General features: G+C 38.9%; 1 protein-coding gene across 1 annotated transcript; it reads left to right on the forward strand.

The window, feature by feature from the left end:
- The first annotated feature begins 13448 nt into the window (after window positions 1-13448).
- Window positions 13449-50717, forward strand: LOC129765591 (uncharacterized). The gene is made up of 2 exons (XM_055766005.1): window positions 13449-13604; window positions 45825-50717. The coding sequence occupies exons 1-2, from the start codon at window positions 13449-13451 to the stop codon at window positions 50715-50717; spliced, it is 5049 nt and encodes a 1682-aa protein (XP_055621980.1).
- The last annotated feature ends 21372 nt before the right edge of the window (window positions 50718-72089 follow it).

Consider the following 72089-nt stretch of genomic DNA (forward strand, 5'->3'; position numbering starts at 1 on the left):
CTGTGTCCTTCTCATTGCCAGGACTTTCCACTGGAAATACCATTCACTGGAGCGAAATTCCATTTTTCTCGCCAAATGATGGTCTACAGTTCACGAACTTTTTGTTACCCCTTTCGCTGCTTTTCAGTTAATATTTTGCTATCCTCTTAGCAAATTGGATTTAGAGCTGTGTGCCTTACCACCCTCCTCTCTCCGCTGCAGGTTGCGAGGTTGATGTTCATTTAGGGAAAATGGGAGAAATCGTTCGGGGAAAGTGTGTATCATACAACAATTAAGTATTATTTTTCATCGTTTATTCTTATATCCAGAGAATGGGTATTTTTCTGGTTGTCTAGCTACCCGCTAGTGAACCAGTCATGCTTATGAAGTTGAGCCACTTTTTCTTCGCTATCCCGGTGGTTCTCATTATTACTTTTTATCGGGAGGCGAGTGCTTGGACGTGTTTCATTGAGTGTTGTAACAAATTAGTTTCCACTTCCCGCAGCGTTAATAGAGTGGTGTGCATGGCGGTGGCGTGGAAGATGGTTCACCTTGTATCGTTTATATTTATTCAAATGAAATATTTAATTTGCTGAGGTGAAACAAAATGTGTGGTAATACCTTTCTTTAATTTACATGTTTTACGCCAACTGTCAACCAATTTCGAAGTAAGACTAAGGATAGATTTGAAGAGCGTTGAACCTGACGAACTTTGTCGTGGTTTGAATAATAAAATATAATTTGGTAAAAAAACATAAGTAAGGATTTTGACATGAGAGCCGTGGAAGACCGTGGAAGTCGTGGAAGACAAATGAAGTGAATTTAAAGGCAGATATTTATACTCGGAAAATCGTGTGATAGATAAACTGTTTAGGTAAATTCGCGTTGAGTAGTAAATAAAATAGAGGTTAATTTTCAACATTTGTCAATGAACATATGTAAATATTAATATTATTCAAAGAAGTAAATTCTAATTACTGTTTCACTTGTCATATAGAATATAGACATAACATTTATTGTAATTGAAATGAATAGAATGCAAGTAATTTCAAATAATCAGTTGTTGTTCTGCTACTGTACGGATCGGTAGCGTCAAAATCGGGAATGCATGCTCAGTCAGCAATACTTGTACTGACAAAATATAAACAAAAAGCAGAAGGATCCGTAATTGCACAATGATGCACCGGACGGGAGAATATGAAGGGATGTCATTTGCGACTTCAATTGTAGAAATAAAGGGTGTGTCACATCAAATTGCATCACGGAAAAAACGCTGTAGAAATTCGCCCAGTAGACCGATCCTTTTGAAAATTTTAGACAGTAAAATAGAAACTATAAAACTATTATTGGCATTTTTTTTTATTCATACTTCGAGTCCAAGCCCGTATGCTCGCACCTTCCTCTTTACCCCGTCCATAAGGTTCTGTACAACGTCAGGTTGTAGTTTTTTTTGAACAGAAATCCATTTTCTCTTGAAGTCCGCCTCCGATTTGACATCTTTTGGGTTCTTCCGGAGGTCCTGCTTCATAATCGCCCAATATTTCTCTATTAGGCGAAGCTCCGGCGCGTTGGGCGGGTTCATTTCCTTTGGCACGAAGGTGACCCCGTTGGCTTCGTACCACTCCAACACGTCCTTTGAATAGTGGCACGAAGCGAGATCCGGCCAGAAGATGGTCGGTCCCTCGTGCTGCTTCAATAGTGGTAGTAAGCGCTTCTGTAGGCACTCCTTAAGGTAAACCTGTCCGTTTACCGTGCCGGTCATCACGAAGGGGGCGCTCCGCTTTCCGCAAGAGCAGATCGCTTGCCACACCATGTACTTTTTGGCAAACTTGAATAGTTTCTGCTTGCGAATCTCCTCCGGAACGCTGAATTTGTCCTCTGCGGAGAAGAACAACAGGCCCGGCAGCTGACGAAAGTCCGCTTTGACGTAGGTTTCGTTGTCCATTACCAGGCAATGCGGCTTCGTCAGCATTTCGGTGTATAGCTTCCGGGCTCGCGTCTTCCCCACCATGTTTTGCCTTTCGCCGCGGTTAGGAGCCTTTTGAACCTTGTATGTACGCAGGCCCTCCCGCTGCTTGGTCCGCTGGACGAATGAACTTGACAAATTCAGCTTATTGGCGACATCCCGGACCGAACTTCTCGTATCACGTATAAACTGCTTAACTACGCGCTTGTGATCTTTTTCACTGACGAAGCATCCATTTTTGCCGTTCTTCACCTTCCGGTCGATGGTTAGGTTCTCGAAGTATCGTTTTAGTACTCTGCTGACCGTGGATTGGACGATTCCCAGCATCTTACCGACGTCCCGATGTGACAACTCCGGATTCTCGAAATGAGTGCACAGGTTGATTTCACGACGCTCTTTTTCGTTCGACGACATTTTTCCAAATTTACGAAAAATTGACAGTGAAGCATGGCCAACGTGATCTATACACTCTTATCTGATTATAAGCGAAAGCTGAAGATATAATTCCTAAAAATTAAATTTCTACAGCGTTTTTTCCGTGATGCAATTTGATGTGACACACCCTTTATACTATGATTGACAGCAACGGACGTGGTTAGAACTTGTCTTTTTGAGTTATTTATTTCTAGTTTAAATTTTCTAGGATATATCTGTGTGGCACTATAAGCAATAATAACAACCTTGCCGATATGACTCACAACAATATCCCACCTTGTATGCATATACTTGATGCACACACACACACGGTACGAGTCGTACAGAAACGCCCCATTGACATTATCAACAGCAACGGAGCAGTGATTCGGTCTATCAGAGCGCGTTGGGTGATTCCTCGGTAATGGATGTCACACATTTTGGCGATCCTGCCAGACTGCTGATTTTAGTAGGAAATTCGGACATTCGTTTGTTTTTTCGTTGCTGAGAAATCACCCACAACACAAGTGAGGAAATACGTGTGTATGTGTGTATATGTGTTAAGTGTTGTAAAGGAATCGAATTTATAAACATCATTCGGAATGAAAAAAATGGTCGCCGACCAATCGTAATACAGTAAGTTACATTTGATTGGACATCTAGCTAATTGGGTAGACCTGTAATGCGACACGTTTAACTGGATATTTTTGTAAACATCGGTATGCATTTTGAGTACCGTTCGGGACGATGTGTGGGCAAAGTGATAGGACCATGTCTTTGATTTGTAACGAAAAATGTAACGATTCATTAAGAGTTTTCAAACGCATATTACTCAAAATTATTGCGACATATGTTCTGTTGTATACCATTAGACAGGAAATTTATCCAGCAATTTTTTTGCTCAAGACATGAACAGTGAATATAGAAAAAAGTTAACAATTTGACAATTAAAATGGGTATGTTTTTTCGGTTTACCAGCCACTCGTTTTCCCCCACAACTCAACGAGCAATCTTTTTGCTTCGTTCGCCTAATCTCGAATTAATATGGTTATAATTGTTATAATTGGTTATAATTGGTACCATATTGGAAATGGTTTGGTTTTCTTCGAATGTCTATTTTATGATTCCCCACCATATCAAGTGATGGTTTCCCCTTACGACGGTCGTTTGACGTCGTTTGGTTGACTGTTTAGTCTGAATATTCATTTATACATTAAAGTGTGAGTAGGCCCAAAGTATTTCTCCCGTGTCGACTCGGTTCCGATACGATCAGTTTTAGGAGAGTTGAGGTGAACGGGACGCTAGGAAGCAAACACCCGTAACTTTTGGATAACTTTATATTCGTTGAAGTTGTAGTAGTAGGGGTGCAAAGGATTAGATGTGATTTTTTTTTATAATATCCACAGCATTCAAAAAATAATAGGAAACTGGGAGATCACCATAACACACTAGAACTAGTGGTTCTTAGCGGAATTTTGTTGTTGTTCAAAATTGGCAGTAGGCCATGATGGCCACGTCTTGGTAGAGACTCAGGATGACCGCGTGGAATTTCATTGATAGCGGTTGACCGCGCAGAACAGGTACGGTTCGGAACGACCGTATGAAAAAAATTATAATGATAAGAGTGCGGATCGGGACAACCGTGCTGTGTAAAGATGGAAGTAAAATTATTTGCGGATCGGGACGACCGTATAAAAAAATGATAAAAAATAAATGAGTCTTCATCTGTCTACAAACTGAAAGTGCATGTGCACCTTCCTATACTCGCGCATAGGTCTGACAGACCGAGCATCAATGAGGTGGCTGAATTGAATGACTATTAAAACTGAATGAAGCTAAAGGAAAAAAATATTTTCTAGGGTTTTTTCACTCAATTATATCAATAACGCCTGAAAATAAAGAATGACAGTATCACAGAGACGCACACAGTCCGGAGTACACAAATTACGATTTTTCGTGCGAGTATACGAATGTTAAGCGGCTTAAAAATGATCAATGTCTTAATTGTTTATGTTTCAACGTAGTGTTTGTTGCCCACATGTATATTTGTAGATTTTCTTTCATGTAGACCATGTTAAGTCCGATGAATGTGTATCCTAAAACAATTTTTAAAAAATATGTAAAATAAACTATAAACAGATAACTGCCTGTAGACGCCGGGCACGCTCTCAACCTGGTTTTGCAAGTTAAGTTAATTAATTTGTTTCCACCTCGTTGAAAGTTCCTCAAATAGCAGAGTTTTGTTGGTTTCTATCCACTATTTGATCAAGAATTGACCTCAGATTTTCGATCGAGTTAAGATCGGGTGATTGTGGCGGCAAACCGATCTTTCGTGCTGAGCTCTGGAAATTCTGGATAAGGACGTCGATGTAATTTTCAGCATTCATTATACTATCGATCTGAAACAGGTTTTCAATACCGGACAAAACAAAACAGCTACAAACCATGATTTTGCCACTACCGTGTTTCACTGTCTTCTGAACGTTCTTGTCAAGCATCTCCTCTCCTCGCATAATCCATACCCTGGGTTGGTGTTTCGTTCCGAAATGCTCGAATTTGCCTTCATCTGACCACCGCACTTTGTTCCAGAACGAGATTGACTGTTGGATGTATCCATTGGCGAACTCCAAACATTTGATCTGGTTGACCTTATGGATTAACGGTCGCCGAGACGTAAACAAGCTCCTTAATCCTTGCTGTTGCAGTCTCAATCGCACTGTTCGTTCCGATATGTTCAATGATAAGCTTTCTTTCATAGTTCTGTTTGTAGCTCTTGGGTTTTTTCGCACTTCTCTGATGATTTTGACATCATCTCGGTCCGTTGTCAACCGTTTGCGTCCACGTCCCACCCGGTCGCAAGCGGTACCAAGCTCTTGGTACTCCTTTCAAAGTGTCTGAATCACACCAATTCTTACGTTGTTCTTGGCCGCTATGTTCCAAAAAGATACATAATCTTGGCGGTCTTTAACTATAAGTGTTCGCACAGAAATTTCGATTGATCAGTAAGAAAAAACTTTGGAACCGTATTCAGAATCAACAACTTTTAGAGAATGCTGGAACCCAAACACCGAAAGCGTACAGAAATGACATTGATATCAGTAATGATGCGCCATCTTCAGCTGAATACGAAACTGTTCACTTGTATTCTTTTTTGTGCCACATTGAAAATGACATTCGACATTTGATGAAAATGACCATTTCTACAACATTATTCATTTGTTCTTTTTCTCTTTTTGAATGGCACTAACTTTCCCAGTGGAACATTTGCCTTTTCTATGTAGCTACTACTTGCGTCATTTTTATTAGTAGTACCTAGCTGATATTTCTATGCCGAAAAACACGCTTTGAATGTATTCTGGAGTGGCAAGCTCTAGAATACGCGTGACCACAGTTCAAGTCGGATGATATTTCTTTGACGAAAAATCCCCCTGCCAGAACGGGAATCGAACCCAAACTCCCGGCATTATAATGTGCGACACTAATCACTCGGCAACGGAGCACTATTCATTTGTTCACCAATATGATCAAATCTGGCTCAACCAATGTAGAAATCTTGTACTGCAACTCAAAGACAATTTTTGTGGGGGTAACTGATATCTTAATAATGTAAAACAAACGATTCATGAGCAAAGAGGAAAAAATAAACAGTGTATTATTTATTATTACTAGTACTGTAGATCAGGACGTAGGCGCCGAGACAAAATTTGGCAAGTAACCGATATACAGCGGTAGTTCGCTAACTGGACGGAACGGTTGTTAACTGGGCTGACTTTACAAACGGAGGAACACTAAGGGAAACGTCAATGGATGCACCAAAGATATATTTATTGAAAAATATGGAAGCGCAAAATGAAAACTACACTGAGAGAAATAAGGAGCAACTGCCCTCATCATGCACTATCGCTCTCGTTATCATACGCAGACCACTCGGTTACCTATCGTATGGACGACCGTTATGCAGGCTTACGAAACTGTGCTTCGCCTTGGGTTCCTCCATTCAGTGATCGCATCGTATGCAGCCTTCATATGTGCTACCGTACCTCTCTTACGCAGGCCACTCGGTACCATATTATGCGCGTTATCGTATACCCCTCTTACGCAGGCTGCAAGACTGTGCTTCGCCTTGCATCCAACATCTGTGACCACATTGGATGCACCAATCATGCTCTCGTTCGTACAGAACCACCAACGCATAGATGAATGAAAACTTTTGCGACTGCACGAAACGCATACAATCGTGAGAAGTAAACAACTACATAAAATTGTATTGGTGTGGTTACATTGCTTCCCACTTGCTTCGCTCCAATTCGTCAGCTTCGATCGAACAAAATTGTTTGTTTCTTTTCGTCATTTATCGCACAATCAAGTTTTCGTGCGTACTCCGAGCCAATGTAACCTTACCCTAATCCTAAAAAGCTGTAAGCTGAACCAAAAGCCTCAAACAGAACGCGAGGGCTCTATTCCATACCCTGATGAAGTGCGACCGGTTCAACGCGATATCACGTAATGCATTGATTGTTCGCCTGTTGTTCGGGACATGGAATCAAATTCTCATGCTTCAACAGCCATCCTAAGCGCCAAAAGATGCCAGAATACAACAAGGCAAATTTTATTTCCTTGTTGTATTCTGGCACAACAGAATCATCAGATTTCAATGCATTCATCGCCCCGCTTCACATGCGTCTGGGGTGCTCTATTTCTTTTGGGTCTTCAACCTACTGGAAAAATCGAGCAGAACTACGTTTGCAGAGGCCGACCCAAACTTCTTGCACGCGGAGTCGTCAAAATTTGGTAAATATCGCCGAATAAACTTTAAAAAACATGAAGTGATCTGGAAACGTTCATCGACTGCTAAGAAGCCTGAATCGGAGAAAATCGGAGCCAGAAACTGCAGTATTGTAAAAGTATTTTATGCAACGTAAAGTACCATTAGTCGGTCGACGAAACACAGCAGCTCATAGTGTAGTCAAAACATGCAGATCCCAGAGCATTACCTTACGAACGTGGATATACCTGTTTTGGTTGCGACATTGATGGTTACTCTGTGTCTACCATGATTTTTTGCGTCGACTGGGAGGTGCAAACCACCCCCGGGTACACGATTTTAAGGGTGCAGAAACACTGCTTCATTAAAAAATACTTCACCATACAGCATACTTCATATACAGATATTGAAGCGGGAGGGGTGCAACCAGAGACTTCCGCCCTGGGTGCGAAAGCTCCACTCGACGCCACTGGTCGTAGCATATGATTGGTTTAATATGTTACTTGAAACCGCTTTTGGCAGAATAGACGGTTACCCTACTACTCACTGGAGATTTTGTGCCATCAAAGTGCAGATGTGCAACCAGAATGCAGATTACTGACCAAAGAAATTAATATAGTATTAATTGTATATATTGCTTCACAACAGTTATGTAACCAACGTGGATAACTGCTTTCTTTTGTTTATAACTGATGTTGAAAATTGACTGAGGTTACATCTGCATTGTATAGAAACATAACTAAGGAGCAACATGATGAGTGATGTATTTCCTGATGCTCTGTTCTTATTTTAAAGGACTTTAATCCTAAGGTTATCCGTCCCTGTATTCACTGTTGGTTTTTCAGAACGCTTATAGCTCATCTATTTCTCGACAGATCGTAAAGTTCGTCTCCATTTCATTTTTATTTACATTGTTTGCGGAGACTACAAATCTTACAATTCATTCGTTTCCGAAACCACAGTTTAAGGTACGGTAATGTGCTCAATAGTGAAATATATGATAGTAAATGAGCTGAGGACCACTATGCATTCCCTATCATAGCCATCATTTTGATTGTACGATATTTGCATACGCCAAAAGATGCCCGGCGTTGAACATTTAATAAGTACAAAGCCTTCAGAAAAAAAAACAAGAATCAAGTTTGTAAAAAGAACGCAAAAACACAACGCCAAAGGTTCTTTTCAGAACCCCAATATATTCGAAATATATATTTAGCAAAAGCTGTCCCCTTTGTATAGTCCTACGTCACTCCGGTTATGTCCCCGACATAACCCACTCGTCTTTTTTTTTTGCAAAATTAAGTATTGCAAAAACATCGGAAACTCAGAAACAATAACTTTTGAAACTGAGAAAAAAAATAAAAATTCTTTTGTTTACTTCACTATCTAAAATTTGCGGATGGAGACTAGGTTAAGGTTCTTGTTTCGACGCCTCTCGTGAGTCCCTAGTTCGGTGTAATGTATTCAAACCGATACGACGTAACCGTAAGAAAGGAATAGGAAAGCAATAAAAAAGAAATTGAAATAAGAAAGAATAGAAAAACTATGGTGCAGGTTTAGAGGTGAACGAACAAAGGATTGATATTCGTAATTGTGAAGGAAACTTCGCGATAATTCAAATTAAAAAATGCAAAGTTTATTATAAATTTATTGAGCTTGAGCTTGAGCTTGGGTAGACTGTACAATTCGTAGTTGCTCTCCGTGATTGACCTGAACCAACCAAATTGCACAAAGAACACACAGAATGACGCTTGGGACTAGCAAATCATTCTCGTTGTACAATTTTCGGTGATTCGAGCTTTAAATGGTCAATAACGACGCCGGCCACGTCCTTACAGTCACCAGGGGAAGGAAAGGAATGTTAGTATGATATTCGCCGCCCGAAGGCCAGAAGGGTCGCCTCTATAGCGTGGTTCCCTAGCGTTTATCATGGAAGGAATAGTTGTTAGTGGGCATGGTTAAGAAAAATCAGGATTCACTGTGGTAAGTGATGTGATTCTAAAAACGCGCCTTCAAAACCAATCTGATCGTCGATTAACTCCGTTAATAATCGAGTATTCTGTAAGGAAATCCAATCTTGGCGGTTGATATTTATTTTGGGAAGCCTGAGAATGTAACCGATATAACTCCTCTGAACCTTATCAAACCAGCGATATATTCTCTTTTTCAACTGCAATCGTGGCAACAGAGTTATTTTTGGGAAACCTGAGAAGGTAACTGAGAAAATTCCTCCAAACCTAATCAAACCGACGATACACTCTCTTATCCAACGCGCGTGGTGTTTATTTAAGCTCAATTGTGAAGACTATGAGTTATTTTAGGGAAACATGAAAATGTAATCGATAGAACTCTTCTAAACCAATCCGATCGCCAATAAACTTCGTTAATAATCGAGTATTTTGTATGGAAATCCAGTCCTGGCAACTGAGAGTTATTTTGGGAAACCTGAGAAGGTAAGCGATATAACTCCTCTGAACCTTATCAAACAAGCGATATATTCTCTTTTTCAACTGCAATCGTGGCAACAGAGTTATTTTTGGGAAACCTCAGAAGGTAACCGAGAGAACTTATCTAAAATCGCACACACACACACTTCGGTCGTAGCGAAAGGGGAAATGTTGACGATACAAGTATAAATCTCTGGCAACACAGATGCTGCAGCTGTTACAAATAAAGGCAAGCATTATACGCACACAAAAACACTTCGGCAGCCGGTGGTGTGACGTCCCAGTAGTGGTAATAGCATCACTGCGTCTTTTCAACACTCGCTGGTATCCCAGAGAGCAGCTGGATATTCCTTTCCTGCTCACGTTGCTGCTGCTCTTCTCCAATGTAGCGCAGTGCTCCACCCACACATACATACTAGTCGTTACATTACCTATACCTCGCCATTACTATTAGACAAGATAATACGGTACAAAACCAAGCACCTAGCGAACGCAAAGTACGTCCACTCTCCACGACTATTTGCGCGATTCCCAAAAAAAAAAAATGAACACTAGGGATCGACCACAAAAACAGACAATTCGAAACAAAAATGTATGTCTAAAATATTTAACAATTATATAATGTGATTTTCTCACTCAGAAACTTGTTTACCAACACTGTTACCTTGGCATCGGTTATGATCTCTGAATATTGAAAATACTTACTCTCCCTCTTTCAACACCGAAGAAACTCTGCGAGCGAAGTGCACTTCGGACCGGTTATCGAGATTACGAATTTCTAAAAATAAGAAGGAACACGCAAATGGCAAAACAAAAATACTTAGCTGTGATGTTTCTCTGCTTCCACATAGCCTGGCTAACTATTACACAAATACACATAATGCGGAAAACAAGCAATAATCGCGACCCGAAAGTTTCTTATTAACGAATTTACGTGTTGGAAGCATCAACCAAGCACACAACAATTTGAAAAAACTCTACACCATATCGCTTCACCAAAACAAACAATCATTCTTGGCCTCAAATGGCTTTAAAAAACAACCAACAATTCTTCACAGCAGCGGACTGAGCCGAAACACATTGAAACACGTCAGGCAACGAGAAAAAAAAACAAACGCGGAGTGAAGAAAAATGCATCCGCACCCGACGACTGTCCGATCGAGACTCCACAAAGTTTATTATAAATTTATTAAGAAAAATTTCCCAAAAAATTATAGCAGGTTGCGTCCAAGACACAACCACTTTATTGACGTAGAACTACGCTGTTATTTCGTTCAAGTCACTTGTTACTGTTAACTTCCATTTTTGGAAGAAGGTCGGGAGTGAGAATTGAACTCGTGACCTTGAGCGTGAGAGGTACGGATGTTACCACTAAGCCAGATCGCCTCCCCCACAGATTAATGTAATCATAGCAATGCCAGAAACATCACCGATCAAGTAATATGGTCGCGTCCACAGCTCAAATGATCATTCTTTGATCAACATTGCTTGATCAAAGAATGATCAAGCAATGTTCATTGCTTCGTGTCTAAAACGATACTGAAAGTTTGCCTCAGCGAGACCCAATATTTACGCTCCAGGAAAATATTCCCTTTCGTTCTTCTTCTTCTTTTCTTTGTTAATGGTGACTTCAAATCATTCCCCTTCGTCGATCGCCGATAAGTTGCTCGTTATTGACGACATGGGTAGGGAAGCTCACAAATGAGCAAAACAAACGTATGGGTAAATGGAAATGCTTCTAGTTTTGATCAATTTAAACCGTTTACACATCAGGGGATTGTAATGTATAACATAAAAAACAAATCTAAGGGATTTGGGAGTGAGAATTGAACTCGTGATCTCTGCGTGAGAGGTATGGATGTGACCACTACGCCAGGTCGGCTCCACAAAAACGTGACCTGTTTTCTGAGTTTCCCTTCATGAAAGACGTAGTTCTACGTCGAAAAAGTTGTCTTCAAGTTAGTCATTGAAATGGAATGAAACGATTGGTGAATAACCTTTCTCACGCTCATCTATGTTGATCAATAATTTCGTTCGGATTATTGATCTATGAACAAACAGCAGCTGTACGGAAAATAATTCTAATTCTAATAGTAAGTGAGGCGAGAAGAACTACAAGTAATAATATAACATGCTGTGCAACTTCACAGTGGAGCCTAGGATAACAGAACATATTTTTTTATATATATATATATTTTTTATTAAATTCGTTTATTTTTACAGGCTCAGTTACATAAGTTTAAAGGAGCCGAATACTTAATTATATTTTTATTACTATACATAAACATTTTATTAAATCTAAGATAAGTAAGGTAGAAAACCGATTACTCGCGGTCTACTCGAGTTTAGAAGGGTGACATATTTTTTTCAGGAAAAGGATGGGATATAAGGAAATTGTTACAATAATGATAATCTCACACACTCAATTCTGAAATCTATTCGTATATCTATGGTTTTTTTTACATTTCAACTTATTCTACTGTTTGTAGCAAGGGGACCAATCGCTCGCAAAGGATATAAGGATATAAGGATAATCATACACGAACATCGATAGCTTTAGGCTAGGCGCAAATTGAGAAACGTATAGCGCTCGTAAGCGAACACGAGACTATCAACACGACTCATACGTGCCACAAACGTAGCGTGGTGGAGCGCATATTGAGTCGCAGTTTGGTGTAAATGTCGTGCCACTCGCATACAATGTCTGATTCACACAGAGTTGTGCGATATATTTATTTACTAACACAACCTTCCGACCGGTACAACCATACAGTGTCAGACTCACGGCGCTATATGATTGTTCACCAATACAACTACCACAACCGGCATGACCAGCACGAGAAACTGTGGTTCAGCCACAGCGTCGAGCGAGTCGTGTCTCACGAGCGCTCCTCCTTCTCGCGTCATCTGACCAATTTGCGCCATTCCATCTGTTTTCATTAGCCACAAAGACAGGCGCTATATCGCGCCAAGTTACTCGCGCCATACGCGTCTCAATTTGCGCCTAGCCTTAAGAGAAATATAGATTTGGGACATGTAATCAAGGTCTAACCGAGCCAACACATCTCTTACCGGCACATTGGGCTGTCTTCTTCTAGCCTGAAGGGAGTTTTCTAAATTCGATCTGGCGACAAGATACAACTCGCACGACCAAAACATAACATATTGTCAACACCCAAAAGGACATGATTTCCCTTTTTGAACGGTTTTAATATAAAATATAGTTCTTCCGTGTCACTCTTTCTTCTGCGTTTCTAGAACAACACATTCTTCTTACATTTCGATTTCCTAGAGTTCCTAGGTCACTCAAGGTTTCCGAAATAAATGTGATTTCTTGGAAACGTCACATCTTATAGAATATTCAAACCTAAAACAATAGATGATAAACTTCCTAATCGCTGCCACTTTTTGCAAGCGACTCCGGTTTTACCGAGCAGCTGTCAGCTAGCTCGGAGGGAAATTTCCTGCTTTCCCCAGGCAATGCTGTCAGCCAAATCACTAGGATTTCCGAACTCCGGAGATGCCTTGGCCCGACTGCAGCAGGAGCAAAACTTATTCGTGTGTATTTGTGTATCGCCCGAATGAAATTAAAATTGATGGCCCGGCGCTGGTTGGCCTGTTCGAATGGTATGTTGCTGCTGCCGTTGCATGGTGTGCGCTTTGGCAGCTGATGGTCTCTGCTGGTGATAGCCCGAAATTCAATTCCCTCACGGCTGGAAGCTCCATGTGAGTATGTTTTTTCTAGACAGGACCAGTCTCGAGATAATTCTATTCGAATGGAGTTTTTTTTCTAACCGTTCATTCTCCGGCAAGAGCTCCGGACTTCGATTCGCATCTATCCTCCGACGGAATCCGTTTATTGGTGTCACATGACACAATGGCTCCCCCCGAATCGGAATTGGGTTTTTGCGAGCGGCGAAATTCAACCAAATTGGAGCAGGAGCAGCCGGTTCACTGTATACACAGTAATTTTATGCGCGACTGCTTTAAACTCCTCGCTCTGCGATTCCGCATTCCCGCAATTTGGTTCCAGGTTTTAACGTGTCGCCTTCGACGACGGAGTGATCCGATTGACAACAGCCGGAGTGAGAGAAAAAAGCGACGAACACCAGCTGAAATCTGACCGTTCGCTCCATGTCCAATTTTATTGAGTTCAAATTAAACACTTTATGTTGTGGGCTTTGAAGTTAGGTGAGGATTTTTTTTTCAAGAGTTCCGCTAGTTCACCGTATGCCCTATGTTCGCGAATATGGTGCGGATTTTCAAAATTAATGAGATCTCGGATTTATAGCCCGAACCTTTCTACCGATTGTTTTCGCTTAACGTTTGTTTCAAGTCGTCCACTTCCTGAGGCTGACAAACGTCTTGAACGGGACAGTACCGTTTTATCGACCATTTTGGATTGCCCCGTAATTGATGAAAAAATTGTACCGTATTTTGAGTATAAAGAAAATAATATTTGTAATAATGCCCCGTTGTATTACGATTTATTCGGAAACCCATGTCTTAAATTGCTCCTCACCAGAGATTAGTTAGTGAACTTTCGAACATTTATTCGCCTTGCTGAAAGAGATGATGTATGTGTCATTGAAGTTGCTGGTAATTTAGATGGTTTTATTACAATTTCTCAACATAAAAGGGAAAAAGTATTTTTGACTAGTGAGGTGCAAAGTGTTCTTAAAAAATGTAGAGGGTTGTATACAAGAAAAGACCGCGTTGTTGAGGCAGGCCTACGGAATTTATTCATTCAATTCGTACAATGTTCAATGCTGAACAAACATAACTATTGTGAGGTGTACATGAGGCTTGACATCATTGAACACCCCCCCCCCTCCCTCTGTTGGTTGTCATATGATGTAGTCGGGAACACTGCTCGACGCAACGTCGGTTGACATCCTTGGTGTTAGGCATCAGTATCGCCGACAGAACAATGAGGTAAGGCATACTGAGCCTTAGTCTCCCTGTGCATGGTGATACTTGTTAAATACGAGATGGCCAACGGATACTCTTCCGGATCAATACCGTATTCACATTGGCGATCCTGCCAGGAGATATTCTTTTTTTTTTATAAAAGAATGAAATCACTTTGCACAGGGAGGTTTGTTAGAAAAGTGGTGTCAATTGTTTGACGTAGATACGTGGAGTATAAGCAGAGGGAAAAGAATCCAAAACAACGAGCAGTGGAAAGGAAAGGAAAACCACATAACCTAAAGTTTTTGGCGTGTTGAGAAAACCGCCAGGCCAGTTGTTGGGACAACCGCCTGATACGTAAGGAAATTTCATATTTCATATTTCAGGATACGTAAGGAAAACGATCCGATCCGTTCGAATCCGCGGTGCGTAAGGAAAACCACCCAAATTGAACTTCTTGGCGTGTTGGGACAACCGCCTGATGCATGTTTCGGGATACGTAAAGAAAACGATCCGAAAATGGTCTGTTCAAATCTACTATGAGTAAAGAAATCCACCAAACTTTTTAGCGTGTCGGAACATACGTCTGATTCATAATTCAAGCGCAAGAAAAACGATCCAAAAGTGGCCTGTTAAGACCGAAATCTACGGTGTTTAAAGAAAACCACTAAAATATTGGCGCATAGGGGCAACTGCAAGACCTAGGATATGAAACCAATAGGATGTAAGAAAATGGAGCGTCGCAACGACCCCCAGTTCTAAGATTTCGCAACAAATAAATTACTTGATGGTGTAACAGCTGTGGTCGGTATCTGTGTGTAGAAAATCACAACCAGGTTGGTTTCCTAAGCAAAATAAAGAAAAAACTAGATAAACAAGATTTGTGTTGATCTAGAAACTGCCATGTCAACAGGTAAGAACTCTACTGACGAAGATGAAATGGTTCGACAGGCTATAGAAAACCTGAGATTGGAAACAAATTAAAAGCATATAACACGAGCGCGTCTGTCAGTCGGAGACTGCTACAGAGGCCGAAGAGTGGGTAAAATCAAGCGAGATCGTAAAAACTAACAGCTATGCATTGTATGTTAGTCCTGGAAGTGGCAAGAGACAATAGCTATCGGTCTATGTTCAAGTAGTCTATAATGGTATTTATTGAACGCAGGTCAAGATATGCGATAGCGATGCCAGTTAAATCAACTTCCTTTGAAAACACGGAACCAATCTTAGAAAACGTGTTTGGCAAGGATTTGCTCAAACAATTGAGTCAGAAAATGGCTCACTATTTCGTGACAGACTTCATGCATCCTTCAAGAAAACTATTTGTCGGCATTCGAGAGTCAAGCTAAAAGAATTAATAAAAATGTTAACCACTTTCTTTCACATGACAATCTTGCATTTTCTTCTTCCGGCTTAGTTTTGTCGCAACATGTCGTTTCCGTCCTCCTATGTAGATTTTGGAGCGAGTTGAACCTTTTCGGCTGTAAAATGTTTCTTCCGTCGCAATTTTCGTAGTATTATTTACGGCAACTATTCGTAATAGTAACTGTTGAATCAGTTGACAATTGAATTGGCCACCTGGGCACACAAGACTGAATTAAATTCATTCCTTACTGAGTGTATGAAAATTGTTCCAATTTAACGAACGTTAGATTGGTCTTGCATGGAAAACATTAGTATTATTTTATCTATCTATAACATTTTTCTGTTCGTTTGTGTATGGTTCAAAAACTCGCAAACGTGGCAGGGTAAAGCTAGTTGTACATATATTTGTGACGGGTGCAAATGGATTTAGTAAAAATACAGGGGCTCCCTCAATAAGGAGGTAACATAAATGGAGACATACAGGTTCAGTGATACTATGAAGTATAATTCGTGATGTTAAATTTAGACGCCATATTTTATCAACACCAAACAAAAAAACTAAATAAACAAAAAAAAAACTGTTGACAGAGAACTCTAAACTAGTTATTATCTCAAATTTGCATTAATTCCAATGAGTTCTGACTAAATGTTAACTAGATGAAAATTGAAAACGATGCACTTTAAATAAGAATTGCTATTGTTTTTTTTCTGGAGAAGAGGGAGAATGTGAGGTGTACATGAGGCTTGACATCATTGAAATCCTTCCCCCCTCTGTTAGTTGTCATACGATGTAGTCGGGAACACTGCTCGACGCAACGTCGGTTGACATCCTCGGTGTTAGGCCTCAGTCTCGCCAACAGAACAATGAGGTAAAGCATACTGAGCCTTAAAGGCTGTTTAAGACGATGCCAGTCAGCGCTCTAGTTGAAGTATCCAGTGAACAGAGAACAGACACTCTGTTCAAGTTACTTTTACCAGTATCGAACAAGTAATTGGCCTCAAACTTGAACAGAGTGTCTGTTCTCTATTCACTGGATACTTCAACTAGAGCGCTGACTGGCATCGTCTAAATCAGCCTTAAGAGAGGAACGAAGACTGTTGATTGCATATCCGATCTGTATCAAACATCGCATACCATTTTCGAAGCCTGCATACAAGTTTGAACCACATATATCGTCCCATTTTACTATAGCGAAACCCACTGCACAGAAAAGTGCAAAGCAATAGATGATACAAGAAAAATTACGTCATCATTTAGTCACCATTTGCGGAGAGCAGCGAATGGGAAAAGAGATAAAACGCGAGAGTTTTTGCTTCTCACTGGAGCGGTGTTGCTAGTAAAACTATGCGGTCTATATGAATATACATATTTCAAGGGATAGCGGCGTTAAAAATGGAAAATATAATCTGACTACTCTCCCTTAGCCTCTATCGAGCTAAATAATCATATACAGGGTGGGCCATTTAAATTGGAAGCATCTGGCAACCCCATAACTTTTGACAGAGATGTCAGATTAACAAATGTCATACCGTGTTGGAAGCGTCATTTCAGTACAATTTTAACCATGGAACAATACACACCTAAACAACAAATCTCCTTGGACCAAAAAAGACGGGTGGGTAATGTCGGGGACATAACCGGAGTGACGTAGGACTATACAAAGGGGACAGCTTTTGCTAAATATATTTTTTTTAAATATTGTTTTATTTTCTTCTCCTACGTGAATACCCACCTATCTACCTGCAGAATGGATTAGTTTACTGTTTACTCTTTATGAACATGTTGGGGTTTCTGAAAAGAACCATTTGTGTTGTGTTTTTGCTTTTTTTTTACAAACTTTCTCAGTTTTTTCTCACTATCTCATAGTTGATTCTTGATTTTTTTCTGAAGGCTTTGTACTTATTAAATGTTTAACGCCGGGCATCTTTTGGCGTATGCACATATCGTACAATCAAAATGATGGCTGTGATAGGGAATGCATAGGTGGTCATCAGCTCATTCACTATCATATATTTCACTATTAAGCACATTACCGTACTTTAAACTGTGGTTTCGGAGACGAATGAATTGTAAGATTTGTATCTCCGCAAACAAAGTAAATAGAAATGAAAAAGAACTGAGGTTTTGGAGACGAACTCTACGATCTGTCGAGAATTAAACGAGCTATAAGCGTTCTGAAAAACCAACAGTAAATTAGCACAGGATTAAAGTCCTTTAAAATAAGAACAGAGCAGCAGGAAATACATAGCTCATCATGTTGCTCCTTAGTTATGTTTCTATACAATGCAGATGTAACGTCAGTCAATTTTCAACATCAGTTATCAACCAAAGAAAGCAGTTCTTGCTACCGAGAAAATTCGTTAATGCCATCCTGCATACAATGTGTTGTAATTTGAAGCCACTTTTAATTCGGAAACCATGCATGGGTTTGTGAAAACTGAATGATCAATTTAAAAGACCCCAAACCAATAAATTCAAGAACAAGCATAAACAAAATAAATCAGTTTATATTATATGTCATATTATGTCACTTTAGAATGCATTGGTATTGTGAAAAACTTTTAATAACTCTTCTTTGAAAGGTTTAATGGCCCTGAAAAGCGCCGTGTTTTACGGTGGCTGGTTTTGCCACCAAAACAGTCTATATAAACAAACTTATTCCTTCTTCTACCTGCTGCCGTTTTGCGATTGCGTTTGCCACTCGCTGAAACTAGTTGTTGCCATCGAACCGAAAGTGCTCTGTTCTGTAGGCGGGTTTTCTTATTGTCGTGAGCAGCTTTGCAAGCCAACTCGAGCACTCCGGCGGCCGAAATTCTATAACCGCTATTAGGTATACTGGTGCTCCGGCACCAATCCGTTGATGCGATGTGATGTGAAACGATGCCATACAACCACACTGATTTACGGTTTGAAAGAGAATGAGATATTTTTCAGCGGATTCGCGCATTTTGTACTTCAGGGGTACACGGTCACAGGATAGAGACAAATCGGCAGACTCAGCCAGAGGGGCGAGTCCAACGAGACGAACGAATAAGCGCTAAAAGGGAGCGATGGCAAAAAAAATACATTCATTACGATTTGTTCGCTCGTTGGATTCACATGCAGGCTGAAAAGGGTCCTTTTCAAGATCACAAAATTATCTTCAATCTAAAGAGTTTATTGTTTTGTTATCACTCGATATCCCCATCTTGTTCGGCTAAACCTTTCTGTTTAGCGATTGCGTTTGCCACTCGCCACAGCTTTCACAGTTGGAAAATTTCTTCCCATCCAGCTTTGTGACATGTTGTACAGTAAATTACATTCAATGCGACGTGCCGAAGCACCACTCAGTGTCGCATTGGAGGCGATTTTAACCTGTAATTGAACATTTGCGATGACAGTGGTACAGTAGCAGTTTGTATAAAGAACAAACTTGTTTTCTTCTGCTACCTGATGCCGTACCTGACTCGCTGCAACTGCCTGTTGTCTTGATGTCCACCGAACCGAATGTGTTCTGTTCCGAATGCGGGTTTTCTTATCGTCGCGAGCAGCTTTGCCAGCTAACTCGATCACTTCGGCGGCCGAAACTATATAACGCCGGCTAGGTGGACTGGTGCACTGGTACTAACGCGCTCGGCCTAGCTACTCCTAGGCTACGGCCTAGGGAACTCCAGATCAACACGGTTCGAGCGGGATTTTGCCTTTCCCTTCACTTTTCCTCCTTTACCATGTCCAGACATGGCTGCTTGGGTTGGTTTGTTGATGTGTTGTGATGCGAACTGATGTGGTGTACGGTTTGAATGAGAATGATCGTTACGGAAGGAAGGAAGGTCTTGTATTATAGAGACTTTTGCAGTTCATTTGTCTCTAGCCTTGAGAAAGGCCCTTTGAAAACTCTACTCTACTCTATTACTCTACTCCAGCGCTACCACCTCCGCCCTCTTGTCTTGAGAAAGGCACCCGATCCCTCGCCGTTCAGCTCGTCCAGCAACGATGTTGTCCAGTCGGTGTCTACACAAAGAATGTCATCGTTACGGCAGCGGAGCGGGGATTTTTAAGCTGACTGGCTGGCTCGAGAATTACGCATGTGTGAGACAGCGACCAATGTTTCGTTAATTTTTTTTCTTTCTCCTTTCCAATCGTGCTTCATTCTATTTCGCTGCTGCTCTGGTTGCCCGTTTCGGTCGGTACGATTTGAGGAGCACAAAATGGACCAATCAAAAATGGGCACATAGTGCATTTGGACAATGCTTGATATTTCACAATTATTCAATTATTTATCTCAAGAAAAATGAAATGTTATTCATTATGATAGACGCGTAGATATATTTCCTATCAATTGATGCAAAAACCTTTGCGATCTATTGAGAAATGCTCGAGTTATAAGCGTTCCAAATCTTGCATTTTTTCCTACTTGTTCAGTGCCTAGATTTCCATTTCACCCCCTATATCTTCCGGTTAGACGTAGTCCTACGTCAATAAATGAATTTCAAAAAAAAAAAATTTTAAAATTCCACTTCTTTACTTTGCTATTGCAAAAACAAATCCTTCCACTTTAAATGGCCCACCCTGTAGTTTGCACTCTCTGAGACTTAAAAAACAGGATCTGCTACATTAGCTGAATATGAATCTTTCGCTTTGCGTGGTCCGTACGATCCTGCTGTTTCATGATGCATGGAGAGGTCGATATGCATATGTTAGAGGCAAAGAAGAAAATAAGCTTTCTGACCAAAAGCGTATATGATAGCTTTGCTTGCATGCTGGTGTGCAATAAAGTGCGAGCCGATGCAGAGTTGTCTCGTTCTCTTTTGTGTCGTGATTTGCAACACATAACAACAAAAGAATACCGCTGGGGGAAATGTTTCCTGAAAGATCATATTTGAACGAACGAAAGCGATTTTTTCAATGAGTGGATCATTTGGCAAACACTGGTGTCGAGCAACATCATTGTGAGTGACATCAGCATTAGGTGAGACTGCTGATTGCTCTCTAGTTGGAGCGAGACTGAGTATTAGGAACATACATACATCTTTATTTCCATTTTCAATTTTCGAGATATTTGATTTATATTTTAAGAGTTTTACCGTATGACATTTCAGCTTGATTTCTATACATAATAGTTTTGTTTTAGTATTCAAATATTTATGATAATTTATTTTGAGTTCTCGATCTCAGCTCAGTTATTATAACCTATTGTAAATAACCCAACCTAATTCTAATCATATACGTTTCTTATTATTTCAAAATCAGAGATCCGTGTTTCAGCTTTGAATGTTCCAGTAATTAGTGTTACGCTAGTTTGAAGCAAAATTATGTTCGCTGTTTTGTTCATATTGGGGCAGTGTAGCCAATTATTGCGACAAAATTTTGTTTGACTATTGTTACTACGTTTGCTGTACTCATTTTTGATTCTCTGTTAATCAACGCTTGATTCTCTGTTAATCAACGTAATCTCATAATATAATATTTATATTTGTAAAAGTAAAATTACTATTTGTTGGATAGTAATTTTGAATCCATTGATAATCCTAAATATCTTGCTACATTGGTCCATTCTATTGCAATGTTGATGAAAATAATTTTGTTTGTAGGGTTTTTAAGAACGGGGAAGGTTCTTATGATGGTTCGAGAGATCCCTCCCCCATCTCCATACAAATAAAACACAAATTTCTATATAACTCGAGAACTAATCAAGCAAATTGAACCGAAGGGTCTGGCTGGGTAAGGGATTAAAAAGTGTCCCCAAACCAAATCACCAGCTGTATGGAAAATATGTATAAGGTATTAAATAAGACATTTTGACAGTAGTAACATATACTTGAGTCCTTATATGGTACATCATAGAATCTATGGTGAAAAATGCACTTTTTTCTTTTTTTCACGCCATTCTTAATAGCTTCGAGACAAAAATAAGAGAAAAAATACTGATAAGATGTACTCTAAGGTGCATCGATAAATATCTTCAATTATTTTTCATCAATAAATCCAATAATAAAAAAAAAGAAATACGCGGTACAAAAAATATTTTTTTTTCGCATTTCGAAATTTTGAAAAAAAAAATAACTTTGAGACCCACTTCTGCTCTATTTTTTATTTAAATGTGTTCGTCTGTGTATTTTTTTCTACATTTGGCGTAATTTTTTCCTGAATTTTTAAGAGCATTGCGCTGCCGTTCTACGCATGGTTGTCACATGTTTTAAAATCAGCAACTGAGAAAAACGCAATCAAAGTTTTCTCGCATATTTGCTTTTTAAAGCTTTAAGAATTTCAATTTAGCAATACTCCTGGTTTTTTATAAGCACTATACTATTGTTTAATGAAATGTGATGAGATCCCCTCACTGAATCAATCAAGCTTGATTACGGGTTTAAAAATTCATGTTGGGACTGTTATGCCTAGAGTACCAACATGGGACAATTGAACTTGATGTTGTTTTTTGATATACTGGGAACAAACAATAATTTTTTTGGTGTTTTTCCGAAAGATTATGCATAGAAACATCGTTTTATAGCGAAACGAGTGATCTGCAACACCTTTGCAGAATATAAATCTCATTGTTATTAGGCATTCGCTAACAAGGTGTACACGTGTTCTGTTAAACTTTTTCTTATTTGTTCGAGAATTAGTTCGTTCTTCCAAACCAGAAAAGAGTGCATTAGGTCTGCTGAAAGTGTGACATTAAATTCTTGTACTTGAACCGACTTATTCGAAATGGATCTACAAAAAATACATGGTGGGAGTTATGAATAGAATATCAACATGGGACAATTGAGCTTGATGTTGTTTTTTTTTAAGGTTGGAATAAACTACATTTTTGTGTTTTTCCGTAAGATTATGCATAAAAACAACGTTTTATGAAGAAAAGTGAAAATCGTCAAAAAGTAACATGGGACAGCTATGCGTAGAACGGCAGTGCGAGACACAAAAATAATTTTCTTCATCGCTTGCATTATTATTTTTATTTTTTTGAAATCGATTATCTCTTTTTATTCGTAATTTTCAATCGTAAGATAAAAATAAAACAAAATAATAATAATTTGGATTTTTTAAGTGTTCATCTCATTAAGGACTTTATTTAATAAATTAGGCTACATGTGGAAAAAATAACATACACGAACGCATTTAAATAATAATTAGAGCAAAAGTGGGTCTCAAAATAATATTTTTTTCAAAATTTGTACCATATAAGGACTCAAATATATGTTATGTTTCTATTAGAAAAGCCGAAGAAACACATTTAAATATGGATCAAAGTAGTACTGAACCTCTAAATCCCAAAAAAACCCTCCCCGTCGTTATCTTTTTTAGATCTTGTTTCAGGATTAGAGATTGGACCTCTCAAACACAGGCTTGCTTGCAATAAACACAAACTATCCTCATTTTTCCGGAGTTGATCCAAACAGTAACTCCCAATCCTTCAACCAAATTAGTTTGAAAGTGCGATAACGCTCAAATGTTATCGCTTTCTCTATCCCTATAGTCACGCCTCCACTAATGGAGTGCATTCTATCGAGTCTCAGTATAGTATAGTATAGTCAGGTATTCATAAATTATCATTCGGCTCAAGGTGTGCTTCTGTCACCAACACATTTTGAATCCTGTGTTCTTAGAGAAAATGTGTGGATTCTAGTATTATGCTTCCAATTTTTGTTAATTTAAACAATTTAAGAATTAGGGAATCGTAATGCATAACTATTCTCAAATAATTTCCAATTCGATTGGTATGCAAATCGTTGTCCGTTCATCCGTCAACATCCGTTGGTAGCAAAAATATATATTAACGTAAAACTATTCCATAAAAATTTCACATGTTTTTTGATTTGGCACCCTCTCTGAGGGAAATTATTCTGACGTAGAACTAGTTGATTCAGATGAAATAATGTACATTGAAAAATGAAAGACTAGTGTAGGAGAAACATAACACTTTTATATTAAAGTCCATTCTGGAGATTCAAAGTGGCACCGGTGAAAAAATCCAATTTATAGAGATTACACGAATTATAATTAGTAAGATAAAAAGGTGCAGCAAATAATTCGTACCAGTTGAAAACAGGGCTATGAAGTCGGAGTCGGAGTCGGAAAAAAATTACCGGCTCCGACTCCGACTTCCGGTTAAGTGACTCAATAAAATTTAAACATTTAACTCAATAAAAAAATTGTATTCCATGATAAGGAATCTTTGAGGTTAATTATGTGTATTACCATGATGGTTAATAATGCGAACTAAATGGGAATAATACTTTGCCAAAACAACGTAGAACAGCAAAGTTTTTTTAACGATACACCCTCCAGGGCAAGTCAGATTCTGTAACATATTGGTGGCTGCAAAAATAGATAATGTTATAGTTACGGACAATGTCATTTCCAACATGCATCCAGTCGAAAAAAAAGAAAAGCAACATCAATATTCGAACCAGGGACGTGCGCGATTATTAAATCCACATTCTGTTACCACTCGACCATCACCACTCCTTGTCTCACAAACATTGAATAAAATATGTGTCTTTTTTTCCAAAATATATATTTTTATTTAGGTTCATATGGCGTAAGCCCGTCGAGGCCAGGATATCAATATTTTGACAAATTTGCTTAAAGATTATGTTAGAAATATGTAACCGATAACTTGCGGTTGACTCGAGGTTAGTATTACAATATGTTCTCGTAATTGTTGCAATATCCCAATGCTCTGTACCGGCAGGGGATACTTCCCTTTTTGGATGCATACCGTTTTGTCTCATAATCCGAACAGTCTCAATTTCCGAACATTTTTAATTGTAAATTTACCTCACTTCAATGATATAAATAATTGAATAATGGAAGCCCTGACATTCTTTGAGGTATAAGCTACATTTTAACATCATTTACAGGCATTGATACAGCCTATAATTTATAATATTAAACATTTACAAAAAAATGACAGTCAAAACCAAAGATAAAATGCTTGCGTTAGCAAATTGCGTAAAAAAACAAGCATCTTTAATTTTTCAGTTTTTATAGTTGTTTCAATTTTTTTGTTTAATTTTTTCATGTTAATGTTCATGTAATGAATCTACAATACATAGATGAAAAAAAAATTATATTTTATGCAGAAATATTCATTAAAATTAGTATTTAAGCAGTGTTCGGAATTTGAATCAAATCTCTATGCATGATTCAAATTCCGAACACTTCATTTTAAATGTAAATTTACTGGACTTTAATGTTATAAATAATCGAACAGCCTTGACATTTTTTGGGTTATAGGCTTCATTTTAGCATAATTTACAGGTGTCGATACAGCCTATAATTTATAAAATTAAGCATTTACAACTCAGAAACGCCGATGTCAACGTTTAATGATGTTTCCTTCGTTGTGTCCCTGTTTCATATCCCTCCTATCCGATCTATAAACTTTTACTTAGTCGCGGCAATACATACACACACTCTTTACAGATACACGAGCCAAAGGTTGTGCAGTCCATTGATGATTCAACAAGAGCCAAAGGTTGTACCGCTCATGACAACTCTACACGAGCTGATGTTTGTGCGGCTAGTGATCATTCTATCCTGGATTCCTCGAGTCGAGAAGACGCACCACGCTAGATATGAGGTACAGACTAGGGGGTGTTGCTGATTAATGGTCAGCTGCATCCCAATAGCAAGTATCCCGTGTCGGGCACACGTACAGAGCATTGGAGGCAGCAACATCCCAATTACGAGAACACTTGTAATACTAACCTCGAGCCGACCGCGAGTAATCGGTTACATATTACTAACATAGATAATAAGAAAAACTGTCAAAATATTGAACTCCCGGCCCCGTCAGTCTAACGTCATATGAACCTTGATAAAAATATATATTTTGAAAAAAAAGCATTTACAACAAAGTGACAGTCAAAACCAATGATAAAATGTTTGCGTTAGCAAATTCCGTAAAAGACAAGCAACGTTAATTATTCAGTTTTTGTAGTTTTTTCAACTTATTTGTTAGCTGTTCTCATGTTGAGTGCTAGACAAGTAAGAATCTACAATGAATGGATAAAAACATGATATTTTATGCAGAAATATTTATTTAAATTAGTATTGAAGTAGTGTTCGGAATTTGAATCGAGTTACGACGTATGATTCAAATTCCGAACACATCATTTTTACTGAGCTTTCATGTTATAAATAATTGCATAATGAAAACCCTGACATTCTTTGGTTTATAGGCTTCATTTCAAAATAATTTACAGGTATTGATATTGCCTATAATTTATAGCACTAAGCATTTACAAAAACAAAATGACTCAAAACCAGTGATAAAATGTTTGCATTAGCAAATTCCGTAGAAAACAAGCATCGTTAATTTCTCAACCGCAATTTTTGTAGTTGTTTTAACCATTTAGTTTGCTGTTTTCGTTCGGTAAGAATCTCGTTACGAATCTACTATAAATTGTAAAAAAAAAATCTTTTATGCAGAAATCTTTATTAAAATTAGTGTTAAAGTAGTGTTCGTAATTTGAATCAAGTTTCGACGCATGAATCAAATTCCGAACAGATAATGTTTTATCACACTATTTTCAGGCAAATACAGCGATAGTTCACAAATTGCGGTACAAGACAATCCAATTCTGGGGCATATATATATAAAATACTTTTTTTTTATAAAATACAAAATACAACATATAAAGTAAAATTTGTTAACAAATATTTGCAAGCTCTTTTCATGCCAAACGCAGGTCGCAGGCGCAAACCAACGAGAGTAAAATTGATTTTATTAGTCAGGTTTTCAACTAAAACCACAATAACAAAACCGGGGTCCTGAAGTAACAGATCGAACTCGATTATATACTGATTCGATTATACAGCCATTCCATGCCCACCCGATATAGTGGTTCTCCGATTTCATGATTTGATATGTTATGTAAAAATGGTAATTTTTGGATCTGTTATGTAAAAAATCCTCAGCTTTCAAGTAAAAAGTGAAATATTTTCCGAGGAAAGAATAGCTAATTCGCTTTAATTTGATATATCGATCATCTGAATCGGTCCAGTAGTTCAAAAGTTATGAATTTTTTAAACAAATGCATTTTTGCTGTTCGGAATATGAATCAGTGACATAAATGGTGTTCAGAATTTGAGACAAATGTGATTAATTTAGTTTTTAGTTTTTCACCAAAAGTATATTTGTAAAGTATATTTGTAAATCAATTTTCTTGAAGTCAAATGAAAAAGAAGGCTCTATTGTATCCAAAAATCAAATTAATTTCGCGAAAATGTACCATTTTGAATGATGAGACACTGTTTAATGGCCATCAAAGCTTAAGTGATCGAAATTTGAGACAAAACGGTAAAATCGTCTCCATCCTAGTTTATGTCGTTAATACATTTCGATTGACTGCTGAAAATTCTGATAATCATCACGAGGCCAACACTGCGGTAGATCTAATTAGTCCGAAGTGCAATTGAGATAAAAGGTTCGATATGATGGAAATAATATTTACAGCAAAATAGAATATTAACAATCGGAACGCATTCAACGCAGTTATTCTGGCGAGTTCGAATGTAATCATCACAATTATGCTACCCTTTTTTCCGCGCACGAAGTTCTAATTAATTTTTAATTAACCGTTCAATTTGAGGAGGAACAAAAAAATATTGAAATTGAATTGATGGTATGGTTTAATTTATTCACGTGTGACTAAAGTGCACCAAACAGAAACCGAAGGTGAAGTTTGACCCTGCATCGGGCGGCTGATTCAATTATAGCGAATTTAAATTTCGATTGGTGCGATTGGGCCTTCTCCAATCGTCGGCGGTGTTAATGAGCTTTCAACTGCACGAATATCGGGAAATCGTTAATCGAAGTAATTGATACAGCCAATCATATCGTTAGCGCCTAACAAATCGATACTGGCCTGATCTGATTTTAAGTACAATGTATTGATACCGTTGTGCGTGGAAATTCCACAATTAATAGAACAATGTGAAATAATTGTTCTAAATTGTTGGAAATTCATCAACTATTCAACGTGTTTTCTCGAATATCTCAATTGTGTTAATTCGATATATAAACAAAATTCTACCCACGATTATTCGCTCGGTGAAGAACATTCACCACCAGCAGTCTAGTTCATTGCTTTCAGCCTTGTTCATACAATGTTATCCTGGTCATTCTACTAAATAAAACCACGTTGTAAACAGATGTTCACAGGATCAATTCGCACCCTGTCACCCCGTCTGGTCCCCAACTATCCGACCCGACGCATCCTGTCCTGTCCTGTCCTCACGCACATGAGAATAATTTGTGTGTCGCCGCCGACGCCGTGGAACGTGTGCTGGCCGTGTATGTAAATGAGCCAAGTGGACCTTCCGGTTGCTTTTCCTGATTGGGCGGAGAGCACTGCGGCCATTATTTTAATACCGCCCGGTCCCAGCGATGATACCCTTTCTCGTGCATCCCACCAAGAGAGAGAGGGGCGTGAGCGCGGGCGGGAGGTGGATTTACTTCCGCGATAACCGCGACACGCAGCTCGTTAACAATTTTATCCGTTTGTTGAAATAATCAAATAAAGTTTTAAACAAGCCAGCTCCCATTTCGCTCCCGTGTGCAGGCAGCTGCATTCGGAAGGGAATGCGGGACGGAACGCGCCAGGTTCGGTGGGATCGCCTCCCACCATTGGTTTTATTTGAATTAAAATGCAGATGATACGTCTCGTTGTGCACTCGCAGTTGATGACATTGGTGTGTGCGCTAGGTTTTTTTCTCGGTTCTTCGATGTTGGTCCGTGTTTGTGGAAAGAATTGACTGTGGAAAAATCGCATTCGCACAGTGCTGCAGACAACATCGAAAGGCACCCAAAGTATGCAAAGTGCAGAATGAATGGAGCGGAGCAATTTGGTTTAAAATAAATAAACGAATTTCCAATAAAAGTGAAACGAAATGAAATTGTATCGCAAACACGATGTGAGGGAGTGGTGAACTTGTTGTTCAATTGGGTTGTTTGTTCAACGGCGACCGTGGGTTTGTAAATTCAGCGGGCGTAAAGATGCCTGAAATGTATTTGGGACGATATGTTTCGAATTATCGGTTTGCATTATTATGCGTGATATTCCATAAACAATCAGATTGAATCGTATATATGTTAGGAAATAATTTCAAATCACTTTGTTGGTAAATAATAATTGGTAAATTTGTGTCTTCATGAGTGTAGAAAAACATTCTATTCCATTAAGGTCAAAATGAATATATCTTATTTCGGTTCATCATCTACAAAGTAAAAAAATTTAAATAAACGATTTTGTTTCTTGGACACTTTTCGATCAAATACCAGATAACCACAGCTTAAACAACAAATCCTATATAGTCTAGAGAGACAGTTCTTGCAAAACTAAATTTGTATAACAAGAAATTTATTCTCTCAGAGAGCATTTCCTCGAATGATAAAAATTAATTGGAACTGGAAAATTTAAGACAAGTTCCAGCAAAAATTTACGGAAAAACAAAGCGTTATTGTTCAGTCAAAACATTAATTAGATAGGACGGTCGACGACATTCCGCTTCAAAATTCAGAACAAATCTTCATAAATCGCGATTTTTACCCCACTGTATTAATAATAGCCACCTAAATTTCACCTAAACGTTTAAAGGTTACATTTTTTCTTGAAATACGTCTTGTTTGAAAGAAAAAACATTTTTTTTTTAAAACTGTATATAATCGAGTCCAAAATTGTATATAATCGAATCATATATAAACGAGTCCGACTTGTATATAGCCTCGATATAGTGAATGAAACGCATGGGTTTTAAAGTGAAACATCACATTTGAAAATTAAAAAAAGACGTATTTCTAGCTATCAGATTGACCATTTAAGCATACCTGAAATCTCCAAAAAAAAAATCCAAACGACTTTTTGAAAAAGGCCGATGGAGCGATTTCGCACCAAATTAGCCGAAAAACTTCAAATTTTGACGTGGCCCTTTTTGATTTTATTGAAACTTGGTACATATGAACTACCCAAAATCAAAATCTTCAAAATAATACTGGTCGGAATCGATTATCCGGAGTTTTGATTTTTTTTTCACTCCGTATAATGGAATCCTCCGGATAATCGAGTCATAAAAAAAACGAATTTTCTCTCGTTAAACGTAATATAATTATGATTTGCACTTATTTATAAGCCGGTTTTATCTAGGTTGACCCGTTTGTATGTTTGTGACTGTAACATTGTAACTTTGTAACTTTGTCTGTAGCGCTGTACCACATTAATAGAAATTTAACCCCCTTCCTGTTGACCGTTTGATCTGCAATTTGGAACACTCTCTGGAATCTCTGGTGTCTTTATAAAACTGCGTATTCCATGATCTTGAAAATCCAAGATGGCGGATTAAAATTTTTCTCAGAACCCCATCAATATGTATATCAAATGATAGGGATTGGCTGGTAGAACACAGTTATTTATGAAAAATGTAAATCCAAGATGGCGGTCGCTACAAAATGACGGATTACACATTTTTAGAACCCCATCGATATGTATATCAAATGAAAGAGATTGTCTATTAGAATACAGTTATTTATGAAAAATGTAAATCCAAGATAACGGCCGCTAAAAAATGGCGGATTACACATTTTTTCAGAACCCCATCAATATGTATATCGAATGAAAGAGATTGACTAGTAGAACACAGTTATTTATGAATAATGCAAATCCAAAATGGCCGCCACCACAAAATGGCGCCATATATATTTTTTCAAAACCTCATCAATATGAGTATCAAAAGAAAGTTCTCGACTAGTAGAACGTAGCAGATAATGAAAAATCCAATTCCAAAATGGCCGCAGTTCTCAAACAAATAATTACTTATTCAATGGTTTCATTCAGCTTGACCTGTATCTATGTATATTTGAATGTTTGTAGGGTTATCCCACATTAATAGAAAATTGAACTCGTTTCTGTTGACTGATTGATCTGAAATTTGGAACATTCATTCAATTCTACTGTCATTATAAAACTGCGTATGATCTTGAAACATTCAATTTGGCCGTCGTTAAAAAATGGCTGAATGATTTGACTTGGAGTACACGAAACATAATAAACAACATGAATTCAAATAGATCGTCGCCACTAAAAGGTCGACTATGTATTTTTTGCAGTCCCTTCAATATGGGTATCAAATGAAATGATTTGACTAATAGAATACAGTACTAAAAAGTTGAATTTGCATTTTTCATAAATAACTGTATTCTATTTGTCAAACCCTTTCATTTGATACCCATATTGATGGGGTTATGAAAAAATATATATGGCGCCATCTTGTGGTGGTGGCCATTTTGGATTTAAAGTTTTCATAAATAACTGTGTTCTACTAGTCAATCCCTTTCATTTGATACTCATATTGATGGGGTTCTGAGAAAATATGTATTCCGCCATTGTGTAGTGGCCGCCATCTTGGATTTTAATTTTTCATAAATAACTGTGTTCTATTAGTCGAGCCCTTTCATTTGATACCCATTTTAGGCAAGGGGGTAAAGTTCAAAATTTTCATCGTGTTTGGTATCAAAATGCATGTTTTCGGATACGCAGAGTTCATTTTTCAACTCGGTTTCACCAAAAAACCAAAAAAGGAAACAGAGGAAAACTTTATTTTTCGAACCATCGGTTAACTTTGAAAAATCATAACTCAAAAACGAAAAAAAAACGCCTCTCTGGTTTCGACATATATTATGTGAAAAAATCTCAGCTTTTCAGAAAAAAATATGAAAAAAATATAGCACCTTTGGTTTCGAGGCTATGAAAACAATAAAAAACGAATACAATCAATAATAACGGGAACAGATTTGGAATTTTCTGCAGATGTAGTATTTTTTAGATTTAGTATTAGTAGATTTAGCATTTTTTCTGCAGATGTAGTATTTTTAGGCTTTAATTTGATATGTCGATTATCTGAATCGGTCTAGTAGTTCAAAAGTTATGAATTTTTGAAAAAAGTAATTTTTGGAAAAAAGAGGAAAAAGTTGATTTTTTGCACAACCCTAAAATGGAAATGGACGTCCTACTGAAAAAATAAAAGAAAAACACACACGAAATAGTGGCATCGGCGAGCATGCGAAATTGGTATCTTATCGCGTTGCCAGAGCAATGATGCGAGCGTGGAACGGGGTGAAACACGTGATCCTAGATGCCTTGAACATCCTAGAATAAGGGACTGTAGGATTTTTGTGTTTTTATGCAACTTCATTTTTTGCGTTTTGGCCGCCTAAATTTTCTCAGGGACCACTGTGTGCCGTGCTAAACTCATTAAAATAGAGATATGATTTTTTGAAAATTTATGAAATTTCAAGACTTTGTGAGATCTACACAAACTATTCGATATACAAATTTTTGGTCAAAGAATGATATGAGGTAGAAAATCGTTCTAATTTTTACTAAAAAATATAAAACAAATTAAAAAATTCTCATTGAAAAAAATATTTAAAAAAATCATTTTTCTCTAAAACTTTTTTTTTTAATTTAAAAAAAATATGAACAGCCCATACAATAACAAACAAGTCATCAATACATTGGATGTTGGGCACTTCTATCGGGAAAACGTTTTTCTAACATTAACTTTCTCAAGTTTTTCAATTTTGTTTAATTCGTTATATTCGTTCTAGCGCTGTGTGATTCTAATATTCATTCCGCTAAAAAAAAGAAAGAAAGAGGAATGATTTTTTTACTCCGGCTACCTTTCGGTAACCCTGTGAAGAGGTTCAGAATTGCTTCTGCCTGAAGAACTACTCCCGAAGATGAAATTAATCAGGAGTCTATCCCATCATATACAGTGATGCCGAATATCAGAAATAAACACAGCTAGTCTAGGTCATTTTTATCTATTTGCGGGCTAGTTACTGTTGAAAGTCATTCGGTTAAAGGATGAACACGAAAAAACTCGGACTAAGAAATATTGTTGGAGTTGTTGCGCGTTTTATTTTTTTTTTAAATTTTTTATGCTAAACTACCCTACAAACTAAACCTACGTTGCGTCTAGCTAAAATTCTCGATGATCCACGGTACCACTTACTAGTCGAAACTTTAAAACTAAAAAGCTAAACTTCATTTTTATGGGTAAAAAAATCATAACTTAAAATAAAGATGTCTAATTAAAACATGTTCAAAAAACAATTATCAAATTTTAATACTTTGCGAAATCACAACCATTCAAGAAAGGTGATGCAAAAATGGAATCTACATGCGATCCTACATGAAGAACTATATATAACGAACGTTTTATCCTAGCACTGACCGTTCTCGAGATAGAACCAATTTTATATAATGAAAACCATCTTTGTGAAATAATAAGAAATGTGAAAAGCTGCTGGGCATCCTGACTAAGGTTCCGACATCGTATAGAAAGTTCACATTCTAACATTTTCATTAGATAAAATTCTAACATTTTCATTATGTAAAACAAGGATTTCGAATTATGATTTTTTTTTACAAAAAAGGTTATTGATTCTGGATACGACCTTATGGAAAATCAGTCGTAATCAAAATTGTGATTTCAGGCAGCTACCATCATATGTAGGATGTTTCAAAAAAACATGGGACAGAGTCGGGGCTGACTGATTTGGCGTGGAATTGCTCAGCTTTATAATTTTTATTATTTCATAACTATAGAACCATATTATTACTTCTTTAAAAATTCACTTTAATTCGCATAATTTACCATAAGTTCATAATGCACAGGAACTATACGTTCTTAATGAGCTGAAGTAATTTATTCGTCAAATCCTCCAAGCAAGTTGCGGAGAGTTTAGGAAATGTTTTTCGAATGTATCGCGCCTGATAAAAGCAATCAAGGTTATGAATTAAGTATTATACTTCGGTTATCTCGGATTTTGGCGTAAACACCAGAGGGGAGAATTTTTAGTACGAGGCTGATCTTAAATTTTCATGTATAATCAGCGTACACGAACACTACAAAAATCAGACCGGTTCAAAATGTGTATAGTTGATGGAATAATCGTGTCGACGGTTTGATAATTGAAAAATGCTATTTTATTTAAGCTTTACCAACGTAAGTTTTCGTGAAAACAGTAAATAATCTATTCCTTAAGGTTGAGTTTGATTTTATGAATGTTAAATATTTGACGAGATTTTTAAACAGAGATTCCGAGTACATGGTTTGTAGTTCTGAAACAAAATGGCTATTATAAATGTAGCACTGAAGCAGTTCCTCGTCAAACTATCTGTAGTTGTGGGCTGAAATTCGAATCAACTGGTATTTCTGTTATCGTGAACCAGCAGATGTACCAGGAGAAGTACCTACTACTGCTTTTTCTGGAGCACTGTATTAACCATATGTTGCACCCTTAGATCATCACATTTTCGGGACTCTGCGAATTCCTTTTATAAGGATGCATAAAAAAGCATATCGTTCAATTATTGACGTGGATTCTTTTTTTACCCGATTTTTTACGTGATTCTCTCGAAATTATGCGATTTTTCTAACGTGATTTTTTTTGCGCGCCCACATCAATCGCGTAAAAAAAGAATACAGTGTACACATAATTGAATAAATGGATGTCTTTCTATAAACATTTTTTTTGTTCCTGAAATCGGCGCAAACGTACCGACCAACCCAATAAATTGTCTCAGGTTCAATATATGTTCCAGCATAGATTACAAATGCATAAAAATACCATTGGGCGATCGTCATTGCCAGCGTTACGGCAATGAATTCGTGGTCCAGCTCCACGTGAAATTGACGATATAACGCCGATAAGCATAGGTTCGCCCTTACTCTTTGCACATCTGGTCCGCAATATGCCCCACAGACGACTGCATGCTCGGCCACCCCTTCGAACAGCAGCGAAATTTCATCCGCTCAGCACGCATGTCCGAAGCAAATCGAAACCGGAATTCATTCCACGATAGATCAGAAGTTCATTCGTGTCACGGCATTCCACTTTTCTGTTTTGGAGGCGATCTGCGGCCGGGAATATGTTTAACAACGAGTTTTTGAGGAAGAATAATAGTGAACATGTTTGGATCAGTTATCTGCCGCTCATCGTGCAAAAAAAATTGCAAATTACATTTTGTGCAAAAAAAATTGCAAATTACAAGCAATACAATAGACTACAAATTCAGGTTTACAAACTCCTACAAATTCTTGAAAAGTTTTTTTCTTTTTGTATTACAGTGGCTTTTAAAACTTTTGGCTGGTTCGTCACTTAACTTTCATTTCGGAAGTATGTCGAGTAAGTTTATTTACTATTTACTAGACTATTTTAGATTTCAGATATTGCAGTCAGCACTGATATCAGCCGGTAAATTATTTGTCTAGAGCAGGGATTCTCAACCTATTTTGGGCAAGAGACCCCTTCTCCAGATTGAAATGATAGGCGAATTTCTTTAAAAATTTTATCTTTATCCATTCATACAACAAACTTACCAATTCAAAAATTTTGGGGTTGGTTTTTTTTTTTTGATTCGTTTATTTTTACAGGCTCAGTTACTTAAGTTTAAAGGAGCCGAATTCTTAAATATAATTTTAAAACTATATATATAAACAATTTTCTTACATCTATGGTTAGTAAGGTGGAAAACCGATTACTCGCGGTGTACTCGAGTTTAGAAGGGTGACATATTTTTAGGAGAAGGATGGGATATAAGGAAATTGTAACAATGTTGATGAACACTCAATTTATAAATCTATTCGTATATCTATAGTGTATTTACATTTCAACTTAATCTACTATTTATAGCAAGGGGACGAATTACCCGCAAAGGAAGGAAAGGAGGGTATAAAGATGTAGGGGCAATCACACACGAAGATCTATAGCTTTAAGGAAAACATATATATGGGACATGTAATCAAGGTCTAACCGAGCCAACCGAGCCATTCGATCTGGCGACCAGATACACCTCGCACGACCAAACAATGTGCTCGATGTCGTGATAACCTTGGCCACAAACGCAGAGATTGCTGCTGGCAAGATTGAAACGGAAGAGTAGTGCATCTAACGAACAGTGATTGGACATGAGTCGGGAGAAGGTGCGAATAAAGTCCCGACTCAAGTCCAGACTTTTGAACCACGGTTTAAGGCTAACCTTTGGGATAATCGAGTGAAACCACCGGCCCAATTCATCTTCATTCCACTTGCGTTGCCAGTTAGCGATGGTAATTTTGCGGACTAAAGAATAAAATTCATTGAAAGCGATTTGACGCTGATAAATATCGCCTTCAATTGCACCTACCTTTGCTAATGAGTCAGCCCTCTCATTACCCGGAATGGAGCAATGTGAAGGGACCCAGATAAAGGTAATGACATAACAGCGTCTGGATAAAGCACTCAAAATTTTTCGTATTCTCTCAAGGAAGTACGGCGAGTGCTTTTCCGGCCTCACTGAACGGATAGCTTCGACAGAGCTAAGACTATCCGTTACAATGTAATAGTGTTCAACAGGTCGTGAGGCGACGCTGTCCAGCGCCCAATGAATTGCTGCCAATTCAGCAATATACACTGAGCAAGGATTCTGAAGACTGTGTGAGGTGCTAAAAAATTCGTTGAACACTCCAAATCCTGTGGACTCGTTTATAGTGGACCCATCAGTAAAGTACATATTATCGCAATTGATACCCCCATACTTTTCATCGAAGATCGTTGGAGCGATCCTCGATCGTTGGTAATCTGAATATCCATGGATATCTTGCTTCATGGACAGATCAAAATGCACAGAGGAATTGATGTAGTCAGGAAAACAAACACGGTTGGGAATATACGAAGAAGGATCAACCTGCATGGAGATGAATTCATGATATGAACTCATGAATCCGGAGTGAAAATTTAGCTCGATCAGCTGCTCAAAATTTCCGATCACCAATGGGTTCATGACCTTACACCGGATGAAGAACCGAAGAGATAATAAATTGAAGCGATCTTTTAGTGGGAGTAGGCCTGCCAAAACCTCGAGACTCATGGTATGCGTTGAGGGCATACATCCCAACGCGATACGGAGACAAAGATACTGAATTCGCTCGAGTTTAATGAGGTGTGTTTTGGCAGCTGATTGAAAACAGAAACTGCCATACTCCATCACTGAGAGAATAGTTGTTCGATACAACATTATAAGATCTTCTGGGTGGGCTCCCCACCAGGTGCCGGTAATTGTACGGAGAAAGTTTATTCTTTGTTGGCATTTTTTACTCAGATACCTAATATGGGCCCCCCAAGTACATTTGGAGTCGAACCAAACCCCAAGATACTTGAATGACATAGCATGAGTGATCGGTTTACCCAAAAGTTGAAGCTTTGGTTTTGCTGGTCTATGCTTCCTAGAAAAAACCACCATCTCTGTTTTCTCCGTGGAGAATTCGATCCCTAGCCCAATGGCCCAGGTTGAAAAATTGTTCAAAGTATCTTGTAAGGGTCCTTGCAGGTCGGATTCGTTTGGTCCTACGACAGACACCACTCCATCATCTGCAAGTTGTCTTAGGCTGCAATTTTGTGTAAGGCAATTGTCGATGTCGCTTACATAGAAGTTGTACAAAAGGGGGCTTAAACATGAGCCCTGGGGGAGGCCCATGTAAGAGACCCGACTTACTGCCGAATCTCCGTGAGAAAAGTTCAAATGCTTCTCACAAAGCAAGTTATATAACATATTATTCAATAGAGGCGGCAGACCCCGAGAGTTTAATTTGTCCGACAAAACCTCTATTGGAACAGAATCGAAGGCCCCCTTTATGTCCAAGAATACTGAAGCCATTTGTTTTTTTTCGGCGTAAGCCATTTGAATTTCTGAAGAAAGCAACGCAAGACAATCATTCGTCCCCTTGCCCCTGCGGAACCCATATTGTGTATCTGAGAGTAGGCCATTCGTTTCAACCCATCGATCAAGGCGAAACAAGATCATTTTCTCCAACAATTTCCGTATACAAGACAGCATTGCTATTGGGCGGTACGAATTGAAGTCGGACGCGGGTTTTCCGGGTTTTCCGGGTTTTTTAATAGCTATAACTCGCACTTGTCTCCAATCATCTGGAACAATATTATGCTCCAGAAACTGATTGAATAAATTCAACAAGCGATGTTTCGCCACATCAGGGAGGTTTTTCAGCAAGTTGAACTTAATTCTATCCAATCCCGGAGCAGAATTGTTACAAGAAAGGAGAGCAAGAGAGAATTCTACCATCGAAAACTCGGAATCAAGATCGTACCTATCTTGTGGTATACCTCGAACAATTTTTTGCACAGGTGCGGAATCAGGACAAACCTTCCGTGCAAAATTAAAAATCCATCGATGTGAATATTCCTCGCTTTCATTCGATGAAGAGCGATTTCTCATGTTTCGAGCCACTTTCCATAATTTTTTCATTGACGTTTCTCGTGATAAACCTCCCACGAAATTTCGCCAATAAGCACGTTTTTTCCCTTTGATCAAATTTTTGATCTGATTCTCAAGGGCTAAATACGTTTGAAAATTTTCAGGGGTTCCACGTTTCCGAAAAGCTTTAAATGCATTCGATTTATCCTGATAAAGCTTGGAACATTGGCTATCCCACCATGGATTGGGAGGCCTTCGACGAATAGTGGAGCCTGGGATGGGTTTCGTTTGAGCGCGAACCGCGCTGTCATATATCAAACGAGAAATGAAGTTATACTCCTCCAATGGAGGCAAACCATCTCTGGAATTGATGGCTAGAGCAATCGCGTCCGCATATTTTTTCCAGTCAATGTGTCTTGTGAGGTCATATGCCATGTTTATAGATTCTGAAGAATTCGACCCAATGGTGATGGAAATTTTGATTGGCAAGTGATCACTACCGTTGGGGTCCTGGATTACATTCCACTTGCAATCTAACGATAGTGAATTCGAGCAAAGCGAGAGGTCAAGAGCACTTGGGTTAGCAGGAGGTTTAGGTACACGTGTTGTTTCCCCAGTGTTCAAAACGGTCATATTGAAGCTGTTACAAAGGTCATATATCAACGATGAACGATTGTCGTTGTACTGTTCCCCCCAGGCAGTTCCGTGAGAGTTGAAGTCTCCCAAGATCAATCGTGGCTCAGGAAGGAGTGAGCACATGTCATCAAGTTGTTTGCGGCTAACCGCAGCTCTCGGAGGCCAATACAAGCTGACAATACAGAGGTCTTTGCCTCTGATGTTTGCATGACAAGCAACAGCTTCGATCCCTCCAATAGGTGGAAGGTCAATTCTAAAAAATGAGTGGCACTTATTGATCCCCAAAAGCACCCCTCCGTATCTATCATCACGGTCCAAGCGTATAATATTAAAATCGTGGAAAGAGATATCATCTCGCGAAGAAAGCCAAGTTTCGGACAGAGCAAAAACATCACAATTGTAGTTATGAATTAAAATTTTGAATGTATCCAATTTAGGGATAAGACTACGACAATTCCACTGTAAAACAGTGATATCTCCGACCTCTCTATTTGAATTAGACATCAAGAGAGATAATCATTGCAAGGAGGGGCCATGTTTGCATCAATTGTTGCAAAATTGTCTTTAATACTGGAAGCATTGAGATGACAAGGGTTCTGATGGAGTCAGAAACATTAAAACACTTGAAGATTTGGTCCAAAAGGTCAGACAACTTTATAAATCCCGATTGGGAAGTTGAACTGGACGGAATAACAGGGACAGTTGGGGTTTTTGATGTCCCCTCGAGTGCTGGGCCATTCGAAGGTGAATTATTCCCACGGAAACCAGGAGGAACCTGATTTTGCTTGTCCGCTGCACTCGATTTTTTAGGCATGCTAACAGGGGGTATCACCGGAGGGGCTTGTCCTTGAACTTTGGGAGTGGTCACATTTTTGCGCCGGGGATTCCCTTGGAAAATGAACGGTGTGCCCCCGTTAGCTGTGTCCGCTTCTATTTCGTCAACGGGCAACGTGGCGAAGACATTTTGTGTGTTGATTGGTTGTTGTTGTTGGGCCAGTGGAGAAGCGCCCTTTAAAATATCCGCAAAAGTGCGTTTCGAGCGTTCCTTCAAAGAGCGCTTCTGTTTCTCCCAGCGACTCTTGTAATTTTTACAAACTGAGAGCTCGTGTGGGGATCCCCCGCAATATGGACATTTATGCTCAGTCGCACTGCAGGATTTCCCCTCATGTTGCTCTCTGCAAGTGGCACAGCGCTCCTTGTTGGCACAATAATCCGAAGTGTGACCAACTGACTTGCATTTGTTGCAAGTCATGGGCTTTGGCACGAAGAGTCGCACAGGTAGTCTCAATTTGTCCACCATAACGTAGTCAGGGAGGGCGGCACCAGCAAAGGTGACTCGAAACGAGTCTGACGGCGTAAATTTAGTTTGGTCCCCATCATGGGAGAGTTTACGAGTTGGCGACAGTCCAAGATTTTCACTTCCATTGAGGGGAGCTTCTTGAACTTGCCTTTTCCTTCTGCTTTTATTTGTTCGCTCGTCAGACCCGTTTCAGTTATCACCCCCTCAATTTCTACGTTATGGGAGGGTATAAATGTTCGATATTCGAGAGTGAAATGTTGATCAGCAACAATCTCGTTTGCGTGTTTCCGTTCATTCACGACAACTCGCAATTTGTTCGGTCTAACCCTGCGAATTTCAGATACAGAAGTGTATCTGGCCAGATCTTTCATGATCTGAATCACGTTAAGGTTTTTTCCTTTCGGTTTTGGCCGGAGGAAAACAACCCAAGGGCCAGTTCCAGGTGCATCTTCTGGATAAACTCTGACACGTGGAGCGGAGACAACAGAGGGGGAAGACGAGAACGAGGACGAGGATGAGGATGAGGACGAGAACGAGGATTGGGTTGGATCGGAAGCATCAGAAGGGGGAAGCGAAATCGATGATGGGAGAGGGGGAGTGGAAGTAACAGTGGGTTGAGAAGGGAGGCTTGCAATTTTCTTAGAGGGGGGCTTGGTAGGATGAGCGGATTCGTCCCCAGAAGAATTATCTTCCTTATGAGGGACTCGTTTATGTTTTTTCCCAGATCTTATATGAGATTCATTATCGGAGATCTCCATCTCTGGAGATCCTCCACTATTCTCCATTTTACAAAAATTTCTGTCTTATTTCTAAATTATTATTGATTTTAACAATAATCTCAAAAAAAAAATAGCAAAAAAAAAAAAAATTATGAGCAAAATCCAATTGATGATAATGATAATAGCAAAGCGATGATAATGATAATAATATCAAACAATGAACAAATGAATTGAATAATAATATTAATAATAAATATGTGTACCTTAATATATAAGTTGTTCCAATAATGCGCTCTACTGCCCTAATCAGGGAGAGACAGAGGCTACGCGCTACGGAGACAACACAATAGCGCAAGAATAGCTTACGCAGCCACGTGATGATGAATCCCGTTTGCAACAGTCACTCGATGGCGATCCCGTTATGCCGAATCAGTTCAACAGCCGCAATCCGGCTCGCTGCAAGAGCGCTGCTTCTTTTGTTCCTTCGTTCCACTTCACAAATGTCAGGTCGAAAGCGGACAGCAATGACCTTCACTCGTACCAATAGCACAATAGCAAAAGTGGCAACGCACAATACCGACACTGAACTTTACTCGTCAAGAGTTGGATAGCGAATGTTGGGGTTGGTTAAATGAGTAAATTTGACATTATTTTTACATCGATAAATCGAAATAAAATTCATAAATGTCAAGTGTAATTAATAATTATTAATACATATTACAACAATAATATTCTATACTTCAATACAGGTCGGACTCGATTATCCGCAGTATTGATTTTTTTTTCACTCCAGATAATCGAATCCTCCGGGTAATCGAACCATAGAAAAATGAAATTAAAAAAAAATTAAAAAAGGAAAATCATTATGACTTGCACTGATTTATTTGTATTTTGCAGTGTCGTAGCCCGAAATTGTCTGGCGCGTCCTGGGGAAAAAAAGCTAAATTTTGAAACCCCAAAAAAAATATTCATCGTCTTGTTTCAACCCATGGATCGAAATTTAATTCAAATGGTCAAGTCCAGCTTCAAGCTAAAGTTCATGCGTGAGCTTTTTGGACGCCAAGGAGAGTTAGATGACATGGTTAAGTGAATCAACATCAAGGATGCTATGTTTTGGGTGGCCGAGGCCTGGGACGAGGTACCGGCTGTTTTTTTTTTAATATATAAATGATGATGGTCCCACCTCATTCCCCTGCAAAGGTTTGAGCGAGACGAGTTATCTTATTGATTACGGTCGAGAGAATTTCCAACCCGGGAAGACCCTAGACCGATCGGGAATTGAGCCCAATACCTATGTCAGTATTAGCCAAGAATTTACAAGGGAATTCCCGCTTTATAAGATCCCCGGCCACGGTACTATCGTTCCCGAGTTCGAGCAGCTGAGCATACCCAAGCCTAATTCTAGCCGATACTTCAGGCCCATTACTTATCCCAAGGCATGTCAAGAAAGTTTCCAACCCGAAAAAATCCTTGACCGATCAGGAATTGAACCCAACACCTATGTCAGCATTAGCCTTGAATTTACAAAGGAATTCCCGCTTCACTGGATACCCGACAACGGTCTGTTTTCGAGACCAGACAGCTGAGCAAACCTAAGCCTGATTCCTGCCGATACTTCAGGCCCTACATTCAACCTAGGATGCAACGTGTCAACATTAATCTGCAATGAGATCTGCCACAACACAGAAAAATCTTGTTATAATTATCTGTTGAGAAGTTGAATTTTAAAGTATTCCGATCGAGCTATCCCTAGCTTCCCTCCGGTTTCCACATTAAACCCCTTGGAATGCTTTTGTTTATTCGCGGAAAACTGCTTTTGCTTATATTCGATCTCAAGTCTTTCTATGTTTGTCAACGCGCGCGGGCTCAAACTATTGCAGACCTCACAATTATATTATTTTTTTAAATTAAATTGAAAAACTAAAATGAAATTAAAACAAAACCAATCAATACCATCATCATCACAGTCTTAGGATAAAATGAATAAAATAAGAAATAAAATTAACAAAAACACACACAGACAATAATTTACTCGTTATATGAAATCATGATGATGGTCCCCTTACAAAAGTTTGAGCAGAACGGGTTCTTTTTCTGATAATTATAGTTATAACATAATTTATTTTAATATAAATCTAACCAGTTAGCATATTGAATAATAACAAAAAATGGACTGGTTATATCACATGCATAGATTCGTAATCGAAAGAACAACTTAAATCATCATCTGTACGTATTTATTCCATGGCGTGTCGAGAGAATTTCCAACCCGGGAAGACCCTAGACCGATCGGGAATTGAACCCAATATCTATGTCAGTATTAGCCAAGAATTTACAAGGGAATTCCCTCTCTATCATTTTTGCTTTGTCGCATATTATGTACATTAGAGTGCCAATGAATGTACGGAAAAAGTGACTTTTGAATTATCGAAAGGGACTTTCTGCAAAATGAAAGCCGTAAAATCACCCAAGGGATATTATCAAAAATAGACTCTCTGGGACCTAGATGACAAAAAAAAATTAAGATGACACTAAATCTCGACGTTTCATGCAATTTGCTGGCAATTTTTAGTCATTTCAAACAATATTTTTCCAAAACTCCGAAATCATGCACTCCCTCGTGAAATGTACATTTTACTCCCAAACTTATGTACATTGGGTGATTTTACGGCTTTCTAAAAATTCAAAGTTTGACGTCATTGCGAAACTAGTAAATAAAGTTCGACTGAGCACATTAAAAAAATAAATAATAAATAATTATAAATTATTATTAATCAAATAATTATTTGCCAAACAAGTTTTATTTATTTTGCTTCGCGATAATATCGTAATTCATGTATTACGATATTATCGCGATGTTATTTAGATATCCTTAGAGAGTCCAAAAAAAATATCTTGGACTATCTAAGCGGATTCAAAGGTAGTGATTTTGTATTGCTGCGTTCAATTTTGTTCAAATGATTAAATTTATAAAGCATATTAACAAATTATTCAAAATTTATGATCTAAAATTATAAAAAAAATCAAAAATAAAATGCTCGGAGATTCGAGCCTGAAATTCCGGATAATCGAATTCCGGATAATCGAGCCCGACCTGTATTAGTCATTGTTATAACTTGTGTTTATTAATAGGGGTTGACCACACCTCGTCGACCTTCAAAATCACTTTTCGTTCATGCCATCGACCCCTAGGAAACCGATATTCACTTTGAGAATCCCTGGTCTAGAGTATTCCTGAAACCCCTGCAAAATATCGTATTGATGCGTCCTATCGTTTTTCTTAGTCGATCGACCAATGTTTTGAGTAGATGAAAAATACACATTTAGTACTCAAAAATTGTACTTGAACGTTGAATAAGTTGAAAACGGTCGAAGCTGAGATTGCAATATTTTATTTCTTCTCAGTGTCCGTAAAATGAGCACCGGATTTACATTTTGCGAACAATTTACGCGCACTTGATCCGTAGTGGTGTATGAAAATTACTGTCTACTATGCCAGCATTGTGCATATTCTGAGAATGCACTCTGAAGCAAACAGTTTTCCGGAGTTGACCACGATAGCAAATCACACAATGACGATTTGCCGAAGCAGAGGTAATATTTAGTGCGTTGTTTCTTTTTCCTTTCTTTCCTGACTACGATGATGCACGATTGGTAGCTCAATGGTATTCATGAATGCAAATTGTGCCTCGCTGTTACGTTAGTTGCTCGTTTGGCCAGTACAGTTTAAAGAGCACACATTGCGTTAACCACAACGTTTGATTTTCATTTAGATAATGCTTGACCCCTTTCGATTGTTCAATGGCTTATTTCAACAAAAATGTAACTTTATTAATGTTAATAGTTTTCTTCATTGTGATGAGAGCGTAGAAATATTTCAATTTTTTTTAATTTCTGCGATTTATCGCGCTATAGAAAGTATATAGACATTGTTAAGGATTAATTGAATCACCCTATAATTTGTATAACAGTTTATATGAGAAACGGTATAGCGTGCATACTATCTAACGCTACTCTTACCACTCACTCACTCAGATCAAGTTAGCGGAAGAGTAGGAATAGGCTTTCCTGTGAGTTCGGGTTAGTGATCGGATTCTGTGCGTACTATATAACGCGTATACAGTAGCCAGCTCAGCCTCACTAAAATAAAGATCATATCCAAGAGTACATCTTATCGCGAATAAAATCATACCTTTTCTAAAAGGCCAATTCGAATACCGAGTCAATCTATAGTTATTTCGTACATAGTAAAAGTGGTCCTTCGAACCGGATCGATTGGCCTCGGTATAATTGCATAGTTTTCTGATTCCGACAAAAGGTTTTGTCGTGAAGTTTTTCGTTACCAATATCAACGGTAAAAGTAGTTTCGCGCCGGTCGAAAGTAAAATACCGTGAAATCGTCAAGTGAAAGTGTCGTGAACATTAGTGGAACAAACTCTATACTGTGCAGTGAGAATATCTCCGTTATAAATCGAACGAATCGATTTCGAATCGATATAATCAAACACTAAAGTGTAGTCCGCTTAGATCGGAAAATAGTGCCAAAAGTGCAGCCACACAGCATCCAAGTGAAGGTGACCCCAAGGCTTGGCTTGAGTCGACCGCATGTGGCTTGGGTCCACACAATAAAATTGAAACAATAGCTGTTTCGACAAAAAGCGTAGCGGCGTCGGGCGTCGGTCATTGATCTGCCAATTGTTAATTGGTTTAGAGGTAAGCGAGTAGAAGCATGCGACTAACCCATCAGACAATTGTTAAATGAAATTAGGAGCAGACACATATTAAGCGTTTTTCGGATAATTTGAGTTGTCCGGTTCTAAGTTTAAGCGATTTAAACTAACACGAGGTGGTGGTTGAATTTACGTGAGCAATTAGAGCTGTGCATTGAATATCTTTCGTCATGCCTGCCGATTTACGAGCATTGAGCAAACAAGAACGTTTTTATTTCGATACCCTACACAACGTGGTTGAATTTGTCGATGGCTACGATCAGTAGCATGACGCCGGACAGGTAGCGGGGTGGAAAAACCGTTTAGATGGAATTTTAGAAAATTTCTTGAAAAATCGCCTGCAGATCGATCTGCAGCAAGACGGTGATACAAAAGACGCGAAGGAACAGGAGGAAATCAGTCGAAAAACACGTGAGCAGTTTGAGAAGTGCTATGTGAAAGTAAAAGGTTTTTTGGTAAATGCTGAACGCGAGACTAAGTCACAGCTACTCAGCAACGTAGAAGTGAATGCTTCTAATAGTCAGACGAAGCAGATTGGTAGAATAAAGCTTCCGGAAGTCAAGCTTCCTACTTTTGACGGGTCAGTCACGGAGTGGCTGACATTTCGAGACACTTTTAAGAGTCTAATTGATTCAAACCATAACCTCTCTGATGTCGACAAGTTCTCTTACCTTGTCGCATCCCTTACGAAAGAAGCGAAGCGCGTCGTCGAATCTATAGACATTACTGAAGCTAATTACGCTATAGCATGGCAAACGCTAACCAAACGTTTTGATAACAAGAAGCTGGTTGTCAAAACTTATTTAGATGCTCTACTTTCCGTGGAACCTATTAAACGGGAAAACTACGATTCTCTCTCTCGATTCATCGATGAATTCGATAGGAATTTGCAAATGATTCAGAAAATGAACATAGATACGGACGGATGGAGTGTATTATTGGCGCACATCGTCTGCTCTCGTCTCGATACATCTACTCTCAAACAATGGGAGAACCACCACAAGTCAACAGAGGTTCCCAAATACGAACAACTCATCGAGTTCCTGCGTGGTCATTGTATAGTTCTTCAGTCAATCGCACCTGTAAAGTCACGTCTCCCTGAAACATCTCGATTGGATCTAATAAATGTTCCGAAATCAAAGGTTAGCAGCGTTCATTCCGTCATCAGTTCTTCTGCGAAGTCGTGTGGTTTTTGTAATCAGTCCATCCATTCACCTTTCAAATGTGAGGTGTTCCGAAAGCTGTCAGTTCCTGAACGCTATGATTTGGTGAAGAAAAAGGCTCTCTGCATCAACTGTTTATCTTCAGATCATCAAATTAGAAACTGTTCTTCTAGTGCCTGCCGCGTCTGCAGTCAAAGACACCACACAATGCTCCACCAGCCAGCTCCATATCGCAATTTTCTCCAACCAAATGCTCCTAAACCCCACCAAACCCAGCTCACTACAAATCAGAATCAGAATCAAACCCAAATCGCTCAATCTACCTCGCCGAACGTAAATAAGACTTCCTCGCAACCTTCGCCCACTGAAGGTCAACCGTCAGCCTCAGGTTCGCTCAGCCATTGCTCCACCTCCTTGGTCAGCAACTTTCATCGGATCCCAACGACTGTACTGCTGCAAACTGCTCTCGTTAAGGTCATCGGATATTCTGGCAGAATTCTGTTGGCTAGAGCATTGCTCGATCCTGCTTCGCAACTAAACATACTCTCGGAGAATTTAGCACAACGGTTACAGCTGCCAAGGACCAAGAATAACCATACCATCGGTGGTATCGGACAGTCTACAATTGTGTCCACCCACTCCATCGCCGCTCACATCCAGTCGCATTGCTGTAATTATAGTACGCAGCTGAAATTCCATATTTTGAGTTCCGTAACCCGTGAGCTGCCCGCGAACCCCATCGACGTTACTGAATGGAATTTTCCTACTGACATCGTGCTCGCTGATCCCCAGTTCCATATGCCTGGGGTCATCGATATGAGCATTGGAGTGGACAGTTATTACGACCTACTTCTCGAGGGTCTCATTCGCCTCGGTTCAGGGCAACCGGTGCTGCAAAATACATTGCTTGGATGGGTCGTGTCTGGTAGAGTCGGAACTAGCCGACCAGATCCGAAAATAGTCAGTATCGTTCACGTGTGCACTCAGGATTTCGACGAGAAGCTATCCAGATTTTGGGAACTAGAATCTTGCCAGTCATCTAGCACCATGTCAGTGGAAGAATCGATTTGCGAGGCTAATTTTGCTGCGACGACCACGAGAGATGCCTCCGGCCGATTCATCATCGAGCTTCCGGTAAAACCGTCCGTTGTGTCCATGTTGGGAAACTCCTACGAAATCGCCAAACGTCGCTTTCTGTCGGTGGAACGCCGTTTACAAGCCAACCCTCAACTCAAATCCGCATACTCGGCTTTCATCGAAGAATATCTTCTGTTAGGACACATGGAAGAGATTACTGACATCACGGTACCCACACAGTACACCCCCTACTACCTCCCACACCACTGTATTCAGCGTCCGGATAGCTTGACCACGAAGCTCCGCGTCGTGTTTGACGCGTCTTGTGTGACTGATACTGGCATTTCACTTAATGATGCGTTGATGGTGGGGCCAGTAATACAAGATGATCTTGTATCTATTATTTTACGTTGGCGAATTCATCAATTCGTATTTATTGCCGACGTGGAGAAAATGTTCCGTCAAATCCTGATGCATCCCCCGTTTCGATGTCTTCTGCGAATACTCTGGCGAGATGACCCTTCCCAGCCAATTCGGATCTTTGAACTGGCAACGGTTACTTACGAAACCTCTTCGGCACCATACTTGGCCACTCGATGCTTGCACGAACTCTCCAAAGTAGGTCAACAGTCTCATCCCGATGCCGCAGAAGTTGTAGGCAAGGACTTCTACATGGACGATTTGCTAACGGGATGTAGAGATGTAGAATCCGGAAGAATTCTAGTCAATCAGCTGCTCAAGCTTATGGGCTCTGCTGGATTCCAATTAAGGAAATGGTCATCTAATTCTCCGGAGCTTTTCGCCCACATTCCGGAATCTATGCGAGATGAACGCAACGTTCTTGGACTGGATCTTGGCGCCTCGATTAAAACCCTAGGGCTAAGGTGGGAACCAGCATCAGATGTTTTAGGTTTTCACGTTCCCAAATGGAAGGACTACTCCCATATCACCAAAAGGATTGTCGCTTCCGATATTGCTAGTCTATTTGACCCGCCAGGATTTCTCGGACCCGTAATAGTAGTCGCTAAAATGTTTGTCCAGGATTTATGGCGCAGCAACCGTTCCTGGGATGAACCTCTAGAGAATGAAATCCAGCAAGGTTGGCTGCAGTTTCGTTCTCAATTCGTCATAGTCGAGACAATTGCCGTTCCACGTTGGGTTATTCCGATTGTAGATCCGACCCACATCGAACTCCATGGGTTTTGTGATGCCTCTGAACGAGCCTACGGGGCATGCATCTATTTACGTGTCGTGTCTACCAGTGGGGATACGTCTGTGAAACTTCTAACTTCAAAACCGAAACTAGCACCACTGGGAAATACTCGCAAACAGAAAAGGATCTGTCTAGCTCGGCAAACAGAAAAAGATCTGTCTAGCTCATCTGCATTATTATTATCCCACTTGTACCAGAAGGTCCAGAAAGCATTGAACCTCTCCATGAAGTGCTTTTTCTGGACTGATTCCACGATTGTGCTGCACTGGATATCGGCAGCTCCGTCCCGATGGAAAACTTTTGTTGCCAACCCGGTTTCGGAAATTCAACATCTGACTGCTAATGGATTGTGGGCTCACGTTCCAGGAAGCGAGAACCCGGCGGATATAATCTTCCGAGGAATGCTACCAGCGGAGCTCAAATGCTGCACCGTATGGTGGAATGGGCCACCTTGGCTCAGTCAACCGAACCGATTTTGGCCGCCTCTGGTTCGCCTTACATCTGGAGACTTTCCTACTGACGAACTCGAAGAGCGTTCGATAACACTTGTCATTCAGACTAGGGAACCAAATCCTATCTTTGATTTACGATCCTCTTACGTCAAACTGGTATCTCTAGTGGCACATCTTTTGAGATTTGTCCACAATTGCAAGCAACGGATGCAGCAGGAACGAAAAACTGGTTTTCTCCGCATCATTGAATTTAACGTTCGTATCGCCCAACAGGAAACTTTAGCCGACGATATGCACGCCATAGCAACTAACGGGGAAGTTAACCGCAAATCAAAATTGAAGACTCTGACACCCATTTTGGAAAATGGAACACTCATAGTGGGTGGTCGCCTTCATAACGCCCCGATTTCAGAAAACCGGAAACATCCCATGATTTTTCCCGCAAATCATCGATTCACGGAAATGGTAGTCACACACTATCACCTGAAGCTCCTGCACGCTGGGCCACAGCTTATGATCGCAAGCCTTCGCGAACAGTTTTGGCCACTGAGAGTACGCAACCTGGCGCGGAAAGTGGTGCAAGGCTGCATGAAGTGTTATCGTTGCAAACCTACTATCCAAGAGCAGCTAATGGGAGATCTTCCCAGCGAACGCGTCCCACCAACTTACCCCTTTTTGAAAACTGGTGTGGACCTCTGTGGACCTCTTTTTTATCGCCACGTTGGCCGCAAAACTCCACCAGTCAAATGTTTTGTCGCCATTTTCGTGTGCCTGACTACAAAGGCTGTCCACCTCGAATTGGTGGTCAATTTAACCACCGATGCATTTATTTCGGCCCTGAAGCGGTTCATCGCACGACGTTCGAAGCCGACGATTATCGAATGCGACAATGCGACAAATTTTCGAGGAGCCTCCCGAGCGATAGCTGAACTTCTAGCACAATTCAGATCCCAACAACATCAACATGCAGTCGTTTCGTACTGTCTAGAAGAGGGAATACAATTTAAATTTATACCCCCTCGCTCGCCAAACTTCGGTGGCCTCTGGGAAGCCGCCGTGAAGTCGTTGAAAAAACACCTCAAATCAACCATCGGCACAACAGTGCTATACAAGGACGATCCAGAAACGCTGATTGTCCAAATAGAAAGCTGCCTCAACTCTAGGCCGCTCACTCAACTGTCAACCGATCCTGAAGATTTGGAAGTGCTCACACCGGGGCATTTCCTAGTACACCGTCCGTTAGTGGCCGTTGCAGAACCTTCATTGGAATCAGTGCCGCAGAATCGACTCGATCGTTATCAGCAGACCCAAGAATTTGTAAGACGGATATAGAAACGCTGGAGTACGGATTATCTTTCCGGTTTACTTCCGCGTACGAAGTGGACTCGTCTGCGGGACAACGTGACTGTTGGGACCTTAGTTCTCCTGAAGGGAGAGAATCTTCCTCCCCTCAAATGGCGCCTTGGCCGTGTCGTTCGAATTTTCCGTGGCGACGAAGGATGGCGAATTCAACCGCGCCATCAGCAAAGTTTGCATACTTCCGATCCAGCAGCCAGCAAATTCGGGTGACGATGATGTTCTCGCTAAAATGTAACCTTTTCGCTTACTTACTGTGCGATAGCGCTTGCATATTGTGCCGTTGAACCATTAAGTTCGAAACTAATGCTTCCTATCGTTCCATGTTGTCAAACGAGCATAATCATCAAAACTAGCTACTGTGGATAGTCATCGTTTATACGTCGTCCGTCGTCTGAGGGACATCGCAACTGCTGACAAGCTCCACACCATCTGGAACGTACAAGGCGCCTCCAACCAATGCTCACTGGCGTCTACACCGTACCGTCAATAGCCAGAACAATCACCACGCCCGCCAAATATTTTCAGATTATCCTGCATCATCATATTATTTCCGAAGGTGAGTTGTTCCGGTTTACACTTTTCTCTCATTGGATACTACATAAATTCTCCGCTCCGAGGATCAACTGCACAACCAACTACCATGAATGACGTCTGATGTTTATCACTCATCCACAATGCCTACCGACGAGGAAGACTAATAAGAAGGACGAGAACTTTGCCAGACGAGAACGATCGCATTGCCGTCTCAAGGTCGAAGCAGATGTCAACACACCGAAGACGAATCGTATAGCCGACAAAGCACGTGATCAACAACGACATCGACGAGCATCGTCGAACCGAAGATTAGCCGACGTGTCACATGTTTGTTTATTACCGTATTGAAGATAACACCTCCCAACCACCCCCAAATGACAGCCGAAGACCAGGATTGCCAGCTGAACATAATCGCAGTCCACAATAACAACGAAGAACTCATGTGAATTAGATTTTGAATTTTGTCACCAAACTTAGATGTAGAATTGAATTATTGCAAATCACACTTTTCAACAGAGGCCGGCTATGTTAAGGATTAATTGAATCACCCTATAATTTGTATAACAGTTTATATGAGAAACGGTAGAGCGTGCATACTATCTAACGCTACTCTTACCACTCACTCACTCAGATCAAGTTAGCGGAAGAGTAGGAATAGGCTTTCCTGTGAGTTCGGGTTAGTGATCGGATTCTGTGCGTACTGTATAACGCGTATACAGTAGCCAGCTCAGCCTCACTAAAATAAAGATCATATCCAAGAGTACATCTTATCGCGAATAGAATCATACCTTTTCTAAAAGGCCAATTCGAATACCGAGTCAATCTATAGTTATTTCGTACAGACATTTTGTTGTCAATTATGTTTACTTTTATTCACAATGATGATCATTTCATCACATTTGGCTTTACATTTCTATCAAAATAACAGAATTCCCAATCTCCGAAATGTAATATTGCTGAAACATATGAAACACAACACAAACATAAACACGGTAGGTGAGGTTGCATAAGGTGACATTTCCCATTATGTGTGTACTAGGTAAATATGTTAATATATATTACTGATATTACTGTTTTCTATGTTAACCTTTGTTCAGGTTTAATTTCAGCAGGATCCACAACAAACACTTATTTATTATTCAAACTTTTGTGAAATACTTTCGCCCACACACTCACGAATCGAATGAAGAACCTAAACAACCGGTATATCAAATATTTAAAATAATCAAAGCCAGTTTCTCCTTAAGAGACTAATAAATTTGAAAAGTCAACATTGGAAATGCATCGTGAATGGTTTGCGGAGGAACTAAACCAAAACCCAGCTAATACGTAGCTTCCGTTTAAGCCATAAACTTCGTCATCGTTTATTCCACCGACAAAAATCAATTACCGCAAGGCTTAATCCTACAAAAATTAATCGAAGAGCAGAAATCCACAAGCCAACCGAATTTTGCATGGATAAATACCAGCAAACTTTACGTCGTCACCTGCGGACATTGTTCGTCGAAATGAATGACAACACCTCGGCGGGGGCGCTTAGCTACGGCTCAGAACGGCCCGCGTTTCCCCGGCAGTGAAACAATTCGGATTATTTTGTTATCTCACAGATTAATGGGAACAAACGCCATTGTCAACACGGCGAACCGCGGAGGATGAATGACGGCAGGCACCTTTTTCTCGAGTCCAGCGACCGCTTCTAAATGGTTGCCCCGCTTTGGAGGAAGTGTAGAGACACAATTCACAACCCAACAGGACATCGGTTTGATTTACGCGTTTGGAAAACTGCACCGGATGCGTATGGAAGGTTCGGTTTAGCGCCAACCACGAGGCATGTGTTGTTTTCGGGTGCTATCGGTTGCAGTCGTACATGAACTGTAATGCCCGCGTCCATAAATCAGCTGTTTGGTGTATTTTTTATTTGACAGTCTTTAATATTCTTAAGTTCGGTTCCCTTCCTACTAACATTAGAATAAGTTAAATTGTAAATATATATTAGATGTAAGGATAGTTTTAAGAATTGAGTGTGAATGAGAATGTGAATGTGAGTGCGAGTGTAAACACACTTCTCCTTACATCCCATCCTTTTGCTAATGAAAATGTGTCATCCTTCTAAACTCGAGTCGACCGCGAGTAATCGGTTTCCTATTTCATTAACCATAGAATTAAGGAAACAATATGTTGATATATGCTAGTTGAAATTTAGTTTTTCGGCTCCATTAAACTTATGTAACTGAGCTTGTAAAAATAAACGGATTAATAAAAAAAATATTGTTAAGTCACGAGACTCCATGATTAAAAACATCGAATTCAAATTCAACTTACCACGAAACGGAGGAGAAGCAACGGCAGAAGTTGGGGTTAACTTTTAATCAATGAAACCACAAACAAAATCTCTTTCCCCTTCTTCCATCCCTTATCATTTGAAGCTAATGCACCGAAGATTTAAACGTTCAACTCATAAAGCTACAGATGCCACCACTGGGACCAATGAAGTTGGTCGTGACGAGAAACTTTTGTCCGTTAAATGCTGTCTTTGATGCTCACTATTTTGACTACCGAGCGGGTAAACTTTGCTACTTTTGCAGTCGTCGAATGTACCGTTTTAGTGTCGTAAATTTTGGTGTTTGTCACTGTTATGCCATGAAGTTAGACTCTGAGAAATAGGGCAAGTGATATTGGTTCTTGCAATGCTATACAGCTAACACGAAGACTAATCTTCGAACATAATCAAATCGACCATCGCATTATCGGCCCGTAAAAGGGGCTAGCACACATATATGTGGTACGCATAATCAATTCCAATCACGATCGGAACAACATTACACTGATTTCTCGCTTTCCCCATCTTTTGGTTGTCTTCGCTATCATCAGCTCATCACACACCACAAATAAACTTAGCTACATAAAGTTGAACAACGAACGAACGATGTGCGTGTTATGAGAGATGTTGCGAGTGATGAGAACAAGAGGACCAATTGATTTATCCTAGTTGATGTTGAGTTCACAGCGTATTATAAACCAATAACTAGGATAGTTTAGCTTATACCATCTAAGAACCATGCCCCTCCAAGGTATTGTGAGACGCCGGTGGAGGCGCCTTGTGTCTGGTAGCAATCAAACCGCGCTCGGATTGGGGGGGAGGAAGATAAATCCGCAACGACACCCCGTAAACCACTTTCGCTCCATGTGAAAGGCACTGCTCGGCATCACGGCGTGACGATTGCTATTCTTATTGTCCATAATTAGGTGTGCACGTTCAGTGCTGAGCCCCAGCATCATGATTTCGTAAGAAAAGGTAGAATCAACCGCAGCAACAAAAACAACGGCAACCGGATTATCACTTCATGTTTTCATTCCGTTCACGTTTTTGTTTATAATGCTGCTAACGAGAAAACTTTTGCTCATCAGCAAATTAATAAACGCTGTTTTCTTGAGCAGTTCGGATGTATGTAGGAAATGTACTTTCGTCTTAGTTTTTGGCTCTTCTGTTTTCGGAGCGAACTGTCGTGAGCTGTGGCGCAAATGGCTGGCAATTTTCCGTCAAACACAATCGATAATCTAATTCGCTGACCCTTGATGTGCCCCCGGATTGACTGGAAACGAAACACAATGAACAAGAAATTTCGTCCGAACATATTCAAAACTTTTTTTTTCTTCTTTGATTCCACTCGATTGCGTCCCCGGAATCGGCGGGGCAAACTTTTCCGAGTGAAGCAAACACAACAAACCGTTCTGCAATTTGCTTTTTTGGCAGAAAACAAAAATTAGACGAGCGAACAAGCGTTTTGTTTCCATAAACGATTTATTTACGCGTCATTAGGCCCCGCTGAACGGCGGAACAAAAATGGCAGTCAATCGAATAATGCGTGAGGGGCGGGAGAATCTGACAATTTAAAGAATTCGCGAATTCAAGGATTCGAATAAAATTTTAACGGAGTGATTGGAAGGTGTGTTAGTGAACAGACACCTAAAATGATTTTTTCTAAAGAATTCATATCAAAACAATAATTGTGGACGAGACGAAGTTCGTCGGGTCAGCTAGTTTTTATATATAAATTTGAATATTTTTTTTAATGTTCACTCTACGTGTCCTCGTGGACATTTTATATACCACCTCTCCCCATGAAGTCTGTATAGAAATCGATTGAGAAATGATTTTACAATTTTGCAATAATTTTGCATTGAGTTTCACTCATCCATTTCGTTTGGTCAATAAAAGACAAATATCGAGATTAAAGCACTTACCAAATAAAATTGTTCAGTTTGATTTGTTAGATGTAAGAGATTCGCTGGCTAATCTCATATTCTTCACACTCTGTAATGGCTATTAGTGAAGACACAGCGCTGAGGATTGTCACTGTCGAAGTGTTATATGAACGGAGCACTTAGTCGGGACAGTTTTTGGGCAGCTATACTTGATTGTCGCTAGATTACTGTTGGTTGTTCGAAGAATTTTCAATACTAGTGAAAATAGGATTAGTATACAGGGTTGGCCATTTAAAGTGGAAGCATCTGGCAACCCCATAACTTTTGACAGAGATGTCAGATTAACAAATGTCATACCGCGTTGGAAGCGTCATTTCAGTACAATTTTAACCATGGAACAATACACACCTAAACAACACGCTGTAATTGTTCAGCTGTACATTCAAAATAACTTCTCAATTGTGTTAATTAAACGTGCGTGGTAAAATAAAAATAAAGTTAAAACATCGCCTGGAGACAACACTATACGTCGATTATATGCCAAATTTATATCGTCTGGTAGTGTTGGTAATGCCAGTCATTTGTCCAGACAACGACCAAGACGTTTCGACGAGAATATTGATGCCGTTCGAGCCAGTGTTGCAGAGACTCCATCGACAACAGGTCGCCATCGTTAGGCATCGCTCGAACCACCATTTGTTCGTGAAAATGAATTGGACAATTACTGGTTCTAACAGGACGGCGCTACATGCCATACAGCGGCTGCCACGACCAAATTATTGCGCGAAATGTTCCCCGGAAGATTAATATCGAAAAACGGCGATTATGACTGGCCACCGAGATCACCTGATTTGACGCCTCCTGACTTTTTTTTATGGGGATATTTAAAATCCAAGGTATACACTGGTAAACCAAGGACCCTGGCTGCGCTGAAAGACAATATCCGACAAGAAATTGCTGCCATATCGGCCGAAACATTGGGCAAAGTGATGGAAAATGCCGATAAAAGGGCACATTTTGCGGTCAAGGCCAGAGGCGGTCATTTACGAGATATCATAATCAAAAAGTAGCTAGAACAAATCTCCTTGGACCAAAATAAATGAATTTCAAAAAAAAAATTTTAAAATTCCACTTCTTTACTTTGCTATTGCAAAAACAAATCCTTCCACTTTAAATGGCCCACCCTGTATTTCAGAAAAAGAACATACAGAGAAAAATTATGCAATCATCTTTTTTTGTTTTAACGCAGAATAGGTATGAGAATAGGGAGTATTTTTTAATGAACTGAATATTCAGTTCCTATCGTAGTATTATCGCTTCAAATTTAACTCTTACAAGAATCAGCGCGAAAAATCACTTCCTTGAGCGAATGCTCGCATGTCAGCGAACCATTAAGTAAGTGATAAACGCCCTATTAAGGCCCCCACCCCGTGGCACTCAATCGACGGAGACATCCGCTGAATGGACTGTTTAATATTTATGAGCCCAACGGAAAGGGGTAATCAGAGGCCAGCAGCAGCTGCAGAATTCATTTCCTTCCGTTCGGCCGCCTGTGGGATCATCCGTGTGATGGAATGTTGCGTTAATAAAATCACCACCTGTTCCAGTTGGAGGCTATAATTTAGGAATTGAATTGAATTGCAAATAGAGCGAAAAAAATAACAACCCCCGAAATGACTCCAACACCAGTTGTGTGGGTGGAATTAATATGGGCGACGGCCGAATAAAAAAACAATCCGCCCCAACCTCGCTGTATTGATATATCTATTTCCTCATTGTTTGTTTGTTTGTGTATTTGATGATTCGCGATATCGCAACATAATAAATCGGCTATTTGCGTTTGCAATGAGCACAATAAACATTATCGCAAGCGGATGAGGAATTGTGGTGCATAGTGGGAGGGTAGGTGAGCGAGGCGTGGGATTCTTATGCTACTGTGGAATTGAAATTAAATTCGGTCGGAGTGATTTGGTGGTCAACGCACTGTATTTGGTTGCTATATAATCCATTTTGAAAATTATACATGAATGTATCAATAAAGTTGAATCCAGCGGTTTTGCGGTTACGATATGACACAGCCTCTTTTGGCTGCTGAACGCAACTGCGTTTATAATCGATCGGATCAAGAAATGTCAGAATCTAGCAGCGTCACGTTTGGTGGAAAAATCTGTTTTATTAACACAGTTCTATCGTGTACGGTACATATAAAATTTGAACCGTTACACACGAGAAAGGACTTTTGAAATGCTGCAAACGTTAGGCTACAGACTTGCTGATCAACATAGAGAATTGATTATGTTTACATAATTTTGATTTCCAGTTCGTTTATTTGATAAAGCTCTATCATCGAATTGAAAAATGTCCAGTGGGAAGTTACAAATTCCCGGTATATATTAGGCTGTCAAAAAAGTCCTGCGGTATTTCCGCGAGGTGTCGTTGTAAGCGCGTAGTTCTAGTTGTATTCATTGTATCGAGTCATACTATAGCTTGTTGGAAAGGTAAGGCGCGCTATAATATAGTCCTTGACAGTGTTTTGTTTGGTTAAGTCGTTCGTGAGTTATAGTGTCGCAAATATGGAGCAAAATAAAGAGAAAATCCGACATATTTTACAGTACTACTATGACAAAGGCAAAAATGCATCTCAAGCTGCCAATAAAATTTGTGCAGTTTATGGACCCGATACAGTTTCCATTTCCACCGCACAACGATGGTTTCAACGTTTTCGTTCTGGTGTAGAGGTCGTCGAAGATGCGCCAGAAGCTCCGGGAGCTCGGATGGGAGGTTCTTTTGCATCCGCCGTATAGTCCGGACCTTGCACCAAGTGACTACCACCTGTTTTTGTCCATGGCGAACGAGCTAGGTAGTCAGAAGTTAGCCACAAAAGAGGCCTGTGAAAATTGGCTATCCGAGTTTTTTTTGCCAATAAGGAAGCGAGCTTCTATAACAGGGGTATTATGAAGTTGGCATCTCATTGGGAACAAGTCATCGAACAAAACGGCGCATATTTGACTCAAAACAGATGATTGTAACTAATTTTATGAACAAATGAAAATTAAAAAAAAATACCGCAAAACTTTTTTGACAGCCTAATATTTGATAGAATGTGTCTTGGCGTTATCAGCTACCCTCACTTTGTGGTGGATTGAAATAAATCACAACTGACTGTTTCCACTTCCACTACCTCTAACGCAACCATCGTATTCAAGATAATCTGAGAACCAATTCAAAAACCTTCTGGAATTGTAGTGTCTCACTAATCATCCAAAAAATTGTTTTGCTACCGTTTCTCATTTAAAGGGTGTGTCACATCAAATTGCATCACGGAAAAAACGCTGTAGAAATTCGCCCAGTAGACCGATCCTTTTGAAAATTTTAGACAGTAAAATAAAAACTATTAAACAACTTTTGGCATTTTCTTTTTATTCATACTTTGAGCCCAAGCCCGTATGCTCGCACCTTACTCTTTACCCCGTCCATAAGGTTCTGTACAACGTCAGGTTGTAGTTTTTTTTGAACAGAAATTCATTTTCTCTTGAAGTCCGCCTCCGATTTGACAACTTTTGAGTTCTTCCGGAGGGCCTGCTTCATAATCGCCCAATATTTCTCTATTGGGCGAAGCTCCGGCGCGTTGGGCGGGTTCATTTCCTTTGGCACGAAGGTGACCCCGTTGGCTTCGTACCACTCCAACACGTCTTTTGAATAGTGGCACGAAGCGAGATCTGGCCAGAAGATGGTTGGGCCCTCGTGCTGCTTGAATAGTGGTAGTAAGCGCTTCTGTAGGCACTCCTTAAGGTAAACCTGCCCGTTTACCGTGCCGGTCATCACGAAGGGGGCGCTCCGCTTTCCGCAAGAGCAGATCGCTTGCCACACCATGTAATTTTTGGCAAACTTGGATAGTTTCTGCTTGCGAATCTCCTCCGGAACGCTGAATTTGTCCTCTGCGGAGAAGAACAACAGGCCCGGCAGCTGACGAAAGTCCGCTTTGACGTAGGTTTCGTCGTCCATTACCAGGCAATGCGGCTTCGTCAGCATTTCGGTGTACAGCTTCCGGGCTCGCGTCTTCCCCACCATGTTTTGCCTTTCGTCGCGGTTAGGAGCCTTCTGAATCTTGTATGTACGCAGGCCCTCCCGCTGCTTGGTCCGCTGGACGAATGAACTTGACAAATTCAGCTTATTGGCGACATCCCGGACCGAACTTCTCGGATCACGTCTAAACTGCTTAACTACGCGCTTGTGATCTTTTTCACTGACGGAGCATCCATTTTTGCCGTTCTTCACTGTTTCGGAGCCCGCCCTCGATAAACTTCGGTAGCTCATCAGCTTCAGGCTCACAACATCGAAGAAATGTACACCATTTACAACGGCAGAATTATCCATTAATTCAAAACCCACTAAAATGCAGTACATGCAACCACTCGATTATTATATTTAAGTTCACAATATTACAAGGCATTAACTATGAGACACAAGAATACAAATATTATTTCTAAATGACTAGATCCGACCGACACAATCTTCTCTTCGTATTATTTAATTTATATCCTGCAATGGTCAAACTGGAACTGATTCTGCTCCGCAGACTCACATTTTGTCTGTCCACTGTTGATGCTGTTGTTGCTCCTCTATGCGCGATGATCCTCCCGAACAACTCATCTTCGGTGTGGTGAATTTACCACATTCCTTTGCTTCTCCCGTTCCGCTGTGGTGGAAGGGAGACAACGGTTTCCACACAGTTGTTCCTCTTTACTCCTGTATTAGTTTTGTTTGCTGTTGCTGTCTGGGCGACTATTATTGATGTGTAGTAGGTCGTTGTTCGCGCCAGACAGCAGCTGATCACCTTCAGGGTTGTAGCGCAGAGTGTTTATGTGTGACGTAAACATTCACCTTCCGGTCGATGGTTAGGTTCTCGAAGTATCGTTTTAGTACTCTGCTGACCGTGGATTGGACGATTCCCAGCATCTTACCGATGTCCCGATGTGACAACTCCGGATTCTCGAAATGAGTGCACAGGATTAATTCACGACGCTCTTTTTCGTTCGACGACATTTTTCCAAATTTACGAAAAATTGACAGTGAAGCATGGCCAACGTGATCTATACACTCTTATCTGATTATAAGCGAAAGCTGAAGATATAATTCCTAAAAATTAAATTTCTACAGCGTTTTTTCCGTGATGCAATTTGATGTGACACACCCTTTATTTTCTTTCAAACCGTAAACCCGTGTGGTTGTACGGCATCGGCATCGTGGACGTAACAAAGGAGGACAAGTTAAGGGAAAGGCAAAGTCTCACTCGAACCGTGCAGGTCTCCAGTTCCCTGTTGGTCGCATTCACTGATTGCTCCGCAAGGGTAACTAGGCCGAACGGATTGGTGCCGGAGCACCAGTATACCTAACAGCGATTATAGAGTTTCGGCCGTCGGAGTGCTCGAGTTGGCTTGCAAAGCTGCTCACGACAATCAGAAAACCCGCATCAAGAACAGAGCAGCTTCGGTTCGGCGCTCACCAAGGCAACAATTAGTTTCAGTGAGTGGCAAAGTGTTTCTCCGGCATGTCGCATTAAATGTAATTTACTGAACAACATGTCACAAGCTGGATGGGAATAAATTTTCCAACTGTGAAAGCTGTGGCGAGTGGCAAACGCAATAGCTAAACAGGAAGGTTTAACCGAACAAGATGGGAATATCGAGTGATAACAAAAACACAACACCAAAGGTTCTTTTCAGAACCATCAACATATTCATAAAGAGTAAACAGTAAACTAATCCATTTTTCAGGTAGATAGGTAGGTATTTACGTAGGAGAAGAAAATAAAACAATATATTTAAAATATATATTTAACAAAAGCTGTCCCCTTTGTATAGTCCTACGTCACTCCGGTTATGTCCCCGACATTACCCACCCGTCTTTTTACTATATTCACTGTTCAAGTTTCAAGCAAAAAAATTTGTAGATGAATTTCCTGTCTAATGATATATAACACAACATACGCCGCAATAACCATTTTGTGTAAAATGCGTTTGAAAACTCTTAATAAATCGTAACATTTTTCGTAGAGTGACCCCGCTATATAGAAATTAAAGAAATAGTTCTATGTCAAAAAATCATTGCGGCCCGTGGCTATGATGAAAAATCTGATTCGGCTCGCATCATGCCAATACCTGGCCACCACTGGTCTAAGATATTGTGTGACATTTTTTAGTCAGTGAAGAACTTTCACGAGACCGTTCATCATATTATAGTTGAGGGCATTAGAAAAATCACAGCACGACTAGTGCCAAAGGAGCTTAACTTTCTTCAAAAATGTCATCGCAATCAAGATAAAATTCTGATCCCACGTTCATCCAACGCATAATTACTGGCGGGTATGACAAGGATGTGACTTTTTCCTATTTCCGAAACTCAAATTACCGATACGTGGGACCCGTTTTGATCGCATTGAAGACATACAAACAAATTCACTGCGTGAACTGAAGGCAACTGAGAACACAAATCCCCGGTATATATTTGACAAAATGCATACTTTTTATCAAAAGCTTTGTAACGCCTCTTTTCCGTTGAAAATGCAACAGCAGATGTGCTTAAAATGAACTCCGTTCACAGATGCTTCGGAATTCGTCTAGCGAGAGAGAATGACGGTTGTGAAACAATTTCAGACGTCATAGACATCATTACACGAGAATTACAATTGCACACTATGATTTCGTTTATGTTTACCTGAGCGTTATCATATATTGATAACAAAAAACAAATCCCCAGTAATGTTACTGATTAATAAATAAACAATGCATGGAATTTAATTTAGTTGAAAATTTAAACAGAAATAACATGAAAAACGATTTCATTTGATTCACTTGAAACGGGTGCATTTTTGTTCAACTCAATAAGTTGTTTCTATCAATATTACCAATTAGTCTCGGTAAAACAATCAATTATCATCGTACACAAACAGTCACCGGCTTAGTATTGATTGCAGTGCTTTGGCCGGTGATCGTGTCATGTTACCAAAAACCGTTTTCGGGAACCGTTATGGTGCAATATTCCAATAATCCTGCTTTAAAATGACACCCGGCCGCCATCGCACCGGCTTCCGCGACTGACGATTGCCATCCATAATAATGCCAACAAATTCAATAAACGGATATTAGTGATAAATTTTAATACCATTAGGTGTCGCGCATAGAAATACATTTTCACTGCTTTCCACACGGGTCGTTGTGTGAAGCTTATGGGTGGGGGTGGGGTGTGGTTTCAAACGGGTCGAAGTGATGCAATCAAAGTTGGTATAATGAGTTTTCATCGTACAAGCGTGCTTGTTTAGGGTGTGGGTGAGGCAGGCCAGTGTTTTCAAATTATACTGGGTCAAATGTGGAAATGCAGAAATATGAGATTTATGAGAAGTGCGTTTCGGCGGCTGCAATTTATAGCCCTGTCAGCATCGTGGTCTACCGTTTGGCGGCGGCTGCTACGTAAGCGTCATAAAGCTACACACGGACAAGATTACCGTCAGCGGTTGGAATAAATTTGGGTCGTCTGATGGACATGAAGGTATGGACGCCAGGCACAAGCTGACCCTGAAATCCAAGCGATTAGAATCTGAAAAACAGGAAGCTCTTTCTCGTCGGGGTGGCTTAGTTAAATTTGTGCATAGCCTGATGAATGATGACGGAAAGGTTGATTTGAATAAACCACTCAGAAAATTCTAATTCAAACATTTTTGTATTCATATGAGGTATGGAATAACAGTTGCGCAAGCACAAATTTTGCACCTAAGGACGATTTAATTTCAAGGACGTTTATCATACCCATCAATTTCAGTTATCATTATTTATAATTAGGTTTTTAATTTTAAGGCTCAAATTGGTTCTGTAAACGAGAAGTGAATGAGTCTGATAAACGCACGATTTGATTGTTTTTGTAGCCGAGAGAAAAAAAACCTGATTGCAATCGTCTCGATAACGGAGCTCATTTAACCGCGTGCATTGACCTCGATTCGGTCGAATGTGCATCCGAAATTATGCATTATTCAACGCTCGATCCCAGTAAATACCCCGGTCATTCCTGTGAGATATCCGCCTGATAAAAAAAAACGTACGAAACACAAATGTCCAAATAATGGCTATAATTTACCGCCAACCGAAAATGATGGCTCAGCTTAATGTGTTATTTTTTTAAATTAATGGAGCTTTCGAAATGGTAAATTTTTAAACTTCTGTCCGGCTGCATTATTCATGCCATCGATTGTGCCTTCCATTGACTCTGATTACGAAATTGTATGAAATATTTATTTATGCCATGATCAAGCCGGCCTCCATTTCGGAGGGCAGAGAAGTCACTTAAAATAATATGTTCCAATCGAGAGCTGTATTTGTTGGTTTTTCTGGAGAACGAATAAGTTGTTTGAGTTATTCGAAGTGTTTTCCTATGCTCAATTTCCCATTGCCCAGTAGTTGTTCTTTAACTGGCATCTCTCATCTGCAGTTTTTCACGGCGGCGAAGAAACCAACTTTTCTTATAAATGTTGGCTCATGAAATGCATAAATCAAAACTTTGGCGTTTGTTCGCTTCGTTCTCACCGCTACTGCTGCCGCCTCGAATCCTCGGATGCTCAGGCTGAAGGTAGAAGAAGGAGCTCTATCAGCTTCACCGCGGCGTGGGTGGAAAATAGTACTCTCATTGATTGGCTCATCTTGAAGCCAATTTTGAAATAAACAAAAACGGCAACTAAAAGAAACTGTCCCTCCCCTGTGATGGCTATCATATCATTTGAAAAGGATGGTGTGGTTCTGACGTGGGATGTTTCGTTTCACATTTTTCATTTCTCGCCTCTTGCTCGAATGAACCACAGAATGTGTCATATGAGCGATTGTCGGGTCGGATGCGGGGAGTGTACCGATGGTCATCTTTTCCAATTTGAGAAATTGGTTTATAGTGAGCAAGTGATTGCGGTGTCACATAGTTTCTGCCGTTAAGTGAAACAGGACGAGACCGCAAGAAGGTTTGGTAGCGTGAGATGGTCGGAACTCGTACGGACGTGTAGAATTCCGACCGGGGTCCGGTCTGGTTGGCTATGTTTAGTGGACACTTGTGGTTAATTTAATTTCATTCGCACGGCAACAGTGATGATAGATTTAGAGGTTGATGGAATGGTATAGTCGTATTCTTCGCTTCTTTCACTGTAGATGTAATTTTAATTTCCACATAAAAGCAACATGAGTTGGAAAAAATAGTTTCCTTGTCAGAGAAACAAATGATTGACTTGAAATTTGTCATGATCAATATTATTTGTCCCAAAATTACCCGGAAGTGGGAAAAAGATTATTTTTTTTCCTTTAAGATACTCCCTATAAGATTCAATGCACATCAGGATTGGCGTAACTACAGTTTATTCTGTATTTGTACAGATTGTGTACCAAAAATTTATCGCGCTGCAATTCATTACTATAGAATTTCTCTCAGTAATTTTTTTCAGTTTCCAGAGATGTAAACGAGATTGGTTGAAACCAAATTACCAAATTATTTTACTAAAAATAATTTGGGAAAAAAGTTATCCATTATTTTCTCGGTAGCTGGTTTTAGTGATCAATATCTCGCATAATATCGATCATGCAATTTTAAGTTTAGGGTCGTTGTAAAGATGACACTTCACACAAAAACAAATTTCTTTTTCTGTTTTTTGTTTGTTCCATTCAGTTGTGAGTTACAGGGTATTCACAACGGATCTCAACAAAGGGAAAATTCGGTACATTTTACACTTTTTCTTTTATAAAGGCGAAAATGCAAGCCAGGCCGCTGAAAATACGTGCAATTTAATTTTAATTATTTTAAATTTTAAAGTTTTATTTAAAGTTATGGGCCTGGCCGGGAAAGGGAGTAAAAAGTGCCCCCAAACCAATCACCAACTGTATGGCAAATAGTATTAAAAAATATTGAAATCTTGAAATTTTTTTTTGGGATTTAGAGGTTCAGTACTACTCTAATTCATATTTAAATGTTTTCCTACGGCTTTTCTAGATATGTGTGATTTTTTTCAATGTTGCGCGGCACAAAAAAATATTTTTCTATATTTCCAAAGGGTCTGGCTGGGAAAGGGAGTAAAAAGTCCCCCAAACCAAATCACCAGCTGTATGGAAAATATTGTATAGGGTACTAAATAAAACATTTTGGCAGTAGTGCCATATATTTTAGTCCTTATATGGTACACCATAGGATCTATGGTGAAAAATGCACCTTCTCGTTTTTTCCCACACCATTCTCAATAGATTTGAGACAAAAATATTTCTGAGATTCTGAGATTCAGTACTGCTGAGATTAAGTACTACCCTACTTGAGATTCAGTACTTTGTATTCAATTTGCTTTCTACGTTTATTTTAGGTAAATGTGAGTTTTTTCACAATTTTTAGAGTGTTTTCGCAGTACAAAAAAAATATATATATATATTTTTCTAAATTCAATATTTTAATTTGATAAATATTTTACTTTGAGACCCACTTTTGCTCTAATTTTTATTTAAATGCATTCGTATGTGTTGTTTTTTCACATGCAGCGTAATTTTTTCTTGAAGTTTTAAGAGGATTGCGCGAAAAACCATTTTTTTGCCTTTGGACATTTTTAGTTTATTTTGAATTTAGAGACCCAGTACTGCTCTGATATTTATTTAAATTTTGTTTTTTTATATGTCTAAATTTTGTCTGTATATTTAGAGCATTGCGCTGTGAAAAGATTTTTTTCTCATATCTTTTTTTTTTTTTTTAATTCGTTTATTTTTACAGGCTCAGTTACTTAAGTTTAAAGGAGCCGAATTATTAAATATAATTTTAAAACTATATAAATAAACAATTTTCTTACATCTATGGTTAGTAAGGTGGAAAACCGATTACTCGCGGTGTACTCGAGTTTAGGAGGGTGACATATTTTTAGGAGAAGGATGGGATATAAGGAAATTGTAACAATGTTGATGAACACTCAATTTATAAATCTATTCGTATATCTATAGTGTATTTACATTTCAACTTATTCTACTATTTATAGCAAGGGGACGAATTACCCGCAAAGGAAGGAAAGGAGGGTATAAGGATGTAGGGGCAATCACACACGAAGAGCTATAGCTTTAAGGAAAACATATATATGGGACATGTAATCAAGGTCTAACCGAGCCAACACATCTCTCACCGGCACATTTTCTCATATCTTGTTATATATGAGATTATCTTTACATCGGATTTAGATGGATTACAAAATTCATAGTAGTCAGCAGTACGATAGCGCTGTGTGAGAAAAAATAAAGTCATTGTGGAAAAATAATTCGGATGAATGAGAAGAACACTTAAAAAAATCAAAAGTATCATTATTTTTTTTTAATCTTACAATTGAAAACCACGAATACAATAAAATAATCGAAGTCAAGAAAATGAAAATAATAATGCACTATGAACAAAATTATGTTTGTGTCTCGCAATGCTCTTAAAAATTCAGGAAAATATTGCATCACATGTAGAAAAAAAGATACATACGAACGCATTTAAATAAAAATTAGAACGAAAGCGGGTCGCATGGTTTTTTTTTCAAAATTTCGAAATGCCATAAAATATATTAATTTTTTTTGTACCCCATATTCATTTTTTTTTATTATTACATTTTTTGATGAAAACATTGTTTGAAGATATTTATCGATACACCTTAGTAAGATGTACTTTCAGTATTTTTTTTTCTTATTTTTGCCTCAAAGCTATTGAGAATGGCGTGAAAAAAACGAGAGGATTAATTTTTCACCATAGATCCTATGATGTACCATATAAGGACTCAAATATATGGTACTACTGCCAAAATGTTTTATTTAGTACCCTATACAATATTTTCCATACAGCAGATGATTTGGTTTGGGGGCACTTTTTACTCCCTTACCCAGTCAGACCCTTTGGAAATATAAAAAAAAAAATTTTGTAGCGCGCAACACTGAAAAAAAATCTGAAAAAAATCACACATATCTAGAAAAGCCGTAGGAACACAAACATGAGTTAGAGTAGTACTGAATCTCTAAATCCCAAAAAAAAAATCAAAATTTCAATATTTATTTTAGTACTTCAATTTTTGATAAAATTTTGTTTTGATAATTTTTTTGCACATTCAGTATTTTTTTCAAATTTTTATCTCGAAGCTTTTGAGGATGGCGTGAAATAAATGAAAAAGTACGTTTTTCACTACAGATCCTATGTTAAACCGCATAGGGTGTCAAATAAACCGCCAAGATCTCTTATTTAATTTCCTAAACAATATTTGCCATACAGCTGGTGATTTGGTTTGGGGGCACTTTTTACTCCCTTACCCGGCCAGGCCCTTTGAGTTTTTTTTTTATTTTTTTTAAATTTTTATTTTTTTAGTGGAATACACTAAATTTAGATCTCTACTGTCAACAAATGGACCGTTTAAAGCTAGCGATTGGCCGAAAACGTCCAAAATTGGCCAACAGAGGAGGTGTTGTGTTCCATCAGGACAACGCAAGACCACACAATTCCGACAGCTTTATTGGGATGTTTTAATGCATCCATCATATAGTCCAAATCTGGCACCAAGCGATCACCACACTTTTCTCGCATTGCAAAATTTCCAGAGTGATAAGAAATCGGGATCAAGACAAGATTGTAAAAATCTATTGCTAGAGTTTTTCGCCAATAAGGACCAAGGCTTCTATGACAGATACATCATGAAGTTAGCTGTAGAATGGCAACAAATGTTACAACAAAACGATGCATATTTGACCCAGATCGGACAACCCGAAGCATATTAAAAATAGTTTTGAATTTCACCCAAAAATGAAGGATGACGTTTTCCCCAACCTAATATATGGTTAAAAATTGGATTTTTAAATTAAATACAGACATCAGTACACAAATTCTGAGAAAATGGTTGTAGAAGGTTGTGTCTAGGACAGAAACGCGTTTTCGACATAGGACTGCGAAATTTAATGATTAAATCCGCTTGTCTATCACTTCGGCTATTATTTTATAATTCCTCGAAATTTTTAAAATAATTCTTCAGGAAAATTTTAGGCAAATCATTACGACCCGCATTAACATATAACATATTATTATATTATAACATATAACATATTATTTATAACATATAACATATTATTTACAAATTATAACAAGGTTTTTTTACGTGGGGATACATACCTCGTAAAAAAACCAGGTCACCTAAAATCCACGTGATAGTGTGCGGCACTAATTTTCGTCGTAAGCAAGTTCCGTAACAAGTATCAATTACAGGGCGGACTCGATTATATGCAATCTCTGATTTCTCTTCACTGTAAGGTAAATGATGTAAGTTTATCCAGTCGAAAATATGATCTTGGTTTGTCAACTTTTTGAAAGCTCTAGTTCAGCTCTAGTCAAATCAGGTATTCAAATGTTTCAAAAAATTATAAATAAAATTGTCTTTTCATGATTTAGAGTAGTTTTAGAGGATATTATTACCGATTCACATGTTTTAAAGGTTTCTAAAATCCACCTTCTTTTGGGGTCAATGCACCCCTCATTTGAACTAACTTCTGATCAATCACCAGATGGTATGTATTCAGACCTTTTCAGGATTATAACACTTACAAATATTGTAAACATCATGCTTGCATACCATTTGTATCAAATGTAATGGATCAATTTGATGACAGTGAACTCAAGCAATGAGAAAGGCAACATCTACTTGAAAATTCGATTTTTTTCATTCAAAAATGGTGATTTTTAAAACCGGACAAACCATGATCATTTTTCGGACAAACCATGATCATAATTTCTTTTTGAATAAAACCGTTAGAAAACATAAAAAAATGAACAATTTGAACGCCTTTTGGTATTATTTTCTTTCGGGGCTTTACAACAAAACCGATGTTGACTTAATTACATGTGATTTGAATAAATAAAAAACTATTTACATTCACTAGTTGCGTGAAAACACCCGAAATCGAACTAACCAACATCATTTACCTTATATAATCGAATCCTGTCTATAAAAGAGTCAAAAAACTTTTTATTTGTTTTTTATTCATATATTTTTTGTTTGTTGAACATAAAAGAAGAATTTAATTTTTCATTCATCGACTTAATGTCATAAAATACCTTTCTCATATAAACAATTCAAATTCTTTAATAAGTGATAGAGGGTCATATTTGATGCAAAAATCCTTTTACACATATGTTCGAATTACAAAAATGACAGAGTTAATGAATTTTTATATGTTTCGGGCTCTGTTTGCGTTTAACTGGCTCTAGTTCAAAAAATAACACTATGTAGGACAATTTTGTTGCTCCCATTTGAGAGATGAGAAAATTTCGCATAGGAAACAGTTGACAAACTTCCAAATTAGTGAATTTGAGTAAAATTTTAGAAGTTAAGAACTCAATATTATGTGCTTTTTAAGGTGTTATTCTTAGTTTTATCCAAAAAAATCTTAATAAACTTGAATGTTCCTATCAACTATCTCTGAATCTTCAACTAGAACTTACAAAAATAACGATTCTGTATTCATAATAACCAACTAACTTTGAAAATTTTAATTTTCGCTTAAAATCAGTCATATTTGAAATATTAAAAAAAAGTTTTTTAACTGTATATATTCGAGACTAACATTATATAGGATCGAATCATATACGATCGAGTCAGTAAATATATAATCGAGTCCGACCTATACTGTCATATGCTCTAAGGGACCATGAAAGCAAGGTTGCAACATATACAGAGTATTCTGTAATTTACAGATTTTTCGCCAAATTGAAGATACAGAATCTGTATATACAGAATAACAGATTTTCAGCAAAGATACAGAATTTACAGTTTTTTTTTCCGAAAAATCAGTTTTAAATATTAAATTAATTACAGTGTATTTTTTCATCTACTTAGCTATATATTTTCTTACTAATAAACTTTGTTTTATTGTTGAGTCACGAAGATACCTTTCGCCATGTTTCATTTGCTAAAATGAGAACAAAGTTCACACAAAGATTTAGAAGATTATAAGAAAACCTTTTTATGATTTATTTTGTTGTATTGATATGACTTTAACAATTCATAAACAAGAAAAATAAATTCAAAACGAAAATAAACCTGTCTTTTCATTTTTCTCCGTTAGTTTCTTGATACAGATTTATTTGCTCGAATACAGACATACAGATTTCTTCAGAAAATTTTCGAGAATTCAATGTGGCAACCCTGCATGAGAGATTAATGTAAGCTGATAGAGAGAGATATGATATTGCTCAGCGATACTCGCGTAAAAAAACGCGTTAATAAGAAAATCCGCGTAACAAAACTTCGCAAAAAAAAACCCCAGTAACAAAAAACCACGTAAAAAAACCTAGGTATACATTACTAACGGCACAATATAATAAATAATGCTCGATGGAAGTTTTTTTTCTTTTGAACATGGTGTACGGGCGTTAGCCCTACGAAAATCAAAATGTGAACGCACACAAAATTAGTGGAACTATGAATATAGATGGTCACTTTACAAAAAATAAGCAGACAAAATTATCAATTGCTTGCTAAAACACAACATATGAATTGTTAGTGCATGCGCCATATTTATACAACTACAACAAAATAAAAAAGTGTAACAGATGACTACGACCAGGCTATAGATTACGATAAACGTTAACCAAAAATAAAGCGAAATTGTCTTATGGGGGGCACTACTCTGGAGGATCGAAAAATAACGGATTTTCGTGATTTTTTTTAACGACCAAGCTGTAAAAATTATTTTGTTAACCAAAACCATTGATGTTTTATTATTTTGATTATTATCTTTACAGAAAACCCAATCTTCGAGAATTAGATTTTCCGTTCGTTCGTTTTTCGGAAAATGACAAAAAAGCGAAAAATCGTCAGACAAAAAACATTGGCCGAAAACATTTACATTTTTGTTCCTGTGGGAGGTTCAATCCAATAGTTTTTTTGCTGTAGAAAAGTTAACATATTTTTGAAGTTTATAAGGTTTTGTTTTTTGTTTGGTTATGTGAGGGTATGTACTTTCTGCTCATAGTTGCTTTAAACTGAATTTATTGCCCAATAAAGTTACACAAAATTGAATGAAATCGTTAGTAAGTGGTAGCTAATAGACTAAGCTATCATTAGATGCCAAAAACCATACCATATGGTAGCTTTCCAAAGCCATGAAAAACTATCAATGTTGCTGTTCGATTTTTCGAACGCTTGGCATAAAATGGGTTGAGGTATATTTGAAGAGGTTTATTTTATTTTTGGATACCAATATAACAGTTCGGCTGAATAGTTCATTATGTTGACGTCTAGATGGCGCCTCTTGTAAAAATCTACGTGACTATCACAAATCGTTCATTGGATACGTGTCAAAATTTGACAGCAATCGATCGATTGATCCTTGAGTTACCGTTTTGTCTCAAATTCCGAACACTTCAGCTTTGATGGCCATTAATTAATTTAACTTTGGATACAATAGAGCCTTCTTCTTCATTTGATATCACAAAAATTTATTTACAAATATACTTTCATGGTGAAAAACTAAAAATTACATTAATCACATTTGTCTCAAATTTCGAACACCATTTATGTCACTGATTCATATTCCGAACACT

Source organism: Toxorhynchites rutilus, chromosome 2, assembly GCF_029784135.1.
Source record: "Toxorhynchites rutilus septentrionalis strain SRP chromosome 2, ASM2978413v1, whole genome shotgun sequence".
NCBI classification, from domain to species: Eukaryota; Metazoa; Arthropoda; class Insecta; order Diptera; family Culicidae; genus Toxorhynchites; species Toxorhynchites rutilus.

Coding starts and splice junctions, on each gene's coding strand:
- LOC129765591 (XM_055766005.1), top strand. CDS start 13,449: ATGGCTCCCCCCGAATCGGAATTGGGTTTTTGCGAGCGGCGAAATTCA. Junction 13,605..45,824: donor TTCCCGCAATTTGGTTCCAG/GTTTTAACGTGT, acceptor AATCGCCTGCAG/ATCGATCTGCAGCAAGACGG.